The 72,089-nt window shown below is 41.7% G+C and overlaps 3 protein-coding genes across 5 annotated transcripts in view; 2 read left to right on the top strand and 1 right to left on the bottom strand.

The window, feature by feature from the left end:
* Positions 1–659, bottom strand: part of pmm2 (phosphomannomutase 2) — a 14,230-nt gene extending 13,571 nt beyond the window's left edge. The window contains exon 1 of one of the 2 annotated variants that reach the window (XM_070979300.1): positions 358–659. In XM_070979300.1, coding sequence (XP_070835401.1) covers positions 358–432 — 75 coding nt within the window. In that variant the 5' untranslated portion in view covers positions 433–659. The remainder of the gene's footprint in view (positions 1–357) is intronic. The other variant, XM_070979308.1, reaches the window with a different exon arrangement.
* Positions 660–3,014: 2,355 nt separating this feature from the next.
* Positions 3,015–5,894, top strand: hmgb2a (high mobility group box 2a). Its single transcript, XM_070979319.1, has 5 exons — positions 3,015–3,104; positions 3,902–4,061; positions 4,447–4,595; positions 4,751–4,925; positions 5,198–5,894. The coding sequence occupies exons 2-5, from the start codon at positions 3,915–3,917 to the stop codon at positions 5,381–5,383; spliced, it is 657 nt and encodes a 218-aa protein (XP_070835420.1). The 5' UTR covers positions 3,015–3,104; positions 3,902–3,914; the 3' UTR covers positions 5,384–5,894.
* A 7,061-nt stretch (positions 5,895–12,955) lies between these two features.
* Positions 12,956–67,128, top strand: wdr17 (WD repeat domain 17). Of its 2 annotated transcripts, XM_070979165.1 has the most exons (33): positions 12,960–13,038; positions 13,397–13,563; positions 18,952–19,080; positions 19,609–19,792; positions 19,906–20,136; positions 20,363–20,473; positions 20,778–20,918; positions 21,563–21,685; positions 21,977–22,164; positions 22,302–22,470; positions 22,583–22,674; positions 38,403–38,485; positions 38,609–38,695; positions 39,222–39,386; positions 40,189–40,304; positions 43,057–43,143; positions 43,508–43,657; positions 44,354–44,484; positions 46,623–46,748; positions 47,494–47,649; positions 48,614–48,678; positions 50,231–50,363; positions 53,824–53,912; positions 57,631–57,730; positions 57,944–58,083; positions 58,734–58,845; positions 58,980–59,121; positions 60,209–60,311; positions 60,516–60,617; positions 62,855–62,953; positions 63,529–63,596; positions 64,068–64,165; positions 65,264–67,128. In XM_070979165.1, exons 3-33 carry the CDS (start codon positions 18,958–18,960, stop codon positions 65,381–65,383), a joined length of 3,834 nt encoding a protein of 1,277 aa, XP_070835266.1. In that variant the 5' UTR covers positions 12,960–13,038; positions 13,397–13,563; positions 18,952–18,957; the 3' UTR covers positions 65,384–67,128. The 2 variants fall into 2 exon arrangements, 1 of the variants encoding a protein (XP_070835266.1); XR_011603034.1 differs by lacking the exons at positions 62,855–62,953; positions 63,529–63,596; positions 64,068–64,165; positions 65,264–67,128 and having other exon boundaries at positions 12,956–13,038; positions 60,214–60,311; positions 60,516–60,541.
* Positions 67,129–72,089: the final 4,961 nt, after the last annotated feature.

Below are 72,089 nucleotides of genomic sequence, written 5' to 3'. Positions count from 1 at the left end.
TGTGAGTCCTCTCCTCCGGCATCGTTGCGACGAAATGCATTCTGGGATACGTGGTTGCCCCAAGTCCGCACAAGTCACCATCCGATGCATCCTCGATAAAGTGGGAGGGGCAAGAACACATCCGGGTATTTGAGCGTACTTGTCGAGATGCGGACTTGAGAATTGGAACAGTACTTGGACTCAGAGTGATGACGTTTCTCAAGTACACAAGAACACAAGTACAGAGAAGAACGCATATTGAGAAACGGTCTCTCTCTCTCTCTCTCTCTCTCTCTCTCTCTCTCTCTCTCTCTCTCTCTCTCTCTCTCTCTCTCTCTCTCACACACACACACACGCACGCACGCACGCACAAATGACCTGTCTTGCGGCCGTTAGCGTGCCATCAACATCGAAGAGACAGAGCGTGCTGGAGTCCACAGCGGCGTCACTCATCTTGTCTCTCTGCTTCCAGTGTCGCTGCTGTCTCGCTGTTCCGCTCTGTCCGATAACTCAGAGTGTATCCTGTCTTTCTCGGGTTGCTCCCACTATTCTTCTCATCTGCTGTTCTCTCCACAGTAGTGCATAATCCAGCTGCTGAATTACCGGAAACGTCAACCAATACAAAAGCTGATCTACAACATTGCCCATTCAGGACCCACACGTCATTTCCTCTAGCGTGTGACGTTGCTACCGCCACTGACCCGCCTCTTGAGACCAGCAGCTGGTCCTGAGTCCGTTGATTCCCAACAGAAGTAAACGTGAACACAGATAATGACCGATTCTTTCGCCCCAGAGAAGAGTCAGAGAGGAAAATATTAGACCTAGCCACACACAACATTCTGACTGTAAAATGCAATTTTTCAGACACACAAATCAGAAGAAAATTAACTTTGTTGGACATCTGACTCTGTCTCAGCAACACATTCTCCAACCTGAGTTAGTTAAGCACGGATAAATCTGAGCAAAGGCAGGTGTTATCACGCTTTAAGGCTGTTAAGAATTGAATATAAAGGTAGAAAAATTGATATCATGACCTTCTTGGTTGACATCATATCACATCACATCGTACTGATCTCAACTCAAAGCTACAGCATGTGTGATCGCTCAGCATGTGATTTGATAGCAACTGTCCAGCCTTCAGCCTTCATATGCAAAGGGACTTCAGAGACTTTGCAGCTGTGAAACAACACACTTTGGGGAGAGAGGTTTCGACACACACAAAGAAACACTTATTTCCCTTTTGTTTGAGAATACTTTGTATTGGTCAAAGAAACTTGTTTTAGCAGAAAATAATACACAATACTATGCACTTTATTGTTGTCCTTGTCAGGGATTTGGAGATGATCCTCTGAGCACTAGAGAAGACCCCGCTGGAGTCAACCAACACAATCTTTTTGCATTCATCAGAATTTGTCCATGCTCCTAGATAAAGGTGCATGATGTTCCTGGAACAAATCCTGCCATTTCTTCCAAAACTCCTTTCTGACTTCCACTTCGACCAGGTATTAAACAGATCAGTGCAATTTTTTGTTTGATTTATCTCTTTTTGGTGATTTTAATTGAAGTTGTTGTTCTGCATCTGTTTGTTCAAAAGTTATTTTCAACAATGTTTTTTGAAAAAATTTACGACAGGGATCATATTTAATGGGTTGGCTGTCTGAGGTCTGTGTTGCCACCACCTATTAGTGAAACCTTGCCAGCAGGTGTCCTTTTAGGCCTTTGTAGACCTGCATATACCAGTTATCATTCACTGATGATTGTATGTATATGAATGTACTGTCATATTACCAAAACAAACCAATTTTGTCCAGTTTCGTGCCTGGAAACAGATCCACATGGACATCTATTCTCACTGGTGAGTTGATGCATTTCTATCCACTTTTGAAGTGATTCACATGAGTGAACTTACTTTACTGCTGATCCAACGTACCGCTTTCTTGGTTTGTGGTACACAATTACCAACAGGGTTAAAGTGAGCTACAGTGAAAAACTCCCCTTGAACTCCCTTCATTTAATCATCAAAATAAACCAAACACAAGAAAAAATCAAGATCTTCAAGCTCTGGAAATAATGTGCAGCAAGGAAAGAATAATCAATGAAACAGTGAGCCTCCTATTAATATTCCCATGTGACAAAATTATCTTGGTATGTTTGATTTTGATTGTGACTTTTGTTGTTACCGGACACCGTTGCTGCTTAAATTGTTCAGAAATGATGGATATACTAATCACTTTATGTAGCTCACTGAGGAACTGTCCACCTTTTTGTGCATACTAAATATTTTAGTTTTTTCTGTTATTTTCACGTGGTGCATGTTCCACTAATGAAAGTGCTTGTAATATTTTGCTATTGTTTAGAAATCTACAACATGTCTTTTGACTGAAGGTATGTCTCATTATGAAAAGGACTACATTTTGCCTGTTTTTGTACATCATGCAGTCTTTGCATTGTTCAATGGTGTTTTTCCAGCATGTAAACAATATGTATCTATGTATGTATCTTCAAAATACTAAATGATTGTAGTTTTCATATTCAGTTTAACCTCTCACTTATTTGATACACGCAAGTACAATTATCCATTGACATTCTATTTTGAAGGGAAATGCGGAAGTCTTATTTTCATTTTCTGGCCGGTTCAATAGTCATCTGTGTCCCTAAGAACCAAATGAGTTTTGTTTTTGACTTGACTTAAGAATGGCAATATGAGTTCTCTCTTCGTAACGTAGGCTGTTGAATGAAACGAAATAGGAACGGCCCTGTGGTTGTTTCTGGGTTTTAAAACGTGCCTGGACCACACATCACATCAACAGATAAACATATTCTGACTTCTAGCAAACAAAGGAGATTTCGCGCCGTGTGTTTAAAAGTCCGGGTCAACCAATGAGCGTGTTGGCAATGCGTACAAACTTGCTGTCTTGGTCGCATATACTACAACCAATCACAGTGCAGTGTGTTCCTTGTGCAGCGAATTCAAATTTGAATACTCAAGTCTGGCCAATCTACTGATGGTAGGGAGGAGTTGTGAAAGTACTTGTAGTTAAGTTAGTTCGGCCTTGCAGACAGTGACAAAACAGTTGCGTTTTCTTCCTCATTCAGTCACTTACGACTTGTCTTGCTGAGAACAGGTAAGGTTCGCTGTTTTTTTGCTGGTGTGTTTATCTGATTTTCTTAATAAAATAACCGATGGTTTCTTGGTTAATTTGGTGTATTGACTTCGGCGACGCAATTTCCTACTTATGCCTGTTTACCAATGAAGGACTGATCGGAAATAAAGTAGTTTGTATGTTCGCAAAACCTTAAATCAAATCTTTGCCACATGATATCTCTGAAGGAAATCGTCAGTTGTTCTGCTTTATTCACCTTACAAAGCTCTGTTTCGATACAGTGAAACAAGCAATGCGCCGTGTGCGCAACATGCAGTTGAAACGCCATTTGGTTTAGTAACTTAACCTGCTGCACGAAGATGGCTACCACATTTAAAGTTTGAATCAAGTCCCCATTTGGTGTAGACTCAGTCTCGTGGCTAGTTGCGTTCCAGCTAAAATCAGAATAGCTGTTCGATGAAATTAAAGTAATCGCTATGTTACTTTGTAAGCGTCTGGCGCAGTTTAGTTTAGGCGGGAAGATACAAAATGGAGGCAAGTCTTTTTGTCACAGTGAAGCAGAAATCCGATTAGAGCCCTAAAACGCCCTTGGGCGTTTGCACACTCGGTTTGTGTTTATTAACGGTGCTTGTAGTAGTCGAATGGCGCCGACAAAATAAAACGCTTACTCGAGTCGATGTTTACTACGTTAAACAAAAATTTTGTTAAGTTATCGTGAATTTACGACCTACAGTCGGTTAACTCTACAGTAGTGCCAGCCCTGATGTTTTGTCACTCGTCACTGTTAATCGTGTTTCATGTGATATAATGATTTCTAGATCAACTGCAGCGATGAGAAAGGACCCAAATAAACCAAGAGGGAAAATGACCTCCTATGCTTACTTTGTGGCGACATGCCGCGAAGAACACAAAAAGAAACACCCAGGGACCACTGTAAACTTTTCAGAGTTTTCTAAGAAATGCTCTGAGAGATGGAAGGTAAGTGAACATCTGTAAGTTTTAGAAATCTTACGATTAATTTCCATGACATTTAGGTTGGCATGTTTTTTTCCCCCCAAATGAAACCAACAAAAGATAATAGAATACAAGTATAAGGTAATGGAAATACCACAGAAATTGAAATTGAATCAGAGGCGCTATTTATTTTGTGTGTTGATGTCCCTTTTCCTCCTCAGGAGAGTGAAACGGGGTTAAACGCTTAATTGAAGACTATTAGTAGGGATACCTGCTTAAGCAGATAGCAGATCCACAAGTATTCTCAATAAATGTGTCCAACCATAGATGATCTTGTATAGGAAGACTTCTGAAAGCACATAATAATTAGGACAACCAGAATTTTGAGTTTCTGGCTTCCATTTTGTAGACCATGTCACCCAAGGAGAAAGTGAAGTTCGAGGATTTGGCTAAGAATGACAAGATCCGCTATGATCAAGAGATGAAGTCGTACGTCCCTCCTAAAGGTGCCAAGCAGAGCAAGAAGAAGAAGGACCCCAACGCACCCAAAAGGCCACCGTAAGTGTCAAACCCTCATCACACGGCCCTCTGCAGGGTTTGAAAGACAAATTAATACATTAATTAGGCTGGAGAAGAGGTTGTTATAGGATCTAATTCTTGAAGGCATGAAGCCTGGTGCTTTGTGACATTGACCTATTCCCCTTTCTCCCCAGTTCTGCTTTCTTCGTGTTCTGCTCTGATCACCGTCCCAGGATCAAAGAGGAGAACCCTGGGATCTCTATTGGTGAAATTGCCAAGAAGCTTGGCGAGTTGTGGTCTGCACAGAGTCCTAAAGACAAGGCTCCCTATGCGGCCAAGGCTGCAAAACTGAAGGAGAAGTATGAGAAGGTATACACCTGTTGCTAGTAGTTTTGTGTTTTAGCAGGATAAACCAACAAAGCACGAAAGGATAAGTCTGTTTTTAACAAATCACGTGAACAGTCCCAACTGGATGAAAATGGTATCAAAAAGATTCAATGTATTGTGTTTAAGCAGCACTTGTGGTGGAAAAAAATTCAGCACCAATACAGTCATATTATCGTGAAGTTGATAGCACAAAATTTATTTAAAAATCTGAATGTGGAAGTATGTGAAGAAGTACATTTCCCTCTTTGTTCCAGGATGTTGCTGCCTACAGAGCCAGAGGTGGTTCAGGGAAGAGTGATGCTGGTAAGAAGAGTGGCCCAGGCAGGCCCGCTGCCAAGAAAGCAGAGCCGATTGACGATGATGACGATGATGACGAGGACGAGGAGGAGGAGGAGGATGACGAAGATGATGATGATGATGACGATGAGGATGATGACTAAGCAGTTTATGTTGTAGGGTGTGAATTTTGCAATGCATTGTTCAGCTTAACTCCTGTTTTTGTGTGGATGGTTCCAACAGTATAGCCTGCTGTCCCTGTTGGTCTGCCTCTGTAGGATATTGATGTGTTCCTTTCTCAAATTCAGGGATTTAGTTTTTATTTTGGTAGTCCCCTTGTGATTTTTTTTTTTTTTTTTTCCTTCTTTCTCCTCCTGCTGAACTTGGGTTTGTTCCATCTCAATCCTTATCATTTTCTGTGGTAATGCAAAGAACTGAAATTCCTGTACAGGCAGTGGACAGCAGCAAATCAGTGAAGTTTTAAAAAGTATTGTTTCTGGAAGCACTGCTTATGTTTTCTGTTTAGTGGTGCTGTTTCTTCACTGTTATTTTACTACCAGGGGTTATCTGTAGTTTGAGTAAAGAGGTTTGCAGCCATTTTTAATGTGGAACTTTGGAAACTTTAATGTAGAATGAATTTCTTTTTTGTAATAAAATTTTGTATATTGATTATAATTGTGTAGACTCTTAATTAGTAAATAGTTTGGCATCCTGACTAGATTAAAGAGTGGCTCTTCAATATACTAGCAAATGTTTTTGGTCTAAAGTACTGCATTTCTTGCTTAATGGTACTTCAGTGATACAGGTAGAACTGCTCATTCACAAAAATGTGAATATATTAGCAATGTTAAGAGTACTAGATTGTAGTAAGCTAATGGACTTTGCATAGCAGTAGTTTGGGCAAAAAATGAAAATTATATCAAGTAATTAGTATTTTGCAAGTAACTTTAGAGGAGCGTGAGGTAGGAATCTTAGCAACTGCTACATTATTAGGAATTCATAATGGGAGATGTTATTCAGTTAGCAAAAGAACCAAAAATCACATACTGAAATTGTCCCCATGTTCCTCACAGAGGACATTACAATCACACCAGCAGGGAAAGATGGTGTATGTAGGAAACATTGTAAAAATTTTATCAGGTATCTGCCACTGCAGTAGTACAGGATTGTAGAAAAACGGCACTTGTTTCAAAGCCTTGATGTAATTTACCCATGACTTGTGTGTGTTTGTTGATTGTAAACTGCAAACATGCAACATTGCCATGGTGGTCTTTCACTATGAATTAATTGGTGAAAAGGCCTTCCACCCATGGGTCAGGCTGACCACTGAGCCAGAACCTCTGTGAAGTGGACCTTTATTAGCATTTTTTGTTCTAGACTGGGTTGACTGTATATGTAAAATCATGTGTATCTGTTACTCTTTAAATGCTGCTATACCTCATTCTCCTGATTTTATTGCTCTGAAATTTAATTTCTTTGAATGCAGTGGGTATATATACCTTCAACTGTCTCCAATGCAGTTAATCAGACTGACTTGCTCAGTACATCGATTCAGTTGGTGGTTCTAGATAACCCTATCCTAAACTGGCTGACAAATGATTCAAATAGTCTAAAGGAGATGTGTGACAAGCTTTTCTGTGTCATCTGAGTGGTGGGCCAATCTGAGCTAATTTGAAGGATCCCTCAAATTCAACGTTCAATGATAGATTTGTTTCTGTTCAATAGAAGGGACAAATTACTGCTTCTGAAGTTTTTGCACTTGGCCTTAGTGGCCACTGACCTGTGGCCTGCATTAGAAGTAATAACCAAATTAAAACTGTTATCAAAAGAAATTTTGATAGCAGGATTTAATGAGCAATGTCTCAGTGTCCTTGCCAACAGTAATATACAGCTCACCTGTGAAACGTGAGACTTTTAAAAAGCTTAGGGTTTCAGACAGATAAAGCCCCTGTTCGCCACAAAATGATCAGTGATGTTTAAGGTGTGTGACAGCAGCCCACTGGCAGAAATGAATGCACATTCTCCTTGACAAGAGCAAAGGCCAGTTATTAATCTCCAGCTCTTTTACGAGCCTGTCAACACCACAGTTACACAGTAAATGTAAATAAAAACAAATCTTCTATACCTATTCCTTCTTATGTTACAGTTAATGTCTGCATAATAAAGAAGTCATCAGAGATTTGGTATGCTTTCAACACACACTTTTCTGCCTCTGGGAATCAATTTGATATGGTGTACCCAGGATCTGCTGTTCATAGTCAGACACTGACCCATGTGGTTCGATGCCTGGCCTCATCCCGGCAGTCCACATGCCAAAGTTTTCTTGGGCAAGATACTGAACCCCAAAACTGCCATCAGTGTGAGTGGATAATGCTCGTCATGAGCAGGGGGCTTAGCTGCCGTACGAATGTATGGGTGAAAGCAATTGTGTTGTAAAAGTGCTTTGAGTGGTCTTCAGACTAGAAAGGCGCTATACAAATACAGTCCATTTACCAATATTCCCACTTCACAAGGGTGGTGACAAAAATGATATTAACGAATGCCAATTTCCAAAGCAGTCGTTAGTTAATAATCAGCTCCAATCATTCCTCTCAAGAAATTCTGTTCAGACCAGTCTGGTTTCAGAGCTGATCACAGTACTGTCGCTGCTATTACTTTGGTTACAAGTGACGTTGTATCAGATGGGAATCATTGTGCTGTTCTCTTTTGTAGATTTTGACAAAAGCATTTGATACTATTGATCATGCTAAGTGTCTACAGAGGCTGTGTAATATTGTTTTTGATTCCTGTAAATGTTTGCAGGACCACCTGTCTCATAGACAAAAATGTGTGATTTTGGGAAATGATCATTCTTTATTTTTTACCACTGTCAAAGGCGATTCCACAAGATTCAACACTGGGTCCTGTCTTGTTCACAATTTAGATAAACAATATCACATCCTCTGTGACATAACTGCCATCTTTATGGGAATGATACAGTTCAGTATTGCTTTGCTAACACTATAGACTCAGCCATAGAAATTCTACAACAACCTTTTGATAAATTGCAAGATGCATCTTTTAATTTACATCAGTCCTGAATGCAAATAAGACTAAATACATGCTATTCTCCAGAGCCAGAGATGTTGTGGAAACCGGTTTGCATATTACCACTCTGAATGGTCTTGGTATTGAGAGGGTCTTAGAATATAAATATTAGTATCTGGCTGGATCAGAAAGTTATCTTTAAATTTCACGCTGACACTTATCAGCACCCCTCAACATAAATGTGGATATTTGTTCAGAAACAGAACTAATTTTCCTTTGCTCAGGAGGGACTGGATAATGAAGGTGATCTTCTTGTCTGTTTTGGATTGTGGTGATGTTATCCATAGAGATGCCTCCTAGATTCAGTTAATCACTCCAACTTCATTGCAACTTGTGTTAAAAGGTTGGGTGGGCATTTCTCAGTACGATGTGACAGCCATTGGTTTTTATTCATTTCTAAAGCCCTTAATGGCAACATGCCATTATATATCCCCTCCTTATTAAACTTTTCCCATACTCATTATTTGACCGGTTCAAGTGATTGGCTAATACTCAAAGTCCTGTGTACAAACACTGAATTTGAAACAACTGCTTGTAGTTTGTGTGCTGAACCCACTTGGAAAATGTTTACGGCACACATCAAAACTTAACACAATTGTACCTACAGGTCAATTGAAAACCATGATTACAAACTACCCCATACTTAAATGTTACTGTTATTAACTGTGTTCTGTTGTTGACTTTCTCAATTATTTTTTTTGTTTGTATTTATTCTCTTTTTAACTGTACTCTCAATGCCACTGGGAATAAGGACATGGCCTCAATGATTTTTTAAGATTTAAAATAAAGTTTGAATTAATAAATGACGGAACATTTTTGTTTGAAAGCTCTACTGACTGAGGTTTGTCTATCATTCGTCATAGTACAGTCATCTGGGACACAACACCCTTTAAACACCAGTAAATTAATGCAGAGTTGCACATGACCAGAACTGCTGTCAGATGTGATATCATGACCCAACTTGGCGAGATGTCAGCAGAACTTTCAGTGGTCATTTGAAATAGCTGTTCTGCATGGGGAATGAAGTCATGATTAGATATAATGTATGTGCAGTGATGTACTGTATGTTTATGTGTGTTACTGAATGACAGCTACTCTTATTAGTCATGTGGCTTTGTCCTAAAACATACAAAACATTTTTTGTCCAACAGATTACTGTCCTGTTATCTTGGAAAAACATGACTAACCAAAAATAATAAATAGGACTCAAGACTGACATATCATTATAAGACTGCACCTTTTCAGGTTAAACTGCCCATCAATTTACAAAGTTAAATTCAGCTCCGCCTCAACCAACAACATAAACACAGCTCACATGCGTTGTGATAATAATCCAATAACAAGTAAGATAATAAGTAGCACCATGAAATGAGTCATTTGGAATAATGAGTAATTTTACTTTACTTACATTGAAGTTTTTATGTTACCATTATTTTAAAAAAAATAAAAAAATAAATCTCGAGTAGCTCTATGGAGCTGCTTTTCTATGAGTGCACAATGATGCAGGTGAGCATGCAGTTTGACTTGATGCTCAGGGCGCTTCTTCCACTCTCTTCCGTCTTTCTGTCTGTGATCTGGAAATCTGTCTCAGCACTCCACTTTGAAGGATGTTTCAATTCCAAAAATGCATCTGGAGGAGATAAGCGAGGAGAGAGGAGGCTGGCCTATGAGCTAGGATGCACAGGTGTATCCTTTGCGGAAGACTTTTTGGCACCTGTGACTCAAGGAAGAGGCATGACACACAGCTGGAATATATTTAATATATATATAATAATATAGATTTAATTTACTTAAGATGAACAAATGCGCAATCAAACTGTCAGGATCTGCAGGTTGCCTCTCTTTTGGCTAGTGTGCTCCTATGTGTGCCTCTCCTTCCGCCTCATGTCTGTCTCTCCCCTGTCTGTCCTGTGTGTGTATGTGTTTAACTGCAGGGCTTGGCTGACAGGTCTGGCATGGCCTCCTCATTTCCTGAGCACATCTGACTTCAATCATTCAATCAAGCCTCATCATCCATCACAGTACACACTATATTACCAAAAGTATTCACTCACACATCCAAATAATTGAAATCAGGTGTTCCAATCACTTCCATGGCCACAGGTGTATAAAATCAAGCAGCAAGCTATGCAGATTGTTTCTACAAACATTGAAAGAAGTGTGAGTGAAAGAATGGGTTGCTCTCAGGAGCTCAGTGAATTCCAGCGTGGTACTGTGATAGGATGCCACCTGTGCGACGAGTCCAGTTGTGAAATTTCCTCGCTCCTAAATATTCCACAGTCACCTGTCAGTAGTATTATTACAAAGTGGAAGTGATTGGGAATGACAGCAATTTAGCCATGAAGTGGTAGGCCATGTAAAATGACGGAGCGGATCAGAGGATGCTGAAGAGCGCAGAGGTCAATCTCTGCAGACCTCCAAACTTCATGCGGCTTCAGAGGACTTCATGGAATGGGTTTCCATGGCTGAGCAACTGCATCCAAGCCATACATCAGCAAGTGCAATGCAAAGCGTTAGATGCAGTGGTGTAAAGCACACTGCCACTGGACTCAAGAGCAGTGGAGACGCGTTCTCTGGAGTGACGAATCACGCTTCACCATCTGGCAATCTGATGGATGAGAGGAGACTGAGAGCCAGGCCTTCTCATCAAACATCAGTGTGTGACCTCACAAATGTGCTTCTGGAAGAATGGTCAAAAATTCCCATAAACACACTCCTAAACCTTGTGGAAAGCCTTCCCAGAAGAGTTGAAGCTGTTATAGCTGCAAAGGGTGGACCTATGGATTAAGAATGGGATGTCACTTAACTTCATATGCGAGTCAAGGCAGGTGAGCCAATACTTTTGGTAATATAGTGTATAAGCACCAGTCACCTCAGCATTCATCGAATTGTCTGCTCACATATGTGGTAACGCAGTGATCAACCCAGTAAACATTTTGCCTGCCTGCATCTCTGATTTGTCCTGTCACCCTGCCAATCTGCCTTGTGAGCTAAAGCTTGGATTCTCTCTCCGACCTTTTTCCTCTGGCCTCCTCATCAGTACTAAGACTGGATTCTCTTTTGGACTTGATACCTCTGACCTGCTTGTCTGCTCTGTGGATTGAAGAAGAAGAACGTACTTTTTATTATCACAGCATTACATATACATGCACCACACACATTACATGTACACACCATGCTTTTTTTTGTGAAATTAATTCTCCACGTTTGACCCATCCTCGGTCTGTTGATCCTCCACGGCAGACTAGGAGTGGTGGGCTGCCGGCTGACAGCTGACAGCGGTGCCCGGGGACCCATCCTGTCTTCGTCACCATTGGTCAGGTGGTGATCTTCTTGCATTTTTTTTTCAAATGATTTAAACCTCTCTCCTTCTGCAGTCTCCTTGTCCAAGTCACAACATTTGTATCCATACACTTGCCTAATAACACAAACTTTCTGCCCTTCATTGTTTGTTAGCGCCTCCTGAGGTGCTAACCACATTCGTTAATGACATTTCACTTTGATGTTGTGTTTTCATTAGTGAATGTAGGCTACACCCTGTTCAGTTGCTATTAGCATGACATGATCTTCACAGGTGCAAACAGCTGCTAATGAGAAATCTTTGTATCAACAGGAACATTCTCTTGCCTTCAGCACTAGTTTGGTGTATTTCATTCAGTGTTGCAAAGTTTAGTGAGCTGAGCTATAAATGAAACTTCACTACTCTTAAGTTACCCCAGGAGGAATGTAGCTTGGTTACGATACAGAAACATGGCCAAAGTAGTTTACTACATCAAAGCTGTCTAATTTTTATTCGTTTTATATGAAACAAGTCACTGCTATCAGTGATCAATCAGATAGGCAGGCAAACAATGTTTATTAAATAATAAGCTGTGCTCTCTGCTCTAACTGCTCCAAAACCAATAGGGCAGCAACATACAAAGAAACTTGTGCTGCACACAGTAGCAAAAACAAGTGTTGATTGTGTGTGTGTGTGTGTGTGTGTGTGTGTGTGTGTGTGTGTGTGTGTGTGTGTGTGTGTGTGTGTGTGTGCGCGTGTGCGTGTGTGTGCGTGTGTGTGTGTGCGCGCGCGCGCGCGTGAGTATGAGCTTGCATGAGTATGAACCGTTTAGACTTTTGAGCATTGGCAATGCAAACTGTTACCTCAAAATGTAATATCTCAAAACAAAGCACTGTGGAAGAAGACGAATAATCTCGACTCCCTCAGCATCAGCCCCCGCCCCCCCCCCGCGCCGACATATGTCCATTCAGTAAACTCAGGCTCGCGTGTCTATACTTCCCTGCAGCACGGATGGTGTAGGCATCAATCCAAGGATTGGTACGTGATGTCACATTCATATGGAAATGCTGATGTAGTGTATGGCGGTGATATCTCTTACTGATCCTTTATATTTTTATTTCGGACTACAGCAGAAAGCTCCGCTGAGTCTGAGCTTCAAAAATGTCTGGGAAGATGTAGCTTGTGTGGACACTATTCCACTACGTGATAAAAGGGCGAAGCTACTGAAAAGCTAGTTGATCGAGAAAACAGTGGCGCTACCACCACGCTGCTGGGAAATGTAGTAGCGTCACTACTGGCCAACACTCCCAGCACTGGTCGTCATTTGTTACTAACGTTCGGCTCAGCAGGTCTGTGGACACAACGCTCACAGAGAATAACGTCAGTACAGGAATTAGTGGAAGGATTTAGGATTTAAACCTGAAACTGTGAACAGAACCTGATCCGGAACAGGTTAGGTGTGCAGCATACATTAGCTATCATGCACCCTTCGGTCTCATTTGATATACTGATAACACTTTTGTACTTTTCCATGAATTCAGGGCTACTTTACACTATTGTATTACAGTTATACATTACTAAATTGCTTAAGCAAAGGATTAAAATGCTTCCTCCACCCTTGCTTCTTAGTGACCATAAATCACCAAAATCATTTTGAATTACCGTTGCAAAAAACGATGAAAAATACGTATAATTCTGATCCTAACACACAGTGTTGACTGAGGGAAGAGAGCCCTGGACCACGCTAATATAATCATACATCATGCTGGACAAAGGGGAGACACGCTGACAAGCTTATGGTTTTACACAGAAACGCTCTGACTGACATTTTGGACAACCAATAGCTGATCAAAATGATTATCTCCACGGACCAGTCACTGCCGTCGTTACGTCCCACCTGACGCGAAGGACGGTGAGCTGGGGGCGTTTCAGCACCTGGGAGCTGTCCGTTGTGCACGAGCCAACTGACAACTGACGGTAAGAACAAAAACACGTCCACAAAAACTGTTCGCAGCGCTGGAATATAATTCACCAGAGATGGCCGAAAAATATCTATGTGAAATGTTGCTGCATGCTCGTTGTCAGCGACCTGCTGCTCTGATATTCAGACGGACCACAGCTGCGATCAGCTGCGTCTCAATAACAGACAGTTTCCACACGGATTAGTTTGTGCTGCAGAAACCTGTTGATGCCATCTACATGTTCTTGGCATATAATCCGTAACAGACTGAAAAGAAACGCCAGATCGCGTCTGGTTGCGCATGGTGACATGAGTTCAGAATGGGATTGGCTGTTATCTTCCAAACAGGGTTAGCCTATTGATTTAGCAGTGTTTCAGACGATCCACCGTTTATCGTTTTTTTCTTATTATTGTCATGCCTGAAACGAGGTATTTGTGTTGTTTACTGGTTCGTGCTGAGGGAATACCTCGCCTGCATTAAGTGAGCACAGTTGTGGTGCTTTGCATGTGAAAAATACGTGAAGCGTCTGGATTGAAACCGGGTCTTTCATGAGCTCTAATAAATCGTTGAAATGCAGAGTAAACAACGGTTATGTAATGTAGACATGCAGCACAACTTTCACCTTTCAATCAAATCTCGTCTTTCACCTGAAAGTGACCCACACCATGCTCATCGAAAAATAAGCCTAAGTGAACTTTACCCGACGAGAGGACCCTGGTAATGTTAGTGTGTGTGTGTGTGTGTGTGTGTGTGTGTGAGAGAGAGAGAGAGAGAGAGAGAGAGAGAGAGAGAGAGAGGGAGCTTTGTAGGGGTGTTTTTTCCCTGATGCCAGTTCAAAGCAGCACCGTTGTTCACTGTCTTATGTCAGCCTATTAGCATGAAAAAGCATAACCGTTTGGCACCAAAGACAAAGTCCAGCTGAGGCTGCTGGGAACATCATTACTTTGAGTGTATCTGGTCATAAACCAGAGAATTGGTCCAACTGAAAGTTTGATGAGATGATGGCACCAAAAAAGTTAAGGAATTGCTAAAGTGACTGCAGTTTATTTTGAAGGGGATATGAATGTGTATACCAGATTTCATCACAATCCAATAGTTGTTGAGACATTTCACTCAAAACCACAATTGTGAACCTCATGGTGGCATCAGAAGAAAAGTCAGGGAATCTGCAGTCATAAGAATTCACTCATTCATGTTTGTTCAAAATTTGATTGAAATCCATCTAATTGTTGAAATATTTCAGTGTGTACGAAAGTGGCAGACTACTAACTGACTGTGTTAGGCATATAATGCATCACCCCTCCTTCCCCTGGGAAGATCCGATCACGAGCTGGTGCACCTCCTGCCTGCGTAAAAACGTCTCTGACATAGGCACCCAGCTGTCACTTGCACAGTGAAAAGATGGCCAAACACGGCTGATGAAACTTTAAGGGACTATTTTGATGCAACTGTGTGGAAAGCACTTTGTGATACTCATGGGGAACACATTGACAGTGTACACAATGTATAATGGACGACAACATCTGTGTGGAGAATGCCGTACCCATCAGGACTGTCTGGTGTTTTTCCAACAACAAACCTTGGATCATGTCTGACAGAAAGGATCTCCTCAAGGAACAAAAGAGAGTCTTCGTTTTTGTTTTTACCGATGCTTCCTACTATTACCCTATCCCCTTTGCTGCTGTAACACTGCAGATTTCCCCCGATGTGGGATTAATAAAGGATTATCTTATTTTAATGGGAAAGAATTTCACTTCCGAAACTTCAACAATCAGTATCCTTTGTTCCCAAACACTGATATGCATTCTATTTCATTTACCATATTTGTGAACAGGCAGGAACATGCACCAGGTTGTCATTAGATCTTTCCAGGGGAAGGAGAGGTGATGACTTATATGCCTCCTTGGTGTGGGCATGAAGTAAGTCCAGCATTTTTTCATCTCTGGTGTAGCATGTAACATAGTGAGTGAATGTTGGCAGAGTGGCATGATACAAGTGGGGGTCCATGGCTGTGCTCAGGATCCCAAAACCAGTAGGAAGACCAGAGCAAACTGAACTCAGTGTCCATAGTGCACAGACAAGTTAAAAACAGTAATTGCCTGTCTCAACACTCTGGGGTCAGCGTTGTCATTTTTTTTCACTTCATAATGTGCCACACATAGGACAATAGAAAACAGGTCTGGACTAATTCCCACACTCTTGCCACAAAGCCTCATTGTTGTGACGTGCAGATTGTGGTTTGACATTGTCTTGTAAGAATAAGCAGGGATGTCCCTGAAAAGATTTTGTTTGGATGGCAGCACATCTTGCTCCAACACCTGTATGTATGTACATTTCAGCATTAATGGTGATTTGACAGATTTGCAAGTTGCCCATGCCATGGGCACTAAAACACCCCCATACCATCACAGATTGTGGCTTTTGAACCTTGCACAGGTAACAATCTGCAGGACACCTGCAGGATGAAGCATCCATGATTTCTGAAACAACTTGAAAAGTGGACTTGTCCGACCACAGCACACTTTTTCACTTTGCATCAGTACATTTCAGATGAGCTCAGGCTCAGAGAAGTTGGTGGCCTTTCTGGATCACGTTGCTCTATGACTTTCAGTTTGCATTTTACAGTCTTAATTTGCAATTATAGATGCAGGGAGGAAGCGTGTTTGTCAGCAGTGGTTTTCTGAGTGAAATAGTAACCCCTTATATCATTTATACCTGGCCTTCTCAAAGTTTGGACCTCGGTCTGCAGCCACTCAGCCAGACCAAACATCAAGTCAATCCGGACCCAGACCATTAACTCATGATCAACAACTTTTAACCTACGGGCCATATTTGTGTCCGCAGAATATTAAGGAATTCAGAAAATGCGTACATTTAACACTATTCACCAGTGGAAGAAGTTCAGTCTGTTCTGAGAGTGATTGTTGGTTAGCAACCCCTGGCAAACAGCAAACAGTCTGAAATTCATAGTTCACTCATTGTACAGAATTGGATTATTCTTTGACTCAATTCTGTCTACTCTGTGTACCACCACCAAACTACTCGGCTCCCAGGCCGGCCATTCCCTGGAGTTGACAGCAGTGCACTGGCAGGACAACAGGAGGTAACCCTGGAGTTGCTTAAGAATCACTGAGCTTGTCTATTAGACACATCACTTTTTAGGTGGCCAGCCGTTCTATTGAATCTCTGAGTATTTCCGTTTGCTTCCTGGGACCCCATCCTTGCTTGAGAGTGACAGAGCATTTCGAGGAAGCCCCTTTTAGTCAGTCATGATTCCATCACCTGTTTACCAATGACCCTGTTTACCTGTAGAATGTTCCAAACAAGAGTTTTTTGAGCATTCCACAACGTTCCCAGTCTTTTGAAGCCCCTGGTCCAACTTTTTGGAACATGTTGCTGGTATCAAATTCAGAATGAGTATATATTTACAAAAAAACCCATTAAGTTGATCAGTTTGAACGTTAAATATACATGAAATAATAATAAAATATTTTTGTACTGTATGCAATTCAGCATATGTTGAAAAGGATTTGCAAGTTGTCACATTCTATTTTTATTTATGATTTACTCAGCGTCCCAACTTTTTTGGAATCAGGGTTGTATGAACTTTCAACTCTCCTAAAACATCAACTAGAGCTGCAGCAGTGTCCATGGTTCTGAAAAGACTGATGAACTGAATTTAGAGAAACTTGTTAGATTTGATATTTAATACTGTCAACATAGCAGATATATTTGGTATGCTTGATGATAAAATTATCACACAATTTTTACCAAATATATAACTTAATATACATTCTGAAGTGAACGTAAATATGAGAAACAAAATTTAGAATAAGTTAATCAATCTGGAATCCCTTCAGCCTCAAGTGAAGTGGTGACAGTTCTTTAAAGCTTCCTAAATAGGAATGTATAAACAATTACTGTCATTCTTGCAAGCAATTTAATACTCCTGTGTAAGACGTCTCTTGGGTGCCATAAATATTCTAGCCGAGCAGAGGAAGAAGAACTAAAAAGACACAGAAACAGAAATGAAAAAAATCATGATAGTGGTATTTTGTGACATTAGAGGAAGTAGAAGTAATACCCTTGTCTTGTTTCAAAGACATTAGCTTGTTTACTAATACAAGCAGAATGTAATTATGGGATGCCCAGAGAGGTCCACACGAGCACAACACGTTCCTCCATCATAGTGCTGTGTAGCACGAGTGTGACAACTCCACATCGTTACTGTTAAGACGATTGCACCATTATCTCATTAAAAAGAGAATGGTCAGTGAGAAATTTAGATGCAAATAAGGCAATTTGCACCTTACAGAAGGAGGTCACAGGCTAACTGGTGAACAGGTTTTTGAAGATTACCTTTGATATAAAATCCCTGCTTGCCTGTGTGTTTCCCTTCTTTCAGTTATGCATCTAGTCTGTGATTTGGGTGAACAACCCGTTTAGAGATAAAAACCAAATGCTTCTTACTATTACACTATCCTCTGGAATCAATTAATACACTAAATATTACATGCATGTCACAGATCTTCCTGCAGGTTTATGGATTTAAGATGCTCTTACAGTTCTATGGATGGCTAAGAGATATTCACTAATCTGTTATTATTTCTACGAGCATCTTTACTGAAGGTATTTTTCAGAAACACCCTGCACAAGGAATTGGTGTAATGATTATCTTAGTTGAAGATCCTTTCGGGTTATTTTGGTTTAAAAAATCACTAGACAGCCGACCATTAGAAAAGAATCTGTATTTTCTTCAGGGGTCTCTTTAGCACTCTAGATTTGAGGATGTGTAGTTGCTATTATGAGTTGAATACCACATACTGTACATTGAGTCATTAGTCAGTTCCTCACAGTAACAGTATTCAATCAGTAGACAAGCAGCGGTCTCAGCCAATCACAGCAGAGATTAATTCAATCCTATCTACATTCAGTCTCATTTGCTTTAATCATCTAATCCTCTTCAACCTGTAGATCTTTCTAGTATGTTTGTATGTTGGTAGTGGTAGTAATAGCACTGTACACTGCAATTCAATCCATATTTAATGAATGAATTCATTTGATGATTAAAAACACATAACACTGCACTGCAGTCATTACCCAAGCCATAATAAATATTGTTTAGACAGGTGTTGAATTAATTTTGAGTAGTGTGGTTGCTGTTGCACCTAACAGTACAATTCAATACAATGACAACCAACAGTCTCTCAGCTGACAAATGATTCAAGACACTGTTTAAGATACATTTTAGTCATGATGGAAGATTAGCAATGTAGTTGCAAAAATCTAAATTTGCTTATCACTGCTATTCATTTATTCATTTACATCTTGTCTACAAAGTCAAAGCCACTTAATAAACATTAAACAGAATAATTTAGATTTTCTTGTGTTTGTGTGTCCCTAGGCGAGGATGGCCAAGGTGAAGCAGGTGGGCTTGCTGGCAGCAGGCTGTCAGCCCTGGAATAAAGATGTGTGTGCTGCTAGTGGTGAACGCTTTGCCTACTGTGCTACTTTGGCTATATACATCTACCAGGTGAACAATGCTTGTGTATACTTGTGTTCATGAGGGTGGTGAAAGTTTAATATCTAAATGCATTACATGACCTACTGGGGCAGCTCTTAAATACAGTTTCTCTGTTAGTACACTGTCATTAGCACTGTTCAACTGACCATTTAAACTTATTGTTATGTCCTGGGAAATGTGGGGCCACTGACAAAATGTGAATGGTTGACCTAATACAGCATGCAGATTAACATGGTGTCCATGGCAATAAAGCAAAATGTATGTTTTCTGCAAACCCCATACAATACGAGTATACACAGTGCAGTCTATTGAAAAATTCAAACTGAATTACTGAAGCATTCAAACAAAACACACTGCAACTTATCTGAGCTATGTCATTTTTTATTGGTTTAGTCCTTTTGTTCGAAGTGTGTGTTTTGAAGAGGTTTCATAAAATCATGTCACCACAGAATTTAACCCATCATAAAACAACATCAGGACTGTTTATGACTCTTTTTTTTTTAATTTCTTGTCATTTTCTCTGTCTTGTTGTTGTAGTTGGACCAGCAGTATAATGAATTTAAGTTGAGGTCCATCATGTCAGAACACAAGAAGACCATTACAGCCATCAGCTGGTGTCCAGACAACCCTGATCTCTTTGTGTCAGCCTCTGCTGATAATCTACTCATCATATGGAATGTAGCAGAACAAAAGGCTGTAGCAAGACTGGACAATACTAAAGGTTGATGGATGATCTACACCAGGTTTTATTGGCACACTAGAATGTTAAAGGTTAGATTATTGTAAAGTCCTCTCCTCCAATAAAGTATCACAGTATCTCATCTTCTTTCTCAGGTGTCCCTACGTCGGTCAGTTGGTGCTGGAATTCAACTGATGGAGTGGCATTTGTCTCCCAGCGTGGTCCACTGTATATCTGGGTTTATGGAGGTCCTGACTCCAGGGTCACAGTGCATAAAGAAGCCCACTCCTTCCTGTCTGATATCTCTCTCTTCAGATGGCACCCAACCAAAAAGGGCAAACTAGTGTTTGGACACACAGATGGAAGTTTGTCGATTTTTCAGCCAGGTATGGATGTTTTCCTCAACTCATAAAAAACCCCACATTCTTGTACATGTATTTGAATAGTTCTTGGGACTTTCCTTTGGACCTATAGTCTTTGCCTGGACGCCTATATTCTGAGTTTAACAATGAGACATGACTAACTCTACTCTTCTATTCAGGTTCTATTAGCAGAGACATGAGCCTGTAAACACACACATCTTCAATAATTTGTCTGTCCTCTCTTGTATAGGGAGTAAAAGCCAAAAGCATGTGTTGCGTCCAGAGTCATTAGAGGGGACAGATGAAGAGGACCCCGTCAGTGCTCTGGAGTGGGACCTTTTGTCAACTGACTATTTACTAGGTTGGACAAAATATTAACAGTGTCACCAGGATTTTGTTAAATGAAGTGATTTGAATTTACACAGAGACAAAAGACTTAGAATAAGACAGAATAAAACAATAAACTATCTTTTTATTTCATGGTATGGTTATTGTCAGTGTTTGCTGAGTAATTACAAGTTCAAACCATGAAATAACATGCCAGTAATCAAAACGCTTGATCCTGTCTATTCATGTAACCCATTCAGTTATTAGTTATTACAACAATCTCTGTTACTATAATTGTAACCAGACATGCTCGATGATGAACACATTCTCTCTCACAGTGTCTAATCTCCATAATGGTATCAGGCTGGTGGACAGTGAGGCCTTGGCTTGTATCACGTCCTTCTGCTTCCCCTCATCTGCTGCATCAGTTCAGTGTCTGGCTTGGGTCCCTTCTGCACCAGGCATGTTCATCACTGGAGGTAAAGACTGTGTATTTCTGTGGGGGATGTGTGTATGATCTGAGTTCCCTTCTGCCTGGACATGTTTGCCACTACAGGTTTAACTTGCCGTTCAACCTCCAACATAGCACACAGCTGGTATGTGGAACCAGTTTTTTGCAACAGCACCATTTGTCTATTTACAGCTACATCCTACTGGCATATTCTTAAGTGTCAAAATTGAGATTAGAAAATAAAGAAAATTTTCCAGTGCTCCACACTGGCCTGGTCACATACCCCTTATATTTAGACAAAGGTAAATCCTAAAATCACAACTCGGCATCTATTTTCTATAAAATATCAGAGCAACAAGGGTTGGGTTAACTATCTCTTACATTTAGTGACTACAGTGAACATTCCTGAATTATAGAAATGAAAACACAAAAGAACATGTAAATTCAAGACTTAGCTTTTTTGTGTGATACTTAGGATATATACACATCACTTACACATTATGTTTCAGTTGTGATTTTGAGAGAGGCTCCTGGCAAGAGAGGCAACTGGTAGGAGAGGGTGATTATGAAAGTGGATGGGAGAGATAGTATAAATGCAGTCATGCACCCGTGTGCATGATGGAAGAAACCTTTGATATGTTTTATCTGTATTTGTGTTTGTTTGTCTGTCAGACTCCCAGGTTGGAGTGTTGAGGGTATGGAATGTGTCTCGTGCCACTCCTTTGGACAGCTTTAAACTGAAGAAGACTGGATTTCATGCTTTGCATGTCCTCAACTCCCCTCTTGCCAAGAAAGGTAAAACTAAGAATAAAGCCATTTGGATTTACAAATGTGGTAAAAACTCAAAAATCCATTCATCAACAGTTCTATTTTCACGTTGAAATCAAGGTCTTATGTCAAAGTACATTCTTACAAGTGCAAGATACAGAAGATCAAGTACAGAATCCACATTTTCAAGATTTGTACATCTCAATATCAGCTGTATTTGTGTGTCAGCCACCAAAGCACAGCAGAAGAGACTGAAAATCTGCTGGGTTCACACCAAATACTTTCTCCTGTCTTTAACTCCCTCTACTCTCCCTATAGCTCAGAGTTCCTGTTCTCCCAGTAAAAGTCAGCACACCAGTTCCACCAGTGAGGCAGTACCCCCCCCAACCCTGTCACAGAACCGGTCCTTCTCTCTGCCTCCTGGCCATGCTGTGTGCTGTTTTATGGATGGAGGAGTGGGACTCTATGACATGGGGGCCAAGAAGTGGGACTTCCTACGAGACTTGGTATTTATTGATTTGTAGTCAACTGCCTATATGTTCTTACAAATCACTGAAGGAGCAAACCAGTAAAAGAAAATGCCCTGTACTGTGATCTCGACTTACGATTTTCTTTGCTCTTTCTGTTTTTGTGTTGTTTCTAGGGTCATGTAGAGACTATCTTCGACTGTAAGTTTAAACCAGATGATCCAAACTTGCTGGCCACAGCTAGCTTTGATGGAACTATCAAAATCTGGGACACAAACACACTAACAGCTGTTTACACCTCCCCTGGCAATGAAGGAGTAGTCTACTCCCTGTCCTGGGCTCCAGGTAGATTAACTTGAACTGCAAACCTCAACATACAAGCACATACAAAAAAATCTGTTGTTCATGTGAAAGTTAGTGACCTTTCTGTTTGTGTGTGTTTTGGTGTGTTTTGAAGGAGACCTCAACTGCATTGCAGGGGCGACATCTCGTAATGGAGCATTCATCTGGGATGTCAGGAAAGGAAAGATCATCACTCGCTTTAATGAGGTTACTTAGACTCGGTGAAAAATTACTTTAAAACTGAACATGTGTAGTATTGATGTATGAAAATCACCAGTGGATCACTTATCTTAACTTCAGCATCAATATATTTAGAGCACTTCACTCAGAGAATGTCAGTACACTTTGCAAGTCAGTAAAAACAACAGAAAGAAAACATGACACAGTAAAGACACAGACAGTTTAGTAATTTTAAAAACATAGATCATATAACTGTAACAGGGTTGGGTTAGCTTTGCTCAAAGAGGAAATACGACGTGTGGCAGATTACTCCAGAGAAGTGGAGCCCGGTGGGCAAAGGCTTGACCACGGGAAGAGATCCTATTAAATCAAAGAATAGTTAAGTAACCAGTATTAATTGAACGTAAAGGACGTGATGGAGTATATTATTCCATTGCTGCACAAACCTTGGCTCATGATAAAATCTAAGGCTTGTAAACCTGTAGCCCAGTGCTCTGTTCTGCGTGTTGCAATAGACGTGAAAATGTGACCTAAACTTTCTGGGTGAGTGTAACCTTTCCTATCTGGGTGGGGGATATGTGTGTGTGGTTGGCTCATCGTCAGGTCACAGCTCCTGCCTCCCACAACCACTTAATTCAGACCAGGCCTCCCAGTGTGATACCCACCATTTCTTTTTTATTTTGTCTTCTTTCTTTTTTTAAATTTCCCACTCCACCTTTATTTCCAAAAATATTTCTGCTGAACATCCACATCAAAAGCGGGCTGTATTTTTTTAAACATCTGACACTGTGACAGAGCTATCAGAAGTGTGCAAACTAAACCAGAAACTGACTAGATGGATGTTCAGGTAGGGTTCTATATGGGTATACGGGACAGTGCATCTGCCAAGATGTTATCCTTTCCAGCCATATGATGGACATCCAGACTGGATGGTAAAACTACTGCCCACTTGAACACTCATTCTTTCAATGTTTTGAACTTGGTGAAGAAGTCTGTGAAATAGTCTGTGTGCCCCTCAACCTCTCAAACTGAGTAGGACACATACACCTCAAAATGCTTGACGTGTATGTGTGTGTGTCTGGCTCTGTCCAGAGGGCAGTGCACTCTGCTCCACCTAGCATGCAAAATATGGATAAATATATCTATACAGTGCTTTTTTGTGCACAAACCTCACATTTATGTAGGTATTGTCAAAAAACATAGACTTGAAGTGTAAATAATTTGTTCAGGTCACGGTTACTCCTGTGAGACACAGCTGAGGTGTGAGCTTGCACGGAGCTGGTGCAGACAGCTGCATAGATGCATCTATTGTGAGACATGCGAGTAGGAAAATTGTGTATGACAAAGCACGTCCACAAAGTCCCTGTCAGAACCAATCATAAGGAAAGATGACATTGGCATAGAGACCAGGTTAGGCTGTGCATATAACGAATGATATTATTTTTGCAAACCATAATATAACTGTAATACAGTGGCTTACAAAAGTATTCACACCCCTTAGCATTTTTCATGTTTTGTTGCCTCACAACCTGGAATCAAAATGGATTGTTTGAGGGTTTGCATCATTTCATTTATAGAACATACCTACAACTTTGAAGATGTGATATTTTATTTTATTGTGAAGCAAACAACAAATAGGACAAAATAACAGAAAGCGTGCATAGTAAAAGTGAGTACTTTGTAGAGCCACCTTTGGCAGCAGTTACAGCTGCAAGTTGTTTTGGATAAGTCTCTATGAGTTTGACACATCTTGCCACTGAGATTTTTGCCCATTCCCCAAGGCAAAACTGCCACATGCCTTTTGGCAATCTCAAAACATGCCTACTTTTAACACTAAGTAATGCCTTTTTTCTGGCCACTCTTCCATAAAGCCCAGTTCTATGGAGTATATGGCTTATTGTGGTCCTATGGACAGATACTCCACTCTCTTTTGTGCTGCCTCTCAGATTAATGCCCTCCTCGTCTGTGATTTTTGGTGGGCGGCCTTCTCTTGGCAGGTTTATTGTGGTACCATGTGATATGTGAATGAAACTGCTTGTGAAACACTTGGCTCACACATCCTGATTCCAGAAATGAAAGTGGTTCCCTGGTCATGCTGCACTTACTAACTACTATCTACAAGCAGCTTTATGATGGCTATAGCCTTAATGTTTCCTATAACACCAACTACCATAACAGATTGTCCTGATACTGTGTCTCTAAGAATGGTAACGGGAGTTGCAGTCACTTAACTGCAGCCACCCCATCAGAGAAGAAATGATCAAACATTTTCCAAATTTACTTACAGTTTTCCACTTCTACCAATTCTGACTCAAACAACAGAACAACTGGCTTCTGCTCTTGAGGTTTCTTTTTTCTATATGGCTGGAAGATGAGATTTAATGTGACCACATCTACAGCAGCAATGTCAGATGAAGACCTGTGATCACTGTGGCACTTCTCAAAATCCCCTGTCCTTTTAGCCTTATCACTGGATTTGTCACACCATAAATCTTGATGAATGAGTGAGGAATAAGGAAGGAGGTTATCAGCTCCCTCAGCCTTAAACATGGTATTAACATCCAGGTCCCCCATATCCAGTATATCTGCATGACTTTTGTCAGACTCTGCTTGAACTGCTCCAACACAATCAACTCATGCAGCATCTTAAAATCATGCACCTCAGTCCAAATAATTTTGTCCTTATGCTCTGCAGTGGTGGAACTAGACTTTCATACAAGGGGTGGCCAGAGGGTGGGCAAGCCTGTATCAGGGGATCCATCTACTATAGGCCTAAAAAAGGAAAATTCAGTGATATTATGACCTATTACCTAAATAAAATGCCTACTTGATAACTTTCATGATGCAAGCCTTAAAATTATTTTTGTCTGGCATAACTCTGCCTTTTTGTCCCTGACTTACGGGTTGCAGCTTTCTTTAAGACCAATTTATTTTCCATATTCTTCAAACAGCTATTAAGCTATTATTAAATAATTAGCCTACAATGTATTAATTATATTTGAGAAAGTAGGCCTAGCCTATTATGAATATATTGCCTACATACAACTATCTTCACAGCCTCTCAAGTCAAACGCATTGAGCATGAAAGACACACAATTGACAGATCCAACCTGCTCACACCCACATGCATTTCATGGAAATGGAACTGCTGTCTGTATGCCTCTGGAACTATACTGTCTTCTTGTCAGACCACATCATAGTAATCAATCTGACTCAAGTCTTACAACATAAGCTTCCTGAGCCTTCCCTACAACCTCTCGACCTGAGTGAGAAACCTACACTTGAAAATGCTTTACCATTTACAGAAGACCCACAGGAATAAGGGATAAACCTTTGGATGTTTGTTTAGCTTCTCAGAGAGATAAGCTACTTGTCTGAATAGAGCTGCTCCTTTGGTCCAGTCAGCCAGCCCCTTCTTCAATATGGATGTTTGGTTTGAAATGTGTGTGTATACAGTTCCTGGTGGTGTGTGGAACACACTTATTTTCTCACTGTCTTTTTGCCTGAAAAATATCTTGCCTTCAGCGTCTCTCCTGCAGGTGAAACTCTTGGGGGCTAAATGAGTCAGATCCACCACTGTTAGTATGACAGTGGGATAATTTGGGTTATTTTATGAAGGTGGCTGAAGACAGTTCATGTTGTGAATTTGATGTGTGGCTCAAATGTAAGACTGAAAACTATTCCCAAATTCTTAACTGAATTGTTCCAAGAAATTATGCAGCCATTAAGGTTAATGGAGAATCTATGGAGAGTAATGTGACTCTAGCTGGTTCAACATGTTAGGATCTGGCAGTGTGTCTCTCCCTTGTGTCTCCCTTTCCCTTTTCCCCAGTGTGTTTTTGTCTGTCTGTTTATCCCCTGCCTGTGCAGCTGGGTGTGTCCTGCACCTGGCCAGCTCCGCCTACCTGGCACACCGGTTGCTCATCAGGCTCTCAGGCACAGTACTTAAGGAGAGAGCTCTCTCCTAGCTGTTGCTGGATTGTTCCAGTCTCCTTTCTCCCGAGATCCTTCCAGGCCTGTTTGTGATCCTTTATCGTGTGTTGTGTTTGTTCTCCACCATTAATGGTGTTTTTCTTTCGTTCCAGTTGCCTGTCTGCCACTTCCACATGTGCCTTGCCTCAGACCTGTCATACGGAGCTCCCTTAGTTATTTCCACTCTGTTAGAGTGTGCTTTTCGTACATTGTTTGTTCCACTCCTTTTGAGTGCGCTTTTTGTTGTTAATAAATTTGTGTTATTTTTACCTGCCTTCTTTCTGGTCTGCATCTTTGGGTCCTGTTCTGAAACCTTGGTGAAAACCGTAACAGAACAATCCGGCCAGTATGCCCAGCAGATCCAGTTCAGAAAGCCGTTTCGTTTCAGGGCGCGTTGCTCGGCCAGCACGAACTACTTTCCAGACGCTGTATGATTCTAACCAGCACGTGGCGTCTCAGGTGGTGGAGCTTTCACGCCACATGTCTCAGCTCACCAGTCTGATTGTGCCGCAGCTAGCCAAGCAAGCCGTCGCGTCCGAGCCACCCGACGCTGAACCCTTCGACAGAACACACAGTAAGTTTCTGGGCTTTTTTTACAGTGTAGCATAGTGTTTCGCCAACGTCCACGGTCGTTTAGCTCCGATCAGGCTAAGTTTTATTCACTTTCGGCTTACTCTGGGGCAAGGCACTCACGTGGGCAGAGGCTCTGAACGCTAGCACTAGCATTAGCACCCTCTCGTACGCTGAGTTTGAAAGGAAGATAAAGCTCGTCTTTGATCACCCTGATCACGCCGGCACTGCTGCTAACCGTCTCCTCAGCCTCAAACAAGGCCATCAGTTGGCTGCAGATTTTGCCATTGACCTCCTTACCGTTGCTGCGGACTCAGGGTGGAATGACGTTGCTCTGCAAGGGGTGTTTGTGCATGGGTTAAATGAACATTTGCAGGATGAGATCGCTGCCAAAGATGCACCGACGGATCTGCACCCTCTGGTGGATTTAGCTGTCCAGCTCGACAACCGGCTGAGGGAGCGACGCCAGAGACGGACCGTCACTGCCGCCGCCAGATCTCCTCCACCCTTCCGACGTCCTTCGCCAACGAGACCCGGAGTTCCAGCCATGCAACCACCATCTCCCTCAGCCTGCAGAGGAGGAGCCCATGCAATTGGGCAGGACTCGCCTTACACCAGCGGAATGCCGCCACAGGATTCAGGGGGGTGAGTGCATGTACTGTGGGAAACCGGGTCACGATTTGGCTGCCTGCCCCATTCAGCCAAAAGGGGTGGCTCGTCAATAAACCTGGGGGTATTGACGAGCCCTGTCTCCCCGGATCCTAAAACCCCAGCCAAACGAAAATTTCAAGTCTCTGCTTCAGTTTTTGTGAAGGGGGAGGCTCACCGTGTCCTGGCTCTGGTCGTAAGAGGACAACTTACTGGACTGGAACTTCGCCCTCAAGGCTGGCTGCTATGTGGAGAAGTTCGAGAAGCTGGTCCGGGCCTATGCCCTCAACGGGAAAATCATGATGGAGGTAACCTACCACACCACCCTGGTAACACATTATTATTTCTGGCAACCATCATGAGGAGATTTCTTTTCTCCTTATTCAGTCGCCACATGCCACCCTAGTCTTAGGACACCCCTGGTTACAGCTCCACAACCCCCTTATTGACTGGTCTCAGGGGAAGATATTAGGGTGGGGCACCCATTGTCACTCACTTTGTCTTCGCTCAGCCCTTCCTTTGGCAGGTGGAGATCTCCGGGGCGCAGCCTCACCTCCCGATCCTCCAGATCTCTCCTCTGTTGTGGCCGGATATCACGACCTCCAGGAGGTGTTCAGTAAGGAGCGTACGCTTTCCCTTCCTCCTCATCACCCCTACGACTGTGCCATCGACCTCCTCCCTGGCGCACCACTGCCTACCAGCCGGTTGTACAGCCTGTCACGCCCGGAGTGGGAGGCAATGGAGACTTACATCAAGGATTCTCTGGCTGTGGGTATCATTCACCCATCTTCGTCGCCTCTGGGGGCGGGTTTTTTTCTTTGTGGAAAAAAAAGACAAGACTCTAAGGCCATGCATTGACTTTAGAGGACTCAACCAAATCACCATCAAAAATAAATAACCGCTTCCACTCATTAACTCTGCGTTTGACTCTCTGCAGGAAGCCAAGGTCTTCTCCAAACTCAACCTGTGAAACGCATACCATCTAGTCCATATCAGAGAGGGGGATGAGTGGAAGACGGCCTTTAACACCCCGCTTGGCCACTTCGAATATTTGGTGATGCCTTTTGGCTCACCAATGCCCCTGCAGTGTTCCAAGCGCTAATTAATGATGTCCTGAGGGACTTCATAAATCGCTTCGTCTTTGTATATCTTGGTGATATACTGATTTTCTCCCAGTCCCTAGATGAACACCGCTCCCATGTTCACCAGGTGCTTTCTTGCCTGCTAGAAAATCGGTTGTTTGTCAAGGCTGAGAAGTGTGAGTTTCACTCTAACACAATCTCTTTTCTTGGATTTGTTATTCAGGAGGGCAGTCTGAAAGCAGATCCCGATAAGATCAGAGCAGTGGAGGAGTGGCCCGTTCTGGAGAACCATAAGGAGCTTCAGTGTTTCCTTGGTTTCACTAACTTCTACCGCAGGTTTGTCCGGGACTACTGTAAAATAGCAGTTCCACTGACAAAGCTCCCTTCTTCCAAAGTGAAGTTTAGCTGGTCTGCGGAGGCTGACAGGGCATTCAAAAAACTCAAAGGGCTGTTCACCTCTGCCCCCATTCTGGTGCAACCCGACCCCACTAAACCTTTTATAGTGGAGGTGGATGCGCCCAACACTGGGGTTGGGGCGGTTCTCTCCCAGTACTCTGATCTGGATAACCATTTGCACCCTTGTGCTTTCTTTTCTTGTCGCCTTTCCCCAGCGGAGCAAAACTATGATGTTGGCAACTGTGAATTGCTGGTGGTGAAACTCGCCCTGGAGGAATGGAGGGATCGTAACAGTCATTTGTGGTATGGACTGATCACAAGAACTTATCTTACATTACAACTGCTAAAAGACTTAACTCACGCCAAGCTAGGTGGGCTCTGTTCTTCAGCCACTTCAACTTCTCCATTACTTATAAACCAGGGTCTAAAAATACCAAACCTGACGCCCTGTCTCGCCAGTTCTTTCCCCCCTGATTCCCAGACCGAACCTGAGCCCATCATTCAGGAAGATCGGGTCATTGCTGCATTCTCCTGGGATATTGAGGAGGTTATCCGGAAGGCCCTACAGCAGCATCCTGATCCTGGTGACGGCCCCAAGGACAGACTGTTCCTCACACTGTGCATGCCCAGGTGCTGGAATGGGCTCACACCAACCGCCTCGCCTGCTACCCGGGGACCAACCGTACCATCTCGCTGCTGAGGAGACATTTCTGGAGGCCTTCTCTGGAGAAGGATGTTGCAGCCTGTTCCACCTGCGCTCGCAGCAAGGCCTCTCATAAGGCTCTGGCTGGTCTGCTCCTTCCCCTACCCATTCCTGGGAGACCCTGGTCTCACATTTCCATAGACTTTGTGACTGGACTACCCCCATCCAGAGGTAAAACCAGCATTCTTACCATCGTCAATTGCTTTTCCAAAGCTGCTCATTTTGTTCCCCTCGAGAAACTTCCCTCTGCCATGGAGACAGCTGACCTCATCACTCTCCACGTGGTTCGCCTCCATGGCATACCCCTCGACATTGTCTCGGACAGAGGTCCCCAGTTCATCTCCTGGGTCTGGAAGGCTTTCACCAAGGCTTTGGGATCCACAGCCAGTCTCTCCTCCGGTTTCCACCCCCAATCTAATAGTCAGACAGAAAGGGTCAACCAAGACCTGGAGGCGACTCTGCGATGCCTGTGCTCAGACAACCCTGTTGAGTGGAGCACTCCTCCCGTGGGTTGAATATTCCTACAGCTCGTGCCAGTGGTCTCTCCCCCTTTGAAGTGTCTTTAGGGTATCAGCCGCCGATGTTTCCCTCTCAGGAGGCTGAAATCGCTGTTCCTTCAGTGGGGGAACACATCAAGAGGATTAAGAACATCTGGATGACGGCCTCCAGGGCTCTTGAACGCTCCCAGGAGGTGAAACAGCGCTCTGCTGACCGCCACAGGATACCAACCCCCCGTCTACCAACCAGGTCAGTCTGTCTGGCTTTCCACCAAGAATATTCTACTTCGCACTAAGTCATGCAAACTGTCACCCAGATTCATCGGTCCATTTCCCATTCTGAAAGTTATCAACCCCTGAGCAGTGACACTCAAACTACTGGACACTATGAAGATCCACCCCACGTTTCATGTCTCCCCCCCCCCCCCCCCCCCCGGACATTGATGACGGTCCTGCCTTCTCAGTCCACCGCATAGTGGATGTCAGGAGATGAGGCAGGGGACTCCAGTACCTAGTGGACTGGGAGGGCTATGGTCTGGCGGAGCGCTCCTGGGTGCCTTGTTCCTTCAAAAGTTGTCTCAGGACACTTTCCATATAGAGCTGGTAAAGGCCAAGCTCTTTTATCTACAGAGACCCAACTGTTCCCTCATGAGCAAGCACTTGCGAGGATAACTACGTTTTAACAGCCAAAAACCACAAGCAGAACCCGGCTCTGGGTGGGCGGCGACTGGTTGGGTTAGAGAGGGAGAACAAGAGAGAGAGAGTGAGACAGACAGAGAGAGACAGACAGAAATGCAGTAAGAGAGACAGACAGACAGTCAATGTAACAGTGACAGTTGTGACGGATTCTAAAACAGGACTCAGATGCAGAGCGGCAGAATCACAGTTTATTTCTTAAAGTACAACAAAAGAAGAAAAACAACTGAGGGCGCCGATATACGGGAACGGAGATGACAGTGTCTGCTGGAGGACACTCGACAGCTTCTAATAAAAAACACAAAACTCCGTTAAGAAATGCACACGGGCAAACAGTCCAAAAACAACGCTGGAGGGAAAACTCAACAGCCACCGCAAAGAACTCAAAATCACCACTTGGGGAAAAAACTCACTGGTCAGAAGAAACTCAGGTGCTGGAGAAAACTCGACAGCCTCAGGTAAGAACTCAGGGAGGACGGCAAAAACTCCGCTGGGGAAAAAAGCACACAGTACACAAAAGAAAACACAAGCACTGGAGAACAACTCGACAGACACTGAAACAGAAATCTCCGCAAAGGGAAAGCACTCAGGCAGGAACAGAAATTCACAAAAATCACGCAGTGTGCACAAATGCGACAAGGCTGGATAACACGAGGCAGAGGTCAGGCGATTGGCACTGAGACATGGACACGAGCATAAGCACGGGTATCATCTGGCACCAGAGTGTGGGAGCAGCATGCTTAAGAAGGGGAGTCCTGATTAACGACAATTAGTGACAGGTGTGTCAGGTAGACGCTCAAACCCCAGCACGATCAGCCCCGCCTCTGCCTTGCTCCAACCCTGAAAAAATACACAGAGCAGTCAGAGCAGATCACTAAACCACGGCCACAACAACAGTGGATATAATAACCATAGTAGCAGTTGCAGTGGATGTCAGGCAGGGCCATGGCAGGAGACGTAGCTGTAATCCACAATCCAGATTCAGCCACTGTCCATGGGAACCTGCGAGACAACAAAGCACAGAGACTCCGGGGAAGGAGCTAAGTTAGTAACGCCCTGTGGTAGGACATGAAAGGGTGCAGATGGAGAGGGAGAGAAGGACAGAGGAGCTTGGTGCATTTTTGGAGGTCCCATGACAGTCTAATCCTATAGCTGCATAACTAGGGGCTGGTCCAGGACAAGCCTGAGCCAGCCCTAACTATAAGCTTTATCAAAAAGGAAAGTTTTAAGCCTACTCTTAAATGTAGAGACAGTGTCTACCTACTGGACAAAGACTGGAAGATGGTTCCAGAGGAGAGGAGCTTGATAGCTAAATGCTCTGGCTCCTGTTCTGCTTTTGGAGACTTTAGGAACCATAAGTAGACCTGCATTCTGGGAACGCAGTGTTTGAATGGGGTAATAAGGTACTATGATCTTCTATGATAAGAAGGTGCCTGGCTTGTAATTAAGGAGGAGAATTTTAAATTCTATTCTAAATTTTACAGGGAGCCAGTGCAGAGTGGCTAATATTGGAGAAATATGATCTCTCTTCCTCATTTTTGTAAGAACACATGCTGCAGCGTTCTGGAGCAACTGGAGAATATTCAGCAACGAATTTGGGCAGTCTGATAGTAAGGAATTGCAATAATCCAGCCTGGAAGTTACGAATGCATGGACTAGTTTTTCTGCATCATTTTGAGACAAAATATGCCTGATTTTTGCGATATTACGTAGGTGAAAAAAGGCAGTCCTTGAAATTTGTTTTACATGGGAGTGAAAGGACATGTCTTGGTCAAAGATGACTCCCAGATTCTTTACAGTGGTGCTGGAGGCCAGCGCAATGCCACCCATAACTGCTGTGTCATCAGAAAGTGACTTTCTAAGATGTTTAGGGTCTACTACTGTAACTTCAGTTTTGTCCGAGTTTAACATCAGAAAATTGCAGGTCATCCAGGTCTTTATGTCCTGAAGACATGCTCGCAGTTTAGTTAACTGACTCGCTTCTTCTGGCTTCATTGATAAATATAGCTGGGTATCATCTGCATAGCAGTGAAAATGTATTGAGTTCTTCCTGATAATCTTACCTAAAGGAAGCATGTATAAGGTGAATAGAACTGGTCCAAGCACAGAACCCTGCGGAACTCCATAGCTGACTTTAGCGAGCACAGAGGAGTCGTCATTAACATGTACAAACTGAGAGCGATCTGACAAGTAGGATTTAAACCATCTTAGCACAGTTCCCTTAATGCCAATGAAGTGTTCCAGTCTCTGCTATAGGATACCATGGTCAATGGTGTCAAATGTAGCACAAAGAATCAATGAGACTAGTACAGAGACAAATCCTTTATCAGATGCAATTACAAGGTCATTTGTAACTTTAACCAGTGCTGTCTCTGTGCTATGATGCACTCTAAATCCTGACTGGAAATCCTCAAATAAACTATTTTTGTGTAGAAAGTCGCACAGCTGATTAGCAACTGCTTTCTCAAGAGTTTTTGAGAGAAAGGGAAGGTTGGATATTGGTCTATAGTTGGCTTAAACCCCTGGATCAAGAGTAGGCTTTTTAAGTAGAGGTTTTATCACAGCTACTTTAAAGGACTGTGGTACGTAGCCTGTTGATAAAGACAGATTGATCATGTCCAATACTGAAGAGTCAATTAAAGGTAATACTTCTTTATACAGCGTAGTTGAGATGAGGTCTAAAATACAGGTTGATGATTTTGATGATGAAATTATTGAAATTAGTTGGTGAAGGTCGATGGGTGTACACAGGTCTAAAACTGTGACAGGCTGAGTAACAGTTTCTATGGTTTCTGTGTTTGAAGACAAAACAGTACCTGTTGACGGCAGGAGCCGATGAATTCTGTCTCTAATAGTTAGAATTTTATCATTAAAGAAGCTCATGAAGTCATTACTGTTCAGAGCTAAAGGAATACATGGTTCAACAGAATTATGGCTCTCTGTCAGCCTGGCTACAGTGCTGAAGAGAAACCTGGGATTTTTCTTATTTTCCTCTATTAGTGCAGAGTAATAGGCTGCCCTGGCACTGCGTAGGGCTTTCCTGTGTATTTTAAGACGGGCGAACCGAAATTCTTCCAAATTGGTAGAACGCCAGTTCCTTTCTATTTTCTTCCTTTCTATTTTTTTTTAAGTTTGCTTTAATTTGCGGGTTTCAGGGGTATACCATGGAGCTAACCTCCTCTGTTTAATATCTTCTTTTTTAGGGGAGCAACAGACTCAAGGGTCATACGTAATGAACCTGTAGCACTATCAACCAGGTAGTCAATTTGGGAGGGACTAAGGTTAGCATAGGAATCCTCTGTTGTATTTAGACATGGCATTGAATTAAATGCTGATGGGATCATGTCCTTAAATTTAGCTACAGCACTATCAGATAGGAGTCTAATATAAGAATTTTTGCCTACTGGCTGGTAGTCTGGTAATATGAATTCAAAAGTTATTAAATGATGGTCCGATAAAAGAGGATTCCGTGAGGAGACTATTAAGTCTTCAATTTCAATGCCATATGTCAGAACAAGGTCGAGGGTGTGGTTAAAACGTCAACATGTACATTAAAGTCACCCACAATAATTACTTTATCTGCTTTAAGGACTAAACCTGATAGAAACTCTGAGAACTCAGCTAGAAATTCGGAGTAAGGACCAGGAGAGCGGTATACTATAAAACTGGCTACACTGTTTTCCATTTTTCATGAGAAAAAGTGAGAACAAAGCTTTCAAATGAGTTATAGTCGAGTTTAGGTTTAGGGTTGATTAATAGGCTTGAGTCAAAAATGGCTCCACCTCCTCTGCCGCTGCCTCGAAGAATGTGAGTATTAATATGGCTCGGAGGAGTAGCTTCATTTAGGCTCACATACTCTTCAGGACACAGCCAGGTTTCAGTCAGACAAAATAAATCAATATTATGGTCTGATATTAACTCATTTACTAAAACAGCTTTAGAGGACAGAGATCTGATGTTAAGGAGTCCACATTTAATTCTCCTATCTTGTTGTACTATTGCAATGGTTGGTTTAATTTTAATTAGATTTTTATGTTTAACTCCTCTTCTCCGTACGTTTGGTTTACTTAGTTTATGTGGTCAGGGGGTAGACACAGTCTCTATGGAGCGTTGGGTGGGTAACTGCCAGTGGCGGCTGGTGAAAAAAATTCTTGGTGGGGCTGGTGTGCCAACAGATTTCCCTGACTAATCTAGCATAAGCATTCAAATGAACAGTCAGAAAATGACTACAGTTCCACAATAATAATTTAATTTCACAGTTTACAGTTTCACAGAAAAAGTAACAATTTACAGCTATAATAGACTTTGTGCTATCAAATAGATAAAATATTACGGTTTTTATCTACCTCTTCATTGTGCCTTCTTACAGCAATGCGGTGCCCATCATCTAGCTGTGTTGCTATGCTAATCTTTCCGAACACAGCTAGCTTTACGCAGTTTTCCATGTGATCTCTCATGCTTCTTGATCCGTTCGGGGAGGTGTTTTAAGTCAGTTAGTCCAGTCTTTGTCCAAGTTGAATCACATTTGTCACCTCTGAAGAGGATACAGGGAAACAGAAAAGTGCATAGGCTGCACCACAATCTGCCTCTGCCGTCTTACAGTTGAACCGACTCCGACAAAAACTCAGTTTGTACAGTTTATCTTTCTCCTTGGTTTGCTGGGAAATGTCAATTTCAGGCTTGTCCCAGCACCTTAACAAGAAGTTTTTCCTCTGTCGTCCGTCTCGCAAAAGGGTCCATTAATAATGATTTCACCGAATTTGGTGGAAGCTGCTCTTGAACTCCAGTTGTTACTGCCATCGCCATCATCTCTCTTCCTTGTCGCCGTATTTTTTTCCCCCGTAGGACAGAGTCTGGGAGTCGCACAACGAAAAAAACTTATCGCTGGCTCCTCACGTAGCTCTAGCAATCGTAAACCTTCACGCATTTTACGTAGCAGTTGGGGCTACATTTCCAGTGCCCCACGGACGTTAAATTTGGCAACGTTGATAGGCCAATTAGGCTATTTAGCTGCAAGTCAGGGGTGCTTTGCTGAGCGCCCCGTGAGAGAATGATACATTGTCAGTGGAAATTCACTGTTTAAGGAGTGTCAGTTGGTGGAAATGTTGTTTAAGTTATTTAAATTGCATGTAGGCACACACACACAGACACTACTAAGTAAAACTGACAATGACCCCCCCCCCCCCCCAGCACCCCCTATGGGCCAGCCGCTGCTGGTAACTGCTCTAATGGAAGCGCAGAGAAGCGTGTAGGACTGCAGCTCTGCCTCCTGGTCTCAACTCTGAGTTGTCAGTGGTTAGGTTCATAAATAAAATTCAAATCCAAAGTGGGATGGATGCTGTCTCTCCTAATCAGACCAGGTCTTCCCCAGAAAGTCTGCCAATTATCAGTGAAGCCCACACTATTTGCACACCACCTTGACAGCCAGCGATTGAATGATGACATGTGGCTAAACATATCATCACTGGTCAGATTTGGCAGGGGTCCAGAGAAAACTATGGAGTCCAACATCGTTTTTGCATATGTACACACCGATTCCACATCTATTTTAGTGACTTCCAATTGGTGTAACCGGGTGTCATTACTGCCGACGTGAATAACAATCTTACTGTATTTACGCTTATCTTTAGCCAGCAGTTTCAAATTTAATTCGACGTCGCCCGCTCTGGCCCCCGGTAAGCATTTGACTGTGCTCTCTGGTGTCGCTAACTTCATGTTTCTCAAAATAGAGCTGCCAATAATCAGAGTTGGTTTCTAAGCGGGTGTGTTGCTGAGTGGGGAGAACCTGTTAGAAACCTGAAGTGGTTGGTGGTGACCCGTGGACTTCAGCTTGGGACTATGCTTCCCTTGAACAGTCACCCAGCCTCCCTGGTTTCCCGGCTGCTCGGGAGCTGTCGAGGGATGGCTAGCCGGAGCTGCACTTGGTCGGTCCACACCGGCTACGGGGGCCTGACTACAGCTAATGGTTTAGTTTCCATGGTGCGGAGCCGAGCTTCCAATTCACTAAGCCTTGCCTCCAAGTCACCAAATAAACTACATTTATTACATGTACCAGTATTACTAAAGGAGGCAGAGGAGTAGCTAAACATGTGCCACACCAAGCAGGAGAGAGCTGGAGAGGGACAGAGAGAAGCCAGTGCTAGCTGCTAGGCTATGCTGGTGTAGCTAGCAGAGCAGACAAGCACGTAGACAAATACAATTAACGGTCACTAAAACAGACTTATGGGTTCTTGAGCAGAACTAATGTTACTTTAGAGAGCGGATAATAGGCCGCTGTAACAAAACACAGAGCAAATTACACTCAGAGGAGCAAGAGTGACAAACACACGCTGCTACTAACGCAGCAACCGGGAACGGGAATTGAGACGATACGCTTAGCTCAGCACGTCAGCCTTCATAACAAACTGGATGAAGGACTAGACTGGTTTTGTATGCGTTCAAATACAGGAAAATTTGAATTCTGACAAGCACATTTCAAATTTTACCAGATGTGAGGAATCACTGACTGCTACAGGAAATATATTTCTGTGGTTTTTGAAAATGTGGTCCAAGGGCAGCAAGTAAACACAAAATAAGTTATACTAAATTTCACCAGCTGATGACAGGTGTCAGGCTTAGTAGGATGTAAAGCTGAGTATCATGTGCAAGGAAATGGGGACCAATTTGTAACTATTGATAATATGCCAAGGGTCAACAGCACAGGTTACAGTATCAGTGAGACCAATATAACTTTCTAGGTGATGTAATATTAATTATTGATCAAATCAGGGTCTTTAATACTGGTCTGATAAGTACTGTTTTAAAAGATAAAGGTAAAATACCTCTCCTAATACAGTTGTTTATTATTTGAGGCAATAGTGGGCTGAGAATCTCAGAAAGGTCCATAATAAACTTAGAAGACATAGGATTGAGTAAACAAGTAGTAGGTTTGGAGGAAAGTAGGAGAGGAGATTATCCAAAAGTGGATGAGTTTGCAAGACAAAAGCTGTTCAGATGTAGTCGCCCTGCCCTGGGTGGGCATTGAGAGAGTGGAGGAACAATTTCTTGTCTGGATTCTACCAAGGGAATGGCCAACGCATTATTCTGTCCTTGCTAACTACCCCATGGTGAAACATCTGACTCCTTATTAAAAATGATGGATGGTATAAACACATCTGCTGCCTGTATTGACACCTCTCTGTCTTCCTCCAGCATGGCAAGAATGGTATATTCTGTATATCATGGAGCCATAAGGATTCCAAGAGGATTGCTACCTGTAGTGGAGATGGATTCTGGTAAGTCCTCATCTTCCCTGGTAGACCTCTATTCTACAAAGAGTTTATTCTATAATGAAGATAATGAAGCATGATGTGTCCTTCAGAGAGAGTCTTGCATGTTTTATATTGTTTGGACAACAGTATCATCCGGACCATCGATGGCAAAATCCTCCATAAGTATAAACATCCTGCTGCTGTATTTGGATGTGACTGGAGCCAGAACAACAAGTAAGACCTCTATTCATCAGGCATCTTTCCCAGTGAGGTAATCAGTATGCATTAGACAGTTGCCTCATGCTGAAACTGGCTACATATTACTGTTGTGAAAAAGCAAAATTCTTTTAAAAAGACAACACATTAAAATACATTCACAAGATATTACTACATAAACAAAGCAGGATCCTATAGAAGAAGAGGAAGAAGAGGCCTAATTGAAGTGAAGGGAAAAAAACCTGGTAAAATAGGTATGCATATGTTCAGCACCTTTTTTTTAATACAATAAATGTGTCTTTGTGAGAAAAAATGGACTTAAGTGTAGATGGGCTGAGATAGATAACCTACAACAGAGCAAGACCAGTATCCAAATATAAAGTCAGACAGACAAAATTACTGTCAGTGCAAAATCAGACCAGTTCCAAGCCTGTCTATAGTGATGTTCAAGACTGTTAATGCTGTCAGCAGTACAGGTGCTCTATCATCTATTTGTGGCCACAATTTTATACATATCATCCTGCCTCTTTCTCTCACTTTGTAGGGATATGATAGCCACAGGCTGTGAGGATAAAAATGTCCGAGTGTACTACCTGGCTACCAGCTCTGATCAACCTCTGAAGGTCTTCACTGGGCACTTAGCTAAAGTATTCCATGTTCGCTGGTCTCCACTCAGAGAGGGGATACTGTGTTCTGGATCAGATGATGGGTGAGTGCAGACTCAGACAGCTCAGGGTAATACAGACTAATACAGACAAAATGTTTTTCATGGATGAGATGGCCATTTACTGGAGAATTTGTTTCACTGCAGCAGCGGATGATAAGGTACAAAAGCAATAACAAGGAATCAAATAAGAATATTGAGCATAAAGAATGAAGAGTAAATGTGTGAATTACAAAATGTGGACATTGTGTTTTAATACCTCATTGGTATTGATTGGTAAATATAAACCATATGTAATTAATGTGTTTTCTTAAAACATTGACTGGAATGTAAACCATAAGTTCCAGGATGTCCAAGATACAACAAATAAAGGCACGATTTTTGTAGAGAGGTTTTGTGAAGTTGACATCGGAACATTTTTACCAGTTCAAAACATTTGCCTGACAATTATTTGTCCTTTTTTGATATTGTTATAAATCAATATTTTATCTGTCCATAGATCTTTGATATGATGTGTTGTGAATAATTGAATTACCAATCCTTGATCAAAAATTCAAATCACCCAATTAGAACCTGCTGTCACTCAAATTTATTGACAGGTCTTTTACAGTGACGAACTTGATGTTAAAGGTTTTTTTAACAACAGTAATGTTTTGCAGGCCTGTATTTGTTTCAGTATGATCTGTTGATCAACACACAAAAGCATGATTTATCATCTATACCTCTGCAGTCACATACTGAATGTTAATATATGAGCCTTTTATATAGTGAAGAAAACAAGCATAAGGCCATTAAATGATAATTTAAAATTAATTCAAAAAGAAATCCTGTGTATCTGTCTTTGTAGTACTGTTCGTATATGGGACTACACACAGGATGTGTGTATTAATGTGCTGAGTGGTCATAAAGCTCCAGTCAGAGGCTTGCTGTGGAACACAGAGATTCCTTACCTACTCATTTCAGGTAAAGTCACTAAAAGTATTGTTTGATTTTCTATTCATCTTTTTTTTATACCAACTGTTTTGTGATCAATATGTTATCATAGTCTGCTACTTACTTAAGACATGAAAAGAGTTTCATTTATGTGTTTACCTTCCGGCGGCACAGTGCACGAAAATACCAAAGTCTGTGCCGCCACGCCCCATCGGCAAAGTGGACCTGACTTTGCCCCACGCCTACGCTGCCGGCGTGGCATCTCCTCCCCCTTCTCATCTCAGTCCCACCCAGCGGCGCAACTCGGAAAGAGGGAGGGGAGAAGGCGTGGAGTGGGTTTGACACAGCCGAGTCAAATCTTCACCAATCGCACCAGCTCCTCGCCTCACCTTTAAAAACGCCGCTGGCGAGGCGCATGGCAAGTTTCAAGGATGACTGAGCCCGCGCAGGAAAGTGTCCGACGCCCAAACTTCTCCCAGGAGGAGACTGCGTCACTCATGTCTAAATTCAATTCAATTCAATATTCCTTTATTAGTCCCACGAGGGGAAATTCCAATATACAGCAGCATCAATAAAGTGTATAAAGTATTAGAACAAGTGCAATGCAAATTCAAAAGTATATATACAAGAGTGGGATAAAAGAATAACGCCATCCTAAGAAATTGTAAATAGAATTTACAGATTGTTATGCACTGATTATTGCACATTATTGCATTATTGCACAGGTTATTGCACAGATTGTAAACATATTATTGTACTGATTACTTGGAGCAGTTTCTGTTGTACAGTCTGACGGCTGCATGAAGGAATGACCTGCGATACCGCTCCTTCACACACTTTGGATGTAGCATCCTGTCACTGATGGAGCTCTTCAGTGCAGTGAGTGTGTGTTGGAGGGGGTGGGAGTCATTGTCTGTCATGGAGGACAGCTTGGCTGTCATCCTCCTCTCCCCCACCTCCTCCACCTGTTGCAGAGGGCATCCCAGGACAGAGCTGGCCTTTCTGATGAGTTTGTCCAGCCTCTTCCTGTCAGCTGCTGTGATACTGCTCCCCCAGCAGACTACACCATAGAACAAGGCAGAGGCCACAACAGAGTCATAGAAGGTCTTCAGGAGTGCCCCCCGCACCCCAAAAGACCTCAGCCTCCTGAGCAGATAGAGTCTGCTCTGTCCTTTTTTGTAAAGTGCAGTGGTGTTATGAGTCCAGTCTAGTTTGTTGTTCAGATGAACACCCAGGTACTTATAAGATGTCACCATCTCAATGTCCCTTCCCTGGATGTTCACTGGTGATGAGGGAGAGTCCGGGCGGCGGCGGCGGAAGTCCACAAACAAAAAATATGATATATGATATACATTTAGGTCTGACTGTATGTGCTGACTCAGATAGTTGCATTGTATCGTGGCTGTTGCTAATTATTGATCGCAGTGTGCGTTTGACTGACCAAGCACTGCTGAAAACACCGTTAAAACCACGCTGCCGTCTTGTTGAAGGTGTGATATATGGCGTCATCAATCACATTTTCAGCGGATAGCCGTTGTCACCTAGCAGCCACCCATCCAGAGGGGTGTCCCCCTGAAAGACTGTAAGGATGCTAGAATTCGCCAGGATGAACGAGTCATGGGCAGACCTGGGGAAAGTGGCATACACGTTTGTCACCAGGCAATTTGAGTCACAGATCACCAGAAATCCCTGTTTCACCTGTGTACATTCAGTCAGGGTGAGTGACCATTACGCATGCCGAACGTGCTTTCGATGTGGTCAGATGAGATACTGATCAAAATATATAAATTTAGGTCTGACTGTATGTGCTGACTCAGATAGTTGCATTGAATCGTGGCTGTTGCTAATAATTGATCGCAGTGAAATGCCAGACACTGTGGAAACCTGCCTGTGAGGTATTGGTGACGTGAGAGCACGATTCCGGCGGTTTATGAAAATCCACTTGCCCGGAGGTGAGCTGCTGGCTCACAGAGTTGACCTGGTGTGGGGTGGCAGACTTTCAGCGCACTTTTGCACCACCGGCGCAGACCGAAATGTACCGAAAATCCAAATCCGTCGGCTGATTATGCCGACACCTCCCCCTATTGCGCTGCAACGCAGATCCTGGCGCACCTCTGTATGCCTCGGCTTACCAAAATACCAAGTGCGCCGTGCGCCTGCCTGCGCCGATGTGCACGAAAATACTACTGTGCGGGGTGCGCAGCCTGCGCCGCACTGGCAGTGGAGTCGAAAATAGAGCCCATCAAGTTTGCAAAATGCTGGTACATGTGATAGTATAGCCAGCTGGCACTTCCTTGTCACATCAATAATAACAATAATTAGCTTAGATGGCTAATGTTAGCTATTGTAGAGGTAATTTACCAATACAATACAATCTCTGCACGTAGTCTTGAAGCATTTCAGAGAGTGAAGCTCCTTCCATGATTTTAAAGTTGGTCTGTTTAAAAACTCTTGAAATCTCTAAACTCATTGAACTGATAGATGTGACAGCTGGCATAAAACTGTTGCAACCTACACACATATATTGTGATATACTTTGAGAGACAGTGATATATTACAGATTGCGTCGTCAACATAAGATATAAATTGGCTTTTAGGGAAGATACAGGACATTTTTTTCATTTTTGATGCACACACACAGTTCTGTATGACAGGAAAAGTATTTTGACAGTAATTAGAGTAATTTTAAAGTGTTATATTATGTTGTGAATAATAGTGGTGTTATATTTTCAGGTGTATGATGTACAGTGTCTTTTAAAGTGATGGGACTATATTTTTGTAGGTTCTTGGGATTATACAATCAGAGTGTGGGACACAAGAGATGGCACATGTCTAGATACAGTCTATGACCATGGAGCCGATGTCTATGGTAAGACAGAACCATACCCTACTACACTATTAACACTGCAGATACATGATAGGTGTCTGTACAGTATGAGGTGTATGATGATGAATTAGGTCCTTCATTGAAAAGGCAATAAAAACTGTTGGTTACATTAAAATGAAATAATTTAAATTAAATAATTATGAAGCACAGACTCAAACAACATGTAACAAGTAAAGATACGTTTTTATTGGTTTAGAAATGGTATATTCAAGTCAGTTATTTTGCTGAATTTTGTTATTTCATGCTTGCTGCCATAGAGGTTTGTACCTGAGCCTTCAGTCACTGCTGTACTACGCCCTTATTTCTGTTTTCAGAAGTATTTACCAAACTGTGCATGTGTCTGTAGGCTTAACATGTCATCAGAGTCGTCCCTTTACCATGGCCAGCTGTAGCAGAGACAGCACAGTGAGACTGTGGTCCCTCACACCCCTCATCTCTCCACTGCTGCTCAACATCTTCACTGACCAGCCTTGGGAAAAGATCATAGGAAACACAGGTGAGAACAGAGTCCAGGTGGGTGTGCTACAAAGCGAGATTAATGGGTTAATAAAGTATGTTTAGCCAGAGTTTCAGTGTTACACAGGTCGCTGTCTTTTAACCTAGGCTGCATACCTAAGGAGGGTATGTTCAGCTTTTCATATTTAAATTGGCTTTAAGAAGTGCCACTCAGTGAGCAATATAAATTCTCAGATGACAGAATATATTGAACTTGCAGAGCCATATGTTAATAATGCCACCAAATGAAGTCATGTAATTACAGCACTCTGCACTCAGGGGAACCTACATTTGGTGATGCAGAATTTTTTTTCCAGTTCCCATCATTGCTCTCTTTCATTATTTGTACAAATAGTGTATTGTAGTTGCATTATAATGACTTGTTCCTTTTGACTGATGTAAGTGGCCCATGATCTGAATATTTTATGCAGAGGTTGACTCAGATGATGAACAAAATGTCCCCATTATGGGAATGCGTACAGAGCCTGATGAAGAAAACCTGGGTTAACAAAGAAAGTTCATCACCACTTTTGTGACACCCACTATCTCTGACTGGGGTTCAGGTTTTGTCAGACCAGTTAATGCAAAGTATGCCTTGCTATGAACTTGCTTCGTAGTACAACCCCCTGAGCAGTTTTATTTTATGGTGTTCTGTTATGAGACCGCATTTAAGCATACTGGTTGTTTGTTCCTGTAGACACTGCTATGGTTCCCGGCTCACCACCACTGCTCTGTGGTAAAGTGTCTCGAGACATCAAGCAGGAGTTGGATAAACTGACCTTAGACATCAGGGCCAAGAAGCTACGCTGGTTTTCTGAATGCTTTTCGGTAACTACAGGAATGCTCATTTTTCATTGGTGATGTTAAGTGATGATAATAGTGAATCGCTGTGACACCTTCACTCATTTGACAGTTTCACCCATGTTTGCATTTTTAGCAGTTCATCTCACAGTATGCAGCACACAGCTCGGAAATGTTTTTGCCTCAGACTAGGTGTGCACATATGCGGCGTTTATCTGCTACTAAATGTGTGTACAGTAGTGCTGTCATTCAATTAAAATATTTAATCGCGATTAGTCTCATGAATGTCATAGTTAACTTGCGATTAATCGCAAATTAATCATACATTTTCATCTATTCTAAATGTCCCTCGAATTATCATTTTAATACTGTTATCAACATGGAAAAATGGATAGGCTTGCTTTGTGCAAATGTTTTTTAATTGAAAACAACAATGTGTAGTGTTATATTTCACACTAACATTCTCACATTTGAATGAATCAAATCTCACACAATTTAACACTGTCAATAAACAGATGACAAAAAAAATACTTGGTTACAAAAAAAAGCTTCAACAACCCTTTCTAAGGGATCAAAACAAGGTGATACAAGATAAAGTTGCAAAGTGCACATCATTGTAAACTAGGACTCAGCCTATAGTGCAGTTAAACCATGGCTTAAACTTTCCTTTCTTAAGTTTCCTTTGAATATAATAGCATCCATATGCCTCTGTTGAAAGCCATTCATTGTCGCCTGGTTTTGACAAGAAGACAGCAGAGAATTCACATTCGCCGTGTGTTTGGCCATCAAGTGGTATTTCAGACTGGATATGCTACGGTGATAATCCCGTTCACGCCGACAATACACACAGATAACTTTGGTTTTGTCAGTCGACCCATCTGTCAACTTTTTGAAAATAAACTTTCCATTCAGAATCTTGTTCGCATCCAATTCGACACCCACACAAATCGGTAGCCACTCTATTACAGCCAGCGAGCAGGCGAGACCAAACACGTGCGTGGGGCGTGCTTATTGTTTTATTGGTTTACAATCGGATCCTGTAGTTTTTGTAACGTTACTACATTACTGGCCACAGCTTATAAAAAACTCCAAGTGCACTAGGTCACAAAGAGCGTTAATCTCGCGATAAAAACAATGATGGCGTTAAAATTGATTTGCGTTAACGCGTTAATAAGGCGATATTTTTGACAGCACTAGTGTACAGTTCACTCAGAAGTTCACCACAAAAGATACCATATTCTGTTCCCAGCTGATGTTTCCTAATGCATAGTACATTATTTACAACTGCAGTTCAGTATACAAATCCAGGTGTAAAACTAAAATATTTCTCAATGTCTTGTTTGTGGACATTTCCTCAAGGTTCTCACTGTTGCTGGCTCACGATACATTTTATGCCAATTGGTTGATTAATGGATCAGAGGCAGCAGGACAGTGAGGAAATAAGGGAGCAGAATAAGCACCCAAAGTCTATTCTATTCTATTTACAAAAGGCTGTAAACGCTTACATGTTTTTGATTTATTAGTGATGAGCAACTTTCTTAATGTTCACAAGCAAAGAGCTTCCACATTTAAGAATAAACTATCGTTATGTACTTGAATTCCGAGAAGTTAACTGACATTATTCCAGAGCCTAAGGTTTAACCATGAATGCAGCATTGTTGATTCTACATGAGGCTCATTTTAACTGTTTGACTTAAGAATATAATTGGAAGGTGAATCAACAACACACCATTTATGTAAAGTTTGCAATTCAAACATAGAAATTAGAAGAGAAAATGCCTCAATACAGCTTCTCATTTACTAAATGAACAAGAGACAGAATTAATATTTTTCACTTTTAATATGAACACTAGCAGAAACTGTACAAGTGTATTTCCAACCACCTTTCCCAATTTATTTAGTGTCATTAATCAAAAATAATCAGTCTTCTAGCTCCAGATCTTGTAAAAACACTCAACAGCAGGCATATAATTTGGTACATACAAATTTAAAACACTATAAATAAATAGCTGAAATGATGGGAGACATGGCAACATATAAACAACTGCATTGAACATAGTTTTATATCAATTAATTAGTATTTTGTATTTGTTTTCTTTTCGTTGTGTGAGTGTGCATCCTGCATGTCGTGTGTTTCTGAATACTTTGTGTGTATCCTGTGCAAGCCTCCAGGTGGCAGCAGTAACCTGTGGGACTTGGTGTCGGTCATCAATGGCCAGGATGACTCACTGCTGCCAGCTAGCTACAGCAAAGGAGTGATGCACATGAAACACCTGCTCAAGTTTAAAACGGTACTGAGCTCTGGTTTCTGGTAAAAAAGAAAGGTTCCCATGTGTGCAGAAACCCAGAGAGACCACACTGTGAAGGAGCAGTTTGTTATAAACCCTGCCCCAAATGAGCTAAGGTTTGTAAAAAAACAACCAATCAAATAACTGAATGGATGGACCCAGAGTAGTGTGCTTCAAATAAATAAATATAGTGATTTCCCTAAATAGGGAGATAAGCACTAGTAAATAATGTTATTGGCCTGCTTGTACAAACAGCTGCTGCAACACACATAAATGAGAACTACCATGACACTACAAGAAAAAGGCACACGCAGCAACGCTCTTGAAGAGTGATCTGGACAGGAATAAGGAAAAGCAGAGTAAATACAGAAATAGCATGAAGGTTTATGATAATAAACACATTTAGTTCACACTGTTTCGAACAAAGATGATTTAAATGGAAATCCACTGATTCTATTTATGTCTACCTCTGTTTATCTTTATTAATAAATTATTCTTATTAAACCTACTTGTTTTTTGTACTACCATCCCAGCAACTGCAGATGGAATTCCTAGCTAACCCAGATACAAACAATTATCCATTTTATTTACAGACTGCATGAGTACTAATTCCTGTCCTAATATTTTCATTTTCCTCGGTTCTATTAAACTGAAGTTCATTTAAAATGTTTCATGTTCATTTGGGTCTCCAAAGTGTCCTTTATTTCACTTGACTTTTGTTTCTTTCTTTTGTTCTATTTTCTGTCAGTCTGAAGCCCAGGAGCTCACTATCGTCAAGATGTCTAAATTTGGAGGAGGTATTGGAGCTCCAAGTAAAGAGGAGAGGCTGAAAGAAGCAGCAGACATCCATCTGAGACTGGGACAGATTCAACGATACTGTGAATTAATGGTGGAGCTGGGGCAGGTATGAAGTGTGTGTGCATATGTGAGTGTGCATGCATGCATGGCAGGTGTAAGTATTTGTGCAGTCATTTTCCTCTCAAGAAAGCACAGGACTCAGACACTGGTTCCACCTTAGTGCCTTTGGTACCATTTTATACTGTGTGAAATGCAAATAGAAGTTTATTATGCTGAAAACGAAAGCTCTAGACCAGGAACAGTTCCCCAGCAATCATCAAAACACTGATGTCACTGATTACTGAGGCTCCATTTTTGCCTTTGCCATCACAGAGCCAATGAACCCTGCAAAATCCTTTGCCTGTCATAGTGGAAACCCAGGAACATGCAAGTGAAAACTGGAGGTGAAAGTTGAAAGAGAAAGTTGATAAGAGATTTTAGGAATTCTTACATAATGCGGGATTACAGCAGTGGCCAAAAAGTCTGATATCTGGGTGTCAACGAATGGGTTCCAACAAAACAGTCTATTTTCATCTTGAAGTATAGTTGGTCATAGCCACTGCAAATCTATTTCTATTATTAGAAAAAGACAGAAATAAAAAGAGAGAAAAGTAGAGACAATCTTGTGATAGGATCACATCAGCAGCGAAAACTGTCAACTTATTGCTATTCTGACCCAGGAGTACTCAGTAGCCATTGCTACAGTGTTCAGTACTTAAGGGTTGGACCACAACCATTCATTCTGATCCTAACTGCACACCTGTAAAGTTTTGTGACTGCATCTTCCATGGTTGGGACACCATTGCATTGACAAAATCTGACATAAACTAGCACAGTACTCAAAATCACTTCTGTGGTAGTTCCCATTGTCTCCAGGACCACGTTTTGCCACAGTGACACACATACACACACACAGTCACAAGGTGTAATACCAGCCATGTTGTTGTGGCTTGTAATGTTCACAATGGTTATTATATCGACAATCTAATTTAATCTAATGGAGAATGAGTATTGTTATGTCTGTATTTCAGTGGGATAAAGCATTATCTGTGGCACCAGGAGTCTCCATGAAGTACTGGAAGAAACTCATGCAGAGGTAAGCCATGTGTAAGAGTTGAATCAACCCTCCCTGACACAGTATCAACAAAACATATGTACAACTCTTCAGAAAGGGTAATATTTATTCCATAGTGGTTGTTCTGAACTGCGTTATGATGCGTACTTGTTGCTTTTATAGATCTTTTGATTTGTCATAGCAGGAAAAACACAGGTGTTATTAATAACATCAATGATGGCTCCAGTTAGCAGAACCAGTAAAATTGGCACACCTGATTTTGTGCTCGTGGACCCAAAATGCTACAGCTCAGACAGAGGAGGCTGAAGAGGACTAAAAAAGTCAATGGTTTAATAAATGTTTCAGGGAATGTGCAACAGGCAGATTCAGAAGACACTGGAGATATGACTGAGGGAGGAACAGATCAGAAAAGTGTCCAAATCCAGTATTTCACAAGGCGCAGGCATGGACTGAAACAGGTCATGGTAAAAACAGAGATCAAAAACACTCAGGAAACTCCTCAGAGGCCTTGCTCATTACCACGTGGATAAACTGATGATTGACAAATAGTGGGTGGAAACATCAATCTTATATAGTGTGGCAGCAGGTGAGTCTTGATTGTCTGATTGAGAGCAGTTGTGCTCAGGAGAGGGGAGGCCGGACCAAACCTGTCAGCCATGACCTGCAGTGAAACACACACATACATGACAGACAGGGGAGAGACAGACAGGAGACAGAGAGAAAAGGAAACACAAAGACAAAATAGGAAAAGATACCCACAAAATCAAATAATTAATTCATCAATTAATTTTATTACCTGTACTTTTCCTGCAATGACATGTCAAAATGTCTGCCATAAAAAGTTCTACTATGTCCAGCCAATGCATGCTACATGTGGATGTAAGTATAGCTCTTGTTTGTGTGTTAAACTAATGTAAGGCTCCTCATTTTGGGGTTTTCACAGATTTTTTCAAAGGTTGAATTCTGTTATATCCAAATCTCACTTAAATTTGTTTTTTTATGTACATCAGAATGCTCCCCTAGAACACTGCTTATTCTAAAGCTCTTTGACAGTAGCAGAGATCTACGTGGCTATGTAAGGGAAGCTCAAAAAAAGCTTTACAGTAGAGTAAAAAGGGAAAGAGCATAAAAAAATAGTTGCTGATAATTCAGCAGAAAAGGAGGAATTATTTATTTAGGAATCTAAATAATTTTAGATTACAAATAATCTTACAAATACAATATTTAAGACAAATAATCTTAAATATTTTTTTGTCATAAAATATGAAAAAGGAACACAACATGCGTGTGCTCTAAGTGGTGTACTGCAGAGTCATATACCAGCAGTCCACATGAATAGCTCTTTGTTTCAGGAGTGTTTGTTAACACACAAAGCTCCTTCAGTGTTGGTATTATTACAGTCTCACTGTCTGATTATTCATTTTGTCGTCTTAATTTCACTCATTCTGATATATTTGTGTGTTGCACTATGTTTATGTGCTAGTATAAAAGTATAATAATTATAGAATTAGAATGCAATAATAATATAATTATTATTATTTGTACGTGTAATTTAAATATACTCATGTCACAGGAGAGCTGACCAACTGATGGCTGAGGATAATGATGACGCTATCCCATACTGCATCGCCACAGGAGAAATAAAAAAACTTGTAACTTTCTTCACTGGCAGAGGACAGCTACTAGAAGCCTTAATAATAGCACAGGTAAGGAGAGAGAGGGTTAAAGACACCAATAGAGTAATGAGACGGCAGGTAACAGAAGTTTTCTTTATGCATAGACGAATAGTAGACCTTGAATAAATAGTTACAGATGGGTGCATGAGGAGTGGATGAATAAGTCATAGGAGATAAAGACAGAGGGCTCTATTTTCGTCCCCGCTGCTGGCGGGGCGCAGGGTGGACACCCTGCGCAGTGGTATTTTCGTGCAGTGCAGGCAGGTGCGTAGCGCACTTGGTATTTTGCTAAACTGAGGTGCACAGAGGTGCGCCAGGATGGGCGTTGCGGCGCAGTAGGGGGAGGTGTTGGCATGATCAGCCAGCGGATTTGGATTTTCGGTACATTTTGGTCCACGCTGGCGGCATAAAAGTGCGCTGAAAGCTCGCCACCCAGACCTGCTCAACTCTGTGCACCAGCTGCCCTCGTTGGGCGAGTGGATTTTTGTAAACCGGCAGAGTCATGCGCACACGTCACAGTGTCTGGCATTTCACTGCGATCAATAATTAGCAACAGCCACAATTCAATGCAACTATCTGAGTCAGCACATACAGTCAGACCTAAATTTATATATTTTGATCAGTAACTCATCTGACCACATTGAAAGTGTGTTCAGCACGCGTAATGGTCACTCAACCTGACTGAATGTACACAGGTGAAACAGGGATGTCTGGTGAGCTGTGACTCAAATTGCCTGGTGACAAACGTGTATGCCACTTTCCCCGGGTCGGCACATGACTCGTTCATCCTGGAGAATTCTAGCATCCCTACAGTCTTTCAGGGGGACACCCCTCTGGATGGGTGGCGGCTAGGTGATAATGGCTATCCGCTCATCCGTCATATATCACACCTTCAACAAGGCGGCAGCGTGGATTTAACAGTGTTTTCAGCAGTGCTCGGTCAGTCATCGAACGCTCATTTGGGGTTCTCAAAATGCGTTTTAGATGTCTGGACCGGACAGGTGGTTCATTAACATACAGCCCTCAGAGTGTCGGTGCATTCTTTGTGGCATGTTGCGTTTTACACAACATGGCTGTACGACGTCGATGTCACTATGAACTCACAGAGGACATATTAAGGGACTTAAGACGGAGAGAGGAGGAGGGGACGGGAGAGGAGGGAGCGCCTTGCCGCCCAGCTTTGTCATTAAGTGAGTATTTGCGGTTACATCAGTTCAAAAAACATCTGACAATCAGTAACTTTCCACACTAAACAGATAGACAGCATTGAAATAAATTTCGCGAGGCCATAGATACGACCACTGCGAACCTGGACCTCCCAGACCAGAACGTCAGTCTCCTCCTGGGAGAAGTTTGAGCGTCAGACTATGGAATCAGATTTGTGTCACAATAATCAAACAAAACTTCTTCAGTATGAAACAAAAATAAAAATTTGAGAGAGAATAAAACTCACTGAAGCAAAAAAAATGTCATCTCAAAAGTAAAACTTGCAACTTGCAAACAAATTATTTGTGCAATTGAGTAAACTATTGGTCTTTTACTTTTTTGTCATATCCTCTGTTTCTTTCTCTCTGCTCAGACTTTTGCTCTCACAGTCAGCTTTGCAGTCACGCTGCCAGCTCTCTCGTTTGCGCTCCCTGACTTTTTGTTTGGATTCTGATACAAACCTCTCACATGGACGGGCTTTTTCACGGGTGCGTTGCCATTGGCTAGTGAGTTTTTGAGTGACAGCTCAGTGCCCGGAAGTTGTCGCAGGAGAAAGTAATCAATCTGTGACTCCTTCGACTCTGCATGCTTAGGGCAACGCCACCAGCCCCGGAGAGACTTCACTGGCAAAGCTCTCAGGTCTCACCCATTGGGCGCGAGACACACACACTTCAACCCATTCACACACTCACACGCCATATCTTGCATTTCTCACACAGTGAAATTACCAGGATAACGCCCACCAAGTTGTGCCACTATTTTTTAAAACAGTGGAACAGGTAGAGGAAGTGGTGATGTGTCGGTTGCAACGAAACGGCTCATAGAGCCGCTCTCGGAAGTGAACGATCAGAGCAGTCTCCTGCCTGGGAGCCGGAGCCGCTTTGCTTTTTTTACGCACTGAGCAGGATGGGGAAGGGCGGGGGTTACAGACACAGTGTGCGCGCACACACACACACACACACACACACACACACACACACACACACACACACACACACACACACACACACACACACACACTTGCACTAAGAAATGCTGAATTGAATAAAATTTTTATTTGTACCAATTTATGTGTCATTTTTCAGGTCAGACCCCCGTCCCCAACCCACCCCTCACTGCCACCGCCAAATCTCACTCTGAACTCAGTTCAAAACTTGAGAGCCCTGCACAGGTAACATCAATTACCTTAGGAAAACATCATAATTAGGAAAACATCAATAATGGTGTCGCCTCACAGCTAGAAGGTCCCCGGTTTGAATCTCGCTGTGGGCGCTGGGCGTGTCCTCTACCATGCCTTTGGTGCCTGCTGCTTGAGGAAAAATAAGGGGAGAGTGTGGAGTTGTGCATGTTCTCCCCATGTTCACCTGGGGTATCCTCCATAAAAATACCCCCACTATTGCAATCTTACATGCAAGAAGATCACCACCTGACCAATGGTGACAAAAGGGAACTGGTCCCTGGAAAAGGAACTGGTCCCCAGGCGCTGGTCGACTGGCAGCCCACCGCTCCTGGTCTGCCGTGGAGGAAGGACTGACCATGGATGGATCAAATAGCGGGATGGAATTTCACATATGCATGGGGTGTACATGGCATGGCGTGTACAGTTTCCTCCTCAACTGCATGTTGTGTGTAAAATGTGACGAATAAAGGAAATTCTTCTTCTTCTTAATAACGTGCAAGCTAAAGCAATAAGTATGTGAGTCCAAGATATGTATATTGTATAAAATGGTTCGATTTTATGAAATCAATAATAGCTATGCATGTTATTATTGATGTTACCTGTGAAGTCTCTCCGGGGCTGGCAGCGTGACTGCAAAGCTGACGGTGAGAGCAAAAATCTGAGCAGTGAGAATGAAACAGAGGATATGACAAAAAGTAAAAGACCAATAGTTTACTCAATTGCACAAATAATTTTTTTTGCAAGTTACAAGTTTTCTTTTCAGATGACATTTTTTTTGCCTCAGTGAGTTTTATTCTCTCTCAAAGTTTTTATTTTTGTTTGATACTGAAGAAGTTTTGTTTGGTTATTTTGACACAAATCTGATTCCATACTGGGTGGGACTGAGATGAGGAGGGGGAGCAGTTGCGCCTGCAGCGCAGTGCACGAAAATACCAAAGTCTGCGCTGCCACACCCCTTCGGCGAAGCGGACCTAACTTTGCGCCGCGTTGGCGGCAGAATCAAAAATAGAGCCCAGAGAGGTGAGAATCTGCTTGAACAGTAATTTTGAAAAATGTGATAATATTGATCAGAAATAATAGAATGATCATTTTCTTTGCTCTTAGGGAGCATGTGAAGGCAACATTCGTGCACCTCAAAGCTCCACAGTCAACCACACGACTAATGATGTGGATAATAGACAACAATACCAGAGGTTCAGCACGCACACACACACACACACACACACACACACACACACACACACACACACACACACACACACACACACACACACACACACACGCAGTTGTGTTTCTATCACTTTACAGGGAACATTACATTGACTTACATTAATTTCCTGGAGACTCACCCTAACCATAACCATAACCATAACCACTATTTGCCTAACCCTAGTCTTCTAAAATTTAATGATTTACATTAGGGGGAGCTGCATTTTGTCCCCATAAGAAAGGAGAGTCCCGACAATGTGACTGTGTAAACAGATTTCTGTGCCCACAATGCGAGGAAGCCTGGGATCTGGTGGTCCTGCACCGAATGCTGCAGAACCTCTTTCACTGATGATGTTTCTGGCATGGGACATGCAGCATTTAGATGAAATGTCCTGAATGGAGGGTAGAGAAGTCCCAATGATTTTCTCTGCTGTCCTCATCGCTGTCTTCACATTCTTCCAGTCAGAGGCACTGCAGTCTCCACACCACACAGAGATGCAGCTGGTCAGGATGCTCTCAATCATGTTTCTGTAGAATGTAGCGAGGATGGGCAGGGGCAGGTGGGCTCTGCTCATCCTGCACCCACCACCGTTGTGTCGTCTTTAAACTTCACAAAGTGGCTGGTGGCAGCCTTGGGGGCGCAGTCATGTGTTGTCAGGGTGAACAGCAGAGGGCTCAGGACACAGCCCTGTGCTGAGGGTGATGACACAGGAAGTGTTCTGTCCAACCTGCACTGAGGAAGTCTTTCAGTGAGGAAGTCAAGCAGCCAGTTGCACAAGGGGGTGTTAAAGCCTAGGGGTCCTGGTTTGTCTACCAGATGCGGTGAGATGATAGTATTAAACACTGAACTGAAGTCCAGAAACAGCATCTGCACAAGTTTCCTTCTACTCCAGGTGTGCAAGGCTCAGGTAGAGAACGGAGGAGATGACATCCTCAGTGGAGTGGTTTGACCGGTATGCAAACTGGAAGGTGTCAAATGTGGGAGGGAGTCTGGAGATGATGTGCTCCTTTACCAGCCTCTCAAAGCACTTCATCATAATGGGGGTGAGTGCGATGGGCCGGAAGTCATTTAGTGATGTGATTTGAGGGTTTTTTTGGCCCTGGGATGATGGTGGCAGATGATGGGACTTTGGCTTGATCTAGTGAGGTGTTAAAAATGTCTGTTAAAATGTAAACCTTGTCTCCAGACTTGAAGGCTGAGTTCCATTCCTTTAGGATTTTGCGTACATCATCAGTCATCCAGGGTTTTTGGTTGGCCCAGGTAATAATGTTGTTCAAAGCACTGATGTCATCCATGCATATGTTGATGTACGTAGGCTGAGACAGACATGGCATACTCATCTATGTTGGTGTGATCATTGTAAGTGGCAGCTTCTGTGAACATGTCCCAGTCAGTACACTCAAAACAGTCCTGTCGTGCCCTCACCTGCCTCACTGAAGGTTTTTCTCTGATCATCAGGGGCTTGTATGCAGGAATTAGCATAACAGAAATGGTCTGAAGAGCCAAGGTGGGGGCAGGGGGCTGCTCTGAATGCATCTTCCATGTTGGTGTAGGCCTTGTCTAATGTGCTCACACCCCTAGTTGCACAATCCACATGCTGGTGGAAATGTGGGAGAACTGTCATGTTGGCCTGGTTAAAATCCCCGTCAGCAATGAAAAAGCCCTCTGTGTGAGTGGATTGCAACTTGCTGATAGTCCAGTAGAGAACACACATAACCTCCTTTGTGTTTGTGCTGGGGGGCACATACACAGCAGTGATGGAAACTAAAGTAAATTCCCTGGGTGGATAGAATGGTCTACAGATTACAGTCAAAAGCTCAATGTCTGGTGAGCAATAGCTTGAGACAGACTTGGCATTATTACATCAGTTTTTATTGACGTAGATACACAAACCACCCCCCTGGTATTTAAAGTTGAGTGCGCAGCTCCTGTCTTATTCTAATAATAGCATTCTGTTTTTGATTTACTGTTGTTGTGTAAGTTGGCCTGAACTTAAAACATTAAACCACAATGGGCAACACAAATCTTATACAAAGGCATGTTAAAGATCAGTGTTGTGCCTGAACGAGTTCATTGAACAATAGTTCATGAACGCGTTCATATTTTGGGCGAACGTGAACTGAACGTACTGTATTACTGCCTGCTGAACGTTACTGTGAACTCGTTCATTCTGGTGTCTGTGAACGGCACGCTCTCTCAGTTTAACTTCGTTCAATAGGGTGCCAGATTTCTATAGAGCCTTCCAGGTGAAAACCCGGCTGAACCACACTGTAAACAGGCTTTAATATGTAGCAGAAAAAAGCCCAATCTGGCAACACCAGCCACCAGTGTCGCATCGTCGCATGCGTCATCAAAACAAAAACCAGCATGTAGGCGACAAAGCAGCAAGGAGGTGTTGTTTGATCATTTAAACGAGTTTTATGACAAAGGTCGGTGAGGATAGGAAAACTCTTACATTTCTATGCAAACTTTGCCCGCCGGCTTTCAAAAAGAAAATCCACACTTCAGTCACATGGGGTGAAAGCTGCAGCTGCTACTAGTGTGGACTGAATGGACAGCAACAAAGCGTTAAAGCAGCAATGGAGAAATGCTGTCCCCTCAATGCTAATGTAAACCCTGGTTATATAAGGATTCAAAACTGGATATGAAGATGAAATCTGACGCATAGTTACAGTGTTAAAACATAAAATAATTGCTGTCTGTGGTTCCATATGGGCTGTGTCAATAATTTTGAAAAATAATAGCTCGCAGCAACATATGGAAAAAAAAGAACTATGAACTAGTTCATTTTTAGAATGGTGAACTTAGTTTAAAATTTTGAATTATGAACTATGAGCTGAACTAGTTCATTTTAAAATTTGGAAACTGAACTTTGAAGTAGTTCATGTAGAAAGTGACTTAAGCTGCTCTGTGCTAACATACTGTGTTGATATCCAGTGTCAAATGTCAAATGTGAAAAATTCTGAACATGCTGTGGGACTGGGATAGTGATAATCTTTAAATGTGACTTTTTTTTATGAACAATATTGTTAATATATTTGGCAAATTATTATCTTCAGCATGGAAAACACTGCAGCATTAAGGCTAAAATTAAGATTCCATTGAAAACTGTCCTATCAAATTATTTTCCATTCAAAATCCAAAAACAAGTTTGTAGCATGCTCAGTCATGGAGAACAGAGGCTGCAGTGATTCATGTCATTTCCAATATATTCCAATAGTCATCAGGTTTCACAGTGAAAAAAGTATCAAAATGCCCATAGTATCTTCTTAAACGACTCCTGCCCTGTAATGTACTTCTCCTTTCCACATGCCCATACCAAAATATAGCTCAATACGTTTCCATCCCCATCCTCAGTATAGGTAAATCATGCTTAATATTTATAACTTAATATTTGTGTGATTATTTTCCCTTGTGTGCAGTCTGAATGAATAAAAAAGAAATAGATGGATCACTTATAGTATCTAAAAAAGAGACTAATACCTAGAATCAAGTAATCATGGTCACTTATTTGTCACTTTACAACACATGGTTGCAGTGAAATGTATGTTGTAGCCCCTTCATGCTACACACATAGAACATACATATGAGTCTTTTCATGTGGAATAACAAAAAATATCTGAAAATGAAAGAAATATGAAACAAGCAATATGCACCTCTTCACTGGCTTTATTTCACTGACTTTTGCTTTTTCTGTCTAGTCTCCTCGATAAGGTTTGTAAGGAACTAGCTGAATGGTACTTCCAGGACGGGTGCTCTGTCCTGGCTGCATGCTGCCACCTAGCTGTGGACAACATCAAGGTACACACCAAAGTCTGTGCAAGTCACTCTTAGTTACATACAGTGTATACAGTATGGGTTTGTTTGTATACACAGTGTGCCCGGCATTAAGAATTTCATTTGAGGATTCACATGTCTCTTGCTTATCATGACTGACTATTAATAATAATAATAAGAAAAACGATTTAAACAACTTGGCTAAAATATGTCTGTTTGTGTGTGTTGTGTTTTTAGTTATCCATGTCTAGTTTGATCCGAGGAAATGAGTTGGAGATGGCTGCATGTGTGGGTCTTGTCCTAGGAGAGGCCGCTAATCAGAGCACTACATACTGCCTTGAACTCTTGGCCAGGAAGTACATGACCACACCTACATGGTACGTTCAGTATGGACAAAATCATTCTTTTATAAACCTTAAAAGTAATTCAGCTAACACTGGTCCAGTTTTGGCTTCCTAATGCTAATTTTGACTTTTATAATGTGTCCTTTGAAATGTACACTTACTTTGCCTTTTTCTACCTTTAAGTAATACGATTTTGATCTCTTTATGTTGTAAACCTGACCATGAATGTGCTTATATACAGCTAGCTAACTTCATGTGATGAGTTAAATGAGACTGACAACTGCCAACTGAAAAAACTGTTTTACAAGCTATGTTTGACTTTGCATTATGACACATGCCTGGCATTGAAAGCAATGATTGAAAACTGGGGTGGAACCCAGTGATGGCCACTACAGGCAGACCACTCACCTCTGTGGAGCAGGGCACTGAATGTTACATAGAGTATGTAACCAGGCAGTAGGGATGGGTGCCAGCCAATTCCATCTTTATTGTTATTAATCAGCCAAAATTCACATCTTCATTTATCAATTTCAATGACTATAGATAGACTATAGAGCAGGGAGCTAAAGCAAGAAGACTCCAGCTGTGCGGTTACAGTGCACAACTACACATCTACAGTGGCTGCTTCTAAGGTGTAGTCTGTGCAAAGCACTTTTTTTTATCTTATCTGTGTTTACATTTAGGGAATACTCAGCTGACCTACTGCGAATGATTCCTGACAACCACATTTTATTGGCTAAGCTGTGCGCATTTTACCCAGGAAGTGCTGTTGAAATCGACCAATTACATCAAAGGGTGAGTAGGGATTCATTAAGTTAAATCAAAGACATTTTTGGATGAAATGGAATGGTAGTACCTCATTTAATGTTCATGATATTAACATTTATGATGATTGAGTGACTATGATTATGTGTTATTTGTCATTCCAGTGCGGTCTCCCTTCATTAGAGGAGTGTAAGACCTTGGCAGAAGCAGCTATGTGTGAAGGAGATTTGCTTTCAGCAGTTAAATTCCACCTGCTGAGCTCTGAACCTGAAAACGCCCTTCAGATAGGGATAGATCACGTTAAAGGTATTGTGTGGTTACCTCGCTGACATAATATTTGCACATTTTAAATATGATGACACATCTGTCCAATGACCTTTATCATGGAACAATTGGCAATATTTCAATGTTTGGATTTGTCATGGTAACTTGGAGTTAAAAGCCAAGCTACAAGTTACAAGCCAAAATACTGGACCTGATGACATTTACTTGCACTGCCTCCATTTTTCCCTTTACTATGTCATGCTGTCCTAAACTCATTACCAATGTGCATGTAGAGTGCTGTAATAGAAGAATTCTGACAATTCTGCTGTAACTGAAAACTCTGTGTTTTTTCCAATACTGTCATCACGTTTGATTTATAAATGAGGCAATATCATATTTTATCATCAATATTATACCATATTCAGAGATAAGTTTCGTCATTTGATTTCATGCCCACATGCTGGTGCACTTGCAGTTGTGATCTGTGAATGACCAATTTTCAAACCAATCTTTAGGAAGAACTTAAAGCTCAGCACTTTCAATTGATATGATAAAAAATACAGTGAACTGCAATCAAAACATTCATCAGCTGTTGACTACTGTTGTGGAAATTCTCTGCTGCTGGTGAAGAATGAAATAGAGACTTCTGCCAGCCGACAAGGTTTTTATTTTCTTTGCAAAGAAAAGGTCAATCATCACACGAGCGGTAGAATGAAGAAAGACCGCAAGCATGGGGAGAGCTAAACATTTATACATTAGGAGCGCCTCCCCCACCCAAAGGTGTGAATACACACCTTTAGGTCTGCTGGAGGTATCAGAGCCAACTCCCTAGGGGGTGGCTCACACTGGAGGCATCCTGCAGGACTTTGTATGTAGATGTTCAGAGGTCTGGACATCAGAATTTAAAACACAAAAGGACCTGATATCCTGGTGAGGAAATGGGAGGTGGGGTGTCTCTGAAGTGCAAGGAACTGAAATTGCCATTACACTACAAAGGTGTAAACCTATCCAAGTTACCATGTTAGTTATAACAATAACTTCTTAATGGTGACTTAAGACTAAGAACTTAAGACAATTAGCAAAATTTCTGTCTTCATAAAGCTTCATAAAACTCTGTCTTCCTCACCAGAACAGCTGACTGGATCTGATTGGACAGTGGATAGTGTTCAACCAATGCTAGACCTGATGAGTTACATCAGAACTGACCGCCTTATCATGGCCAGATTGACTGAGTAAGTACATTTATTACTTTATTATTAGTATGAATAGTTATTCTAATTATTTTCCAATATGCTGTTACTTCCTATACTTTGACAGAGTTAATTTGATCCAGGTATTTGTTGTGTGTCGTGTCGGGTGTATGTGTGTGCATTTGTGTGTATGTGTGTTCGTGCGTGTGTGTGTGTGTGTGTGTGTGTGTGTGTGTGTGTATGTAGAACCCGCAGTGAGCTGCTGATCCTGTGTGGTTATATTGGTGGTCTGCTGGCCGTTAGAAGACAGTACTCCAGCATCGTCCCTGCACTCTACGAATACACCAGGTAGACATACAGTTTTGTGTGCGTGCGTGCGTGCGTGTGTGCGTGTGTGTGTGCGTGTGTGTGTGCGTGTGTGTTAATATGGTTTTATTTAGGATGGCCTCATATAAGCTCTGAAATATGATCTTTTCTGAGATATTTTGCATGTGCAAAAAAAGTTTGGTACTTGGTAAATATAGTACATTCCAAAACTCCTCGGAAGTTTTCAGATGCATTTTCATCTGACTGGTCTGTTGTCTGACCAACGTTCTCTTTTAGGGTGGTGGTAGTTATTAAATAAAGTTAAGTATTGTTATTAAGTAGAGTTATTAAAAACTATTCTGGTTCACAGGACTGATCAGATGACTGTAACTATTAGTGCCTTGAAAAATTTCTCGTTATTAACGCGTTAAAGCAAATCAATTTTAACGGCGTCATTTTTTTTATCACGAGATTAACCGTCTTTGTGACCTAGTGAACTTGTAGTTTTTTATAAGCTGTGGCCACTGCTAGTAACGGAAGAAAAACTACAGGATCCGGTTGTAACGCGGAAACAAAACAATGGGCACGCCCCACGCACGTGTTGGGTCTTGTCTGCTTGCTAGCTGTAAAAGAGTAGGCTACCGGTTTGTGTGGATGTCAAGCGCGAAACGTTTAAATTGATGCGAACAAGATTCTGAATGGAAAGTTTAGTTTCAAAAAGTTGCCAGATGGGTCGACTGACAAGACCAAAGTTATCTGTGTGTATTGTTAATTATCACCGCAGCACATCCAGTCTGAAATACCACTTGATGGCCAAACACATGACTAATGCGAATTCTCCGCCGCCTCCTTGTCAAAACCAGGCGACGATGGATGGCTTTCGACAGAGGCATATGGATGCTGTTATGTTCAAAGGAAACTTAAGAAAGGAAAGCTTAAGCCATGGTTTAACTGCACTATAGGCTGAGTCCTAGTTTACAATGATGTGCACTTTGTAACTTTATCTTGTATCACCCTGTTTTGATCCCTTAGAAAGGGTTGTTGAAGGGGCTTTTTTGTACCAAGTATTTATTTTTGTGTCATCAGTTTATTGACAGTGTAAATTGTGTGAGATTTGATTCATTCAAATGTGAATAACTGCTCAAAGTGAGAATGTTAATGTGAAATATAACACTACATGCTGTTGTTTTCAATTAAAAAACATTTGCACAAAGCAAGCCAATCCACTTTTCCATGTTGATAACAGTATTAAAATGATAATTAATGGAACATTTAGAACAGATAAAAATGTGTGATTAATTTGCGATTAATCACGAGTTAACTATGACATTCATGAGATTAATCGCGATTAAAAATTTTAATCGATTGAGAGCACTACTAACTATATATCTAGGACAGATCATTGTGATAACTTTGAACATTTTAATTAACATCTAAGAACTCTGTGTAGTTGTTGCCTTCAGAGCAAATCAGTTTTAGAAACACTGAATATTCTCTGCAATTTTTAACCTTTATTTTACCACACATTACAATACTGTTGACTGTTTTTCATTTTTGCGTTTTGTTCAATAGATTCTGCAGGAACATTCAATTCAATTCAATAATATTTATATAGCACCAAATAACCAAATAACAGAAGTTGTCTCAGGACACAATTTCCATATAGAGCTGGTCCAGACCATACTCTTTATCTACAGAGACCCAACAATTCTCTCATGAGCAAGCACTTGGTGACAGTGGCGAGGCCTTTTAATAGGCAGAAACCTCAGGCAGAACCAGGCTCTGGCAGGGCGGGCATCTGCCTGACCGGTTGGGAGAGAGAGAGAGAGAGCAAAAGAGAGACAGTGAGAGACAGACAGAGAGAGACAGACAGAAATGCAATCACAGTGTCAGCTCTAATAATAGACTCTTAACTACAGTAGTGTATATATAGCATAGCACACATATATGATATTTTTATGTGTGTGATAGATGTGTGCATTGGTTACAGATTGTATTTCTATGTAATACAGCACTATGGATATAATAATAATGGAAATATGAGTAATAGTAGTAGCAGTTGCAGTGGATGTCAGGCAGGACCATGGCTGCTTTTTCACACTTTAGGAACCATAAGTAAGCCTGCATTTTGGGAATGCAGTGTTCTAGTGAGGTAATAAGGTACTATGAGCTCTTAAAGATAAGAATGTGCCTGACCATTTATGACTTTGTAACTAAGGAAAAGAATTTTAAATTTTAAACTAATCAGACTGAAATTGGATTAACGATTTGTTTCTCAGTCAGTTGTTAAAGAGAAGGGAGGTGTGCGTTCCTTTGAAGATTGAGCAGCTCTCTATGGAACTGGATGCCTGGCGGGCTTGCACACAGAGTAACAGCAAGTACGTTTTACACACACACACACACACACACGCACACACACGCACACGCACACATGCACACACACACACACACACACACACACACACACACACACACACACACACACACACACACACACACACACACACACACACAAGGACACCAAGAAAGAAAGCTAATATTACTACACCTGAATGGAAATAATAACACCATGAAGTACAATATTGAAAAGAAACATACAACATACAAATAATACGAACTGGGCCAAGGGTGATAAGAAATTTAAAGAGGAAGATGGTGACATAGCTGTGTTTCCTCCTCATCTGTTGGAAATGTTACAATCATGCTAAAGAGGCAGATGGTGAAGAGGGAACACTGAGGAGGTCTTTACAGTCATGACTCAGCACTGTAAACATACAGCATTGTGACCAATTGTGGCAACCACTGCTACAAAAATGGCTAATCTATTTGTACACTACCATATATTGAAATTCACTGACATAGTTCCACCAACAGTGACTGTTATCACTATAATACCTCTACATACATGCATGTGCACAGCATCATGATTGTATCTCTTGTCTGTTTTCAACAGTCCTCCATCAGATTATCAAAGAGAGGAGTTCAGCTGCCTCGAGAGGAGATTCCAGCCAGCAGACTCTAGTAAATCTAACATTTATAAACTTGGTTCATCACTAGAGAATTTATGGAAACAAAACACTGCTTAGTAGTATGTAGTATGTAGTATTAGATGCAGTATTAGTAGACTTTTACTGGGTTCAACAACATAGCCCTCGGAGGTGGGGTGCTGATGTTAGTTGTGGTGTGATGGTGGCATCAGTATCAGGAGCTGGAGGTTGTGAGTCTCAGATGCAGCTAATTTGGGTCATAAAGATTATGATATGTATGTTAGTGAGTATGTTTAGTGATTGGCTTCTGTGTGTGCAAGTGGCTCTCTGATCGAATGGAATGTAGTTTAGAGGGAGAAATGAAGCAGCAGAAGAGGCAGAATGAAGTATTATCCTGCTAGGCCATCAATTCAGTTGGCAAATATTTGGTGAAACGTGATGATAATGAATACATGTGTATATATTGGTAGTCATTCACTAGTAAAACATGTTTCCTCTCTCTTAGCTGCGATAGTCTTGTGTGGTGCTGATTATGTGACAGGATCCAATCTGCCGAGCCACTCCGATGTTCAACTATCTTGTTTCACTGGACACAGAATACAGGTGTGTGTTTCTATATTGCATTAGTTTATGTGTATGTACACTGATATACACTGATCAAGCATAACATTATGACCACTGACAGGTGAAGTGAATGGCACTGATTATCTCTTTCTTATGGCACCTGCTGGGTGCATATATTAGGCAGCAAATGAACATTTCATCCTCAAAGTTGATGTGTTAGAAGCAGGCAAATGGGCAAGCATAAGGATTTGAGCGAGTTTGACAAGGGATAAATTGTGATGGCTAGACAACTGGGACAGAGCATCTCCAACACTGCAGCTCTTGTGGGGTGTTTCCCAGTCTGCAGTGGTCAGTATCTGTTGCATATGGGGCTGCATAGCCACAGACCAGTCAGGGTGCTCATGCTGACCCATGTCCACCGCCGAAAACGCCAACAATGGGCATGTGAGCACCAGAACTGGACCACAGAGCAAAGGAAGAAGGTGGCCTGGTCTGATTAATCACGTTTTCTTTTACATCACATGGATGACCAGGTGTGTGTGCTTACTTGGGGAAATGCATTATGGGAAAAAGGCATGCCGGCGGAGGCAGTGTGATGCTTTGGGCAATGTTCTGCAGGAAAACCTTGGGTCCTGCTATCCATGTGGATGTTACTTTAACACCACCTAACTAAGCATTGTTGCAGACTATGTACATCCTTTCATGGAAACAGTGTTCCCTGATAGCTGTGGCCTCTTTCAGCAGGATAATGTGCCGTGCTACAAAACAAGAATGGTTCAGGAATGGTTTGAGGATCACAACAACGAGTTTGAGGTGTTGCCTTGTCCTCCAAATTCCCCAGATCTCAATCCAATCGAGCATCTGTGGGATGTGCTGGACAAACAAGTTCAATCCATGTAGGCCCCACCTTGCAACTTACAGGACTTAAAGGATCGGCTGCTAACACCTTGGAGCCAGATACCACAGGACACCATCAGGGGTCTAGTGGAGTCCATGCCTCATTGGATCAGGGCTGTTTTGGCAGCAAAAGGGGGACTAACAGAATATTAGGCAGGTGGTCATAATGTTTTGCTTGATCGGTGTATATTTATATTTTGTGTCTTTTCTCATGTTATCCTTCTTCTTTTCAATGTGCAGGGTCCTGTGTTTTTGTTGGAGGATGGTAAATCAGCAATTTCCCTTAATGATGCTCTAATGTGGGCAAAAGTGAACCCGTTTTCCCCTCTGGGAACAGGACTCCGCATCAATCCCTTCTAACAGACACACACACACACACACACACACACACACACACACACACACACACACACACACACACACACACACACACACACACACACACACACACACACACACACACACACACACACACATCATTTCAGAGGATGAAACACACACATAAAGTACATCCCAGGTCTCTTATTTGATATTTCCTTGCTTCTTGCTCCTCACTTGAATTGGAAGTCATTCCAAAGCTCTTATTTGTGCTGTGAGGAGCAAGGAGGGATCTCTGAGGAGCAAGGAGCAAAGATGAGAGAGAAGTGTTTTATTGGCCAACATGCCCTTTATTGGATATCAGTTATTGATTGGATGCTGCAGCTGATTGAACTGGAGTTTCGTATCAGAGTAAAGACTGATAGCAAATTAAACTCTCAAGTATCTCTCCAAAGTTTTTTTTATTTAATTTGTTTTCTGATTCACCATCTAGTTACAAATCTGTGTTAATTGGACCACAAATAACATTCCTCTGTTATGAGAAAGATTTTCCTTACACGATCTGTCATTTTGGGGATATTAGTGACATAATTAAGATTTCCCTGAAACGTTTAACCTAATAAGTGATTTCCAGTGTTCAAGAGAAACCATAATTATTAAATAAAGAATTCACCATTAGAATGTCAATAGAGACATGTGAATAATGAATAAATAATATAAATGCATTCTGCCAATAGAAATGGCTCCTGTGTTCCTGAGCAGGACACAGTAAACATTAGAAATTCACAGTGCTGGCTATATTTCATGTGATGGTGTTTGTTCAAGAACAGGCTATGGAAAGAAAACACTGGTGCTCTGGCATTGAGAACTGGAGGTCTTTACTCGCATTAGCAAAGTAACCATGTTACCAGTACCCATGTGTGCAGACACAAATTCATCAAAAGTCTATAGCTGTTAAGGCAGACTGACACCTGATCCAGCTATGATCAGCTGCCTTTGTCATCAGAACTCGAGACATGATGTTTCAGGGAAAGGACATTTAATTTCTCTAAAAACCCATTTCTTCATCTCTTCTCTCCTCACATAGTTTCCTTGATCTCATCATGCATCCTAGGTGGGAAGTTGGAGAAACATACATGCAATTTAAGAGACTTGGGATGTACCCATAGACTTACATCCATGTCCTGGAGATGTGACCTAAACTTAACCCTAATCACTACTTGCCTACCTAAGCATTACCCTAACCTTAACCCATGAATTCATCATGTGGGTATTGTGTTTTGTCCTCAACAGAAAGGCGAAAACATGCCCACCTACATACACATATAGGACATTCTAAGGGTTAACATATTAGAATGAAGAAAGAAACAAAAGGCAGAGAGTCAAGTGTAGTATTGGAAAAGAAAAGTTAAAACTTGGCTACAAATATTTTTTTTGTGTGTGTGTTTTTCAGTGCACTGACTGAGCCAACAAATGTAGTTACATCAATGAATAATACATTTGTGTCTGAAGATGATTCTGTTTCAAACAAGGGGGTGGTTTTGGTAGATATTGGTAAGCTTAGCTGTTACTTGATGGGAAATTAGCCAACAACATCATCATGCTTTAATTGTGAAGAGGGATTCTTATTGAATAAGATATGTGATTTATTTGGTAGGATTCCCTCTTTTCTCCAGGTAACAATGTCTCAAAATATGAGCATGCATATGCAGAGTATAAATCTGAATTACTGTCTTCAGTTGTATAAATAAAAATACTGCAATAAAGCAACTGCTGTTGTGTAATATGAGTCTTGACCTTATTGTGTGCCACCCATAATGCTGCAGAAAATAGCATGCAGATAGAAAAAACATTAAACATAAATGCTCCTGTACAGAAACAGCAAAGTTAACAACATGGCATCAACATAACTAAAAAGCAACCACAGCAGTGAAAGACAGCAGGGAGAATGTGTAAAGCACACAAAAGATAGAGACAATGCTGAGCCTACAGATGGTGAGAGAAAGTATCTGTGACACACAGGAGATCTTTGCTGCGCTTACTGAAGGACAATAGATTCAGCCGACGGAAGGACTGTACGCAGATTTAGGCTGTGTCATTGACTTCATCCAGGAACAATTACAGGGTCCAGAGAAGATGCATGGATATCGATGGATGTTTATGAATTTCCAAGAAAATGGCCTAAAAGAAGAAGTTAGAGTCATATTGGCCGAACTGAATCCAGAGGGGTCAGCAGTCAGACAGCGATGGAGACTTCAGAGAAGAGGACCTAATCACCTCTGGCACTATACGACAAGTTAAAACATTTTGGTGTGTTTATTAATGGCTGTACGGATGGCTTCTCTCAGAAAATAATTTGGCTGAATGCCTACAACACAAGCAGTGACCCGAGAGTGATCGGAGGCTATTCTAGAAACATTAGGCAATTGTCCCAAACTTGTGAACTGTGAAAGTGACCGTGGCACAGAAAACGGCCTTGTACGAGACCTGCAGATACATTTACGCACAACCCATGGAGACGATTTGTCCGGAGAGCAAAGCTACTTAGCTGGAGTTAGTACAGCAAACCAACGCATCAAGAATTGGTGGGGCTTCCTCCGCAAAGAGGGTATGGAATGTTGGATAAAGCTTTTTGGGGAATTATGGGACGAAGGAAGCTTTGATGGAGGTTTACTGGACAAGGCCATACTTCAGCTGTGCGTAATGGGATTAATTCAGGTATGATGATTGTCTGTTCTGTCTGGTCACACATGAATTATTGCCAGTGGCAGACAAAGTATTCAGATCATTTATTTCAGTAAAAGTAGACTAATACCACACAGTGAAAATACTCCACTGCAAGTAAAAGTCCTGCATACAAAGTCTTACTGAAGTAAAAGTGAGTATGTTATCTGCAAATTGTACCAAAAGTACCATATGTAAAAGTACTTACTGACTATGTTTCCATGCACAAAATATTCTGGTTTTTGCCCTTATTCTGACAAAGACAATATTGCTGTAGTGGCTACAAAAAAAGCCACTTGAGGGAATCTGAAGTTATTTCCAACTCATGGTGGTGTGTAAAAATTAGGTCCTCCATGGATATAAGTTTTACACTTTATTCACTTACAACTCTTTAAAACAAACAAAAAAACTCCTACAAAAGGCCAGGTGCTAAAGACTTAAAAATGAGCTCCTACAAAAGGCAAAAATAGTAAAATGTGACACAAAACCCATCCAGACCTCACACACACACACACACACACACACACACACACACACACACACACACACACACACACACACACACACACACACACACACACACACACACACACACACACGGTTGAAAAACTGTGTGGCTTCCCTGATCCTGATTCCCTCTCCAGATTGTGTGTCCCTCCTCTCACCTTAGTGTGCCTAATTAACCACCCATGCCCACAGGTGTGCAGGTAACCCCTAGCAACCTTAGTGCCTCACCAATGACACACCCACATCCATTCACCCACACAGATTCAAATTGGCTACAACAATTCCTACTAAGCTTTTTACATGGCCAATGAAAATGAATATTCCACTAATATTCCTGTTTACATGCCGTGCATACTCTCATTAAAATTGCTTGTTGGTTTGTTGACAAAATAAATGTTTTTTGTTTGTTCAGAGAAAAAAAAAAAGTTGCTTTGAGAAGGATTTTTTTTTTTTTTTTTTTACTTGTTTTGCTCTTTTCAAGTGTAACTGTGGTGAAGATGCTTTCAGCCAAGATGCATGTTTCATTTCAAACTGCGACTGGTCAAGAGCAACCTTAGTTCTACCATCATGTGTTGATTTTGAGCCAATAGGTCACATGAGCTGGGAGCTATTGAGCTATAATGCTCATATTTACATTATGACTAATTTCATAAAAATTATTAAATGTGTTCGAATGCAAAAAAAGAGGTGTGTGTCATAGACCAGGCTTAGATCTACTGTCCTACACTGATTCTGAGCCAATAGGTCACATGACCTGGGAGTTATTGAGCTATAATGCTCATATTTACAGTATAAAATACACTCAAAATTCATAAAAAAAATATTAAAAGAGTTCAAATGCAATAAAAAGAGGCATTTGTCACAGAGCATGCTTAGTTCCACTGTCCTATTCTGATTTTGAGCCAGTGCTCACATGGCATGGTAGTTATTGAGCTATTTAGCTACATTTTGACATAGCCTACATTAATAATTCATTTAAAAAAAAAAAATGAAAGGATTTCAAACGTGAAAAAGATTCTCAGAACTAAAAGTCCTCATATTTGATTGCGTAACCTATAATAAGTAAACAAGAAAAGAGTGCCTCAGTAGCCAATAGACTCAGGCCATGACGCAAGTGCCGCTTAATCTCTAGAACATCCAGTTGGCGTGAAAAGACAGATGACGAAGGTGTGAGTTCAGCGATGGGTAGACTGAAGAAAGGTAGAAAAAAGAAGAGCCAAGACCTCTGGCAGTTAGCTGGAGGTCGCAGTGCTCTATTGAAGAAATTCATCCAACATAAATTATCAGACAGTGCCACAGCAGAGAAGTGGGTGGCAATCACGGCAGACGTGTTTAAATCAAGTAACTGAAATTTGTCAAGTGGATAAAGGTTATATGGGCGGACAACAGAAGAGGACTGAAAACGGAGGTTCTTGAAGGTAGGTCAGGGTTAAAAGATAATTATTTTTTGCACAGAGATAGAGCAGAAATGGAACAATCATCCTGAGGACGCCAGCAAGATGCAGGACTCTGGCTTCCTGACAAGTCCGTGTCAGAAAGAGATGAGGAGTATTGCCCTAGCTCGCTAATGTCCTCATTCTGCATGGTTATCGCCCCACAGGCTACAGTTTCGGAACAGGTGTATCTCCTCTTCATTTCACTATGAAATGACTGTTGGATATTTTTTTTTTTTTTTTGTTGTTTTTTTACACAATACGACGTGTGAAGTTTTCAGACTTGTGCTGCATGCCTTGAGTTCTCAGAATGATCAAAGTTCAATGTGCATGGGACAAGATTTCTCACACTGTACTTCCAAAACCAATTGCTGTACAAAATTAAGCTTCCTGGCCAAAGTCATCATCATACTGTGAAAGTTATTGCATGAGTCAATATTTCCTTCTTTGGATGAAAATGTCCCAAAGGGTACAACAGGGTTAATACATCCTGATGACGCCTTGGGCTGTGTTTCCAGGCTGTTACCTTATACCACTGTTCGCTCCGTTTGAAGGGCTAAGAAAGATAAGGCAGGACGTGGACTCTGAGATGTACATTGTGTTATAGAAGACAAACGCAAATCAGTATGTTAAGGCGTGTATAGATTTCTAGCTTCATTATGTCAACCACAGTCTTCAATAAAGTGAAATCTAGAATATTTCAACCAATCAAAGGAAGACACAATACACTGCAACAGAAAAACGCTGCAAGAGAAAAATGCTGCAATCACAGAAACGAAGCAGAAGCAAAAACTTACAAACAAGAAAAATGCTGCAAATATCAAAACACACACAACCCCAAAACAACTGCAAGAGAAAAACGCTGCAAATTCACTCCACAAAACGAAAGTGCGCCAGGCCACTGGGGGGCCTCGACCTGAGGGATGGACCGGTCCTGTAGGACCAGACCATAGAGATATAAAGAGTAGACGGCACACCGACTACTACTGTCTATCAGTGCTGATGAGCCGTGGGGCCGCCATCTTGGACCGGTCACCCGCTCCACTCAGTGCTGTTTGGCAGGCACAAAGAAGTGTCAGCGCATTTAATCCATCGTAACTCTCTGAATACTAAACTGATTTTCATGCGTTTTTTTGCTGCAAACGTCATACATGTAGCTATGATACAGGACAAATGGTTTGGCGTATTTTAATATTCATGTGGGATTAACAGTAATAGAATATTCTGATGTAGCCTAGACTGTAAACACACACATTACACACACACACACACACACACACACACACACACACACACACACACACACACACACTAATATATGATAGAGAAGCAGATAGTGGCGCTAAAGTCAACTATTTTAATAATTTGAATAGACAATATATGATTAGGCATTAGAAATATAATGTGTTCATTAGTGAGAGTTTTGTTTATATATGTAAATATTTATATATAGCCTTTGTGTGCCATTGTGATAAATAAACTGTGAAATAACATATGTTAACGTATGTTCTGAGTTTCTGTTGCCACGGTTACCAACTAGCATTTGAGCTAGTGCAATAATTTAGAACAATCAGGCTATTAACCAGAACTTTTTTATAGGTGTCCTACAACACTTTTCAACGGACACCCTGCAGCCAATCAGAACCAAATATTCACCCAGACCATGGTATAAGATGGATTAAATGCACTGACACTTCTTTGTGCCTGCCAAACAGCACTGAATGGAGCGGGTGACCGGTCCAAGACGGCGGCCCCACGGCTCATCAGCGCCAATAGGCAGTAGCGGTCGATGCAGCGTCTACTCTTTATATCTCTATGGTCTGGTCCGACAGGACCAGTCCATCCCTCAGGTCGAGTCCCCCTAGTGGCCTGGCGCACTTTCGTTTTGTGGAGTGAATTTGCAGCGTTTTTCTCTTGCAGTTGTTTTGGGGTTGTGTGTGTTTTGATATTTGCAGCATTTTTCTTGTTTGTAAGTTTTTGCTTCTGCTTCGTTTCTGTGATTGCAGCATTTTTCTCTTGCAGCGTTTTTCTGTTGCATTTGTTTTATGTGTTTGTGTGTTTTTGGCTTTGCATCATTCCTGTGT

The sequence above is a fragment of the Chaetodon trifascialis genome, chromosome 2 (genome assembly GCF_039877785.1).
Source record: "Chaetodon trifascialis isolate fChaTrf1 chromosome 2, fChaTrf1.hap1, whole genome shotgun sequence".
Classification (NCBI taxonomy): domain Eukaryota; kingdom Metazoa; phylum Chordata; class Actinopteri; order Chaetodontiformes; family Chaetodontidae; genus Chaetodon; species Chaetodon trifascialis.
Note: the sequence above shows the minus strand (reverse complement) of the source record. Positions and strands in the feature narration are given on the sequence as shown.

Excerpts from the sequence above, each read along its gene's own strand:
- hmgb2a (XM_070979319.1), top strand. The coding sequence starts at position 3,915 with ATGAGAAAGGACCCAAATAAACCAAGAGGGAAAATGACCTCCTATGCT. Across the intron at positions 4,062-4,446 it reads AATGCTCTGAGAGATGGAAG|ACCATGTCACCCAAGGAGAA; the intron begins GTAAGTGAACAT and ends TCCATTTTGTAG. Across the intron at positions 4,926-5,197 it reads TGAAGGAGAAGTATGAGAAG|GATGTTGCTGCCTACAGAGC; the intron begins GTATACACCTGT and ends TCTTTGTTCCAG.
- wdr17 (XM_070979165.1), top strand. The coding sequence starts at position 18,958 with ATGGCCAAGGTGAAGCAGGTGGGCTTGCTGGCAGCAGGCTGTCAGCCC. Across the intron at positions 53,913-57,630 it reads AATAGACAACAATACCAGAG|TCTCCTCGATAAGGTTTGTA; the intron begins GTTCAGCACGCA and ends TTTTCTGTCTAG. Across the intron at positions 58,084-58,733 it reads TACATGACCACACCTACATG|GGAATACTCAGCTGACCTAC; the intron begins GTACGTTCAGTA and ends GTTTACATTTAG.